This window comes from Phocoena sinus, chromosome 20 (assembly GCF_008692025.1).
Source record: "Phocoena sinus isolate mPhoSin1 chromosome 20, mPhoSin1.pri, whole genome shotgun sequence".
Classification (NCBI taxonomy): domain Eukaryota; kingdom Metazoa; phylum Chordata; class Mammalia; order Artiodactyla; family Phocoenidae; genus Phocoena; species Phocoena sinus.
In genome coordinates this window covers 36,445,774-36,508,565 of record NC_045782.1, presented here as the reverse complement: position 1 = coordinate 36,508,565, position 62,792 = coordinate 36,445,774, and the positions used below count along the sequence as shown (strand labels likewise).

General features: G+C 53.2%; 5 protein-coding genes across 13 annotated transcripts; 1 reads left to right on the top strand and 4 right to left on the bottom strand.

Moving 5' to 3' along the window:
• Window positions 1-19,852: 19,852 nt before the first annotated feature.
• On the bottom strand, window positions 19,853-32,440 carry OSBPL7 (oxysterol binding protein like 7). Of its 5 annotated transcripts, none has more exons than XM_032615933.1 (24): window positions 32,324-32,439; window positions 32,041-32,170; window positions 30,891-31,045; window positions 30,657-30,782; window positions 30,429-30,482; window positions 29,704-29,817; window positions 29,238-29,348; window positions 29,025-29,142; window positions 28,244-28,347; window positions 27,798-27,890; window positions 27,581-27,713; window positions 27,398-27,492; window positions 27,119-27,214; window positions 26,327-26,464; window positions 25,639-25,732; window positions 24,469-24,701; window positions 24,187-24,324; window positions 23,036-23,099; window positions 22,857-22,935; window positions 21,793-21,937; window positions 21,548-21,692; window positions 21,335-21,461; window positions 21,002-21,124; window positions 19,853-20,855 (listed from the first exon to the last, which is right to left on the bottom strand). In XM_032615933.1, exons 3-24 carry the CDS (start codon window positions 30,963-30,965, stop codon window positions 20,747-20,749), a joined length of 2,514 nt encoding a protein of 837 aa, XP_032471824.1. In that variant the 5' UTR covers window positions 30,966-31,045; window positions 32,041-32,170; window positions 32,324-32,439; the 3' UTR covers window positions 19,853-20,746. The 5 variants fall into 5 exon arrangements, 4 of the variants coding, with proteins under 4 accessions (XP_032471824.1, XP_032471825.1, XP_032471823.1 ...); XM_032615934.1 differs by lacking the exon at window positions 32,324-32,439 and adding an exon at window positions 32,262-32,277; XM_032615932.1 differs by lacking the exon at window positions 32,041-32,170 and having other exon boundaries at window positions 32,324-32,440.
• A 2,037-nt stretch (window positions 32,441-34,477) lies between these two features.
• Window positions 34,478-40,106, bottom strand: MRPL10 (mitochondrial ribosomal protein L10). 4 transcript variants are annotated; one of them, XM_032615928.1, is made up of 6 exons: window positions 39,981-40,106; window positions 37,952-38,121; window positions 36,551-36,715; window positions 36,152-36,296; window positions 35,260-35,431; window positions 34,478-34,926 (listed from the first exon to the last, which is right to left on the bottom strand). In XM_032615928.1, exons 1-6 carry the CDS (start codon window positions 40,030-40,032, stop codon window positions 34,815-34,817), a joined length of 816 nt encoding a protein of 271 aa, XP_032471819.1. In that variant the 5' UTR covers window positions 40,033-40,106; the 3' UTR covers window positions 34,478-34,814. The 4 variants fall into 4 exon arrangements, with proteins under 4 accessions (XP_032471819.1, XP_032471821.1, XP_032471820.1 ...); XM_032615930.1 differs by lacking the exon at window positions 39,981-40,106 and adding an exon at window positions 39,819-39,959; XM_032615929.1 differs by having other exon boundaries at window positions 34,478-35,431.
• Window positions 40,107-40,135: 29 nt separating this feature from the next.
• Window positions 40,136-44,884, top strand: LRRC46 (leucine rich repeat containing 46). Its single transcript, XM_032615927.1, has 8 exons — window positions 40,136-40,522; window positions 40,623-40,728; window positions 42,036-42,144; window positions 42,987-43,033; window positions 43,320-43,429; window positions 43,619-43,688; window positions 43,985-44,133; window positions 44,384-44,884. Exons 1-8 carry the CDS (start codon window positions 40,513-40,515, stop codon window positions 44,752-44,754), a joined length of 972 nt encoding a protein of 323 aa, XP_032471818.1. The 5' UTR covers window positions 40,136-40,512; the 3' UTR covers window positions 44,755-44,884.
• Window positions 44,885-45,336: 452 nt separating this feature from the next.
• On the bottom strand, window positions 45,337-48,996 carry SCRN2 (secernin 2). Of its 2 annotated transcripts, XM_032615926.1 has the most exons (8): window positions 48,909-48,996; window positions 48,354-48,527; window positions 47,866-48,047; window positions 47,073-47,272; window positions 46,413-46,628; window positions 46,151-46,316; window positions 45,878-46,058; window positions 45,337-45,647 (listed from the first exon to the last, which is right to left on the bottom strand). In XM_032615926.1, the coding sequence occupies exons 2-8, from the start codon at window positions 48,525-48,527 to the stop codon at window positions 45,489-45,491; spliced, it is 1,278 nt and encodes a 425-aa protein (XP_032471817.1). In that variant the 5' UTR covers window positions 48,909-48,996; the 3' UTR covers window positions 45,337-45,488. The 2 variants fall into 2 exon arrangements, with proteins under 2 accessions (XP_032471817.1, XP_032471816.1); XM_032615925.1 differs by having other exon boundaries at window positions 48,354-48,964.
• A 5,241-nt stretch (window positions 48,997-54,237) lies between these two features.
• On the bottom strand, window positions 54,238-56,637 carry SP6 (Sp6 transcription factor). Its single transcript, XM_032615924.1, has one exon. The coding sequence runs from the start codon at window positions 56,635-56,637 to the stop codon at window positions 55,510-55,512; it is 1,128 nt and encodes a 375-aa protein (XP_032471815.1). The 3' UTR covers window positions 54,238-55,509.
• Window positions 56,638-62,792: the final 6,155 nt, after the last annotated feature.

Sequence of the window (62,792 nt, the reverse complement as noted above, 5' to 3'; positions counted from 1 at the left end):
GGGAAGGGAGTCTCAAAATTTAACATGTAAACATCACTTATCCTCCTGTTTTCTGAATAGTAGTCCCACCCTCAGCTACATCTGGCACCTCACAGCACAGAGACTATTTATTTTAATCTCTCCACGTAATAAACCTCCATTCTTCTTTGGGGAATTAGAAGGGGAAGTTGTTCATCTGTGTTGAGTATGGAGAAAATTAGAGGACATACATATTTCTTAAACAGGCTTTTAAACAATCCTCCTTTTTCTTTTTCCAAACTTATCTTCTCCCCCACTTCCAGAAGTACCTGGTAACTTCTATACCAAGAGCCTTTAGGGAATTACATAGAAATCAGGGTTGTTACTGGGCTTTTCCCACTGCTAGCTGCATGGTATTATCACTGACCATTTGTTTCCAGTTTCCAAAATTTTGTTGATACTGTCTCCTACCTCAATTGCTATGTTTTTCTTTTAATGTCTATAAATATCTTTTAAAAATAACCCATGAATGTGATAAGCAGACTCCACTAAAGAAATGAAGAGTGGTAAAAATGGTAAAAGTTAAAGTAACAATAAGGTTATTTTTTCTTATTTTTAATCACTCTAAAAGAGAATTTACTAAAAAAAAAAAATAGCTCAAAATAGATCACAGACCTCAATGTAAAACTATAAAACTTCTAGAAAACATAGAAGAAAATATGTTTGCCATTAGGTTAGGCAAAAATCTGCTAAATACTATACCAAAAGCAGAGAAAAATTGATAAAATTGGACTTCATCAAAATTAAGAACTTATGCTCTTCAAATGATACTGTTAAGACAATAAAAAGACAAGCCACAGGCTGGGAGAAAATATTTGCAAAATACTTATCTGATTAAGGACTTGGACATAGAATATATAAAGAATTTTAAAAATACAATAATAAGAAAACAATTCAATGATAAAGGGGCAAAAGATTCAAACAGATGCTCCAGCAAAGGAGATATATTAATGACAAGCACGTGAAAAGATGCTAAGATCATTACTCTTTAGAGAAATGCAAATTAAAACCACAATGAGATAACTCTACACATCTATTAAAATAGCTCAAAACAGGGAATTCCCTGGCGGTCCAGTGGTTAGGACTTGGCGCTTTCACTGCTGTGGCCCTAGATGGGGAACTAAGATCCCGCAAACCGTGTGGCAGCCAAAGATAAACAAAATAAAATAAAATAGCTCAAAACAACAACAAACAAACCAATTTAAAAATCCCTAATAATACAAGTGGTGTTGAGAATGTGGAGCCACTAAAGATTTCATCCATTCCTAGTGGGAATGCAAAATGGTACAGCCACTTTGGGAAAGTTTGCAGTCTCTCATAAAGTTAAAGATACGCTTAACAATTTTTTATAAAGTTAAACATACACTTAGCATAAGACTCAGCGATTCCACCCCTCTATGTCTATCCAAGTGAAAAGAACACTTAAGTTCACACAAAAATCTGTACATGGATATTTATAGTGGCTTTATTCATAATGGCCAAGAACTGGAAATAGTCCAAATGTCCTTCAACTGGTTAATGAATAAACCATGATACATCCATACGGTGGAAAACGAGTCAGCAATACAAAGAAATGAACTGTTGATACACCCAACTATGTGAATCTCAAATGTCTTATGGGAAGTGAAAGAAGCCGGATTCAAAAGGCTATATATTCTATTATGCCATTTATATGACATGTGGAATAGGCAAAACTACAGGGACAGAAAACAGACCAGTGGTTGTAGGGGGTGGGGTGTGGGAAGGAGTTGACAACACAAAAGCACAAGAGAAATTTGGGGGGATAGGCATTTGTTAAAATGCATAGAAAAAATTAAAATGCATAGAAAATTTTAAAAATGGAACTTAAAAAGGGTGAATTTTACTGTATGATTACACTGCAATTACATATTGTTAAAATGATGTTATTTGATTTTATTAGTTACCTATTTTATACATTTCGTGGGTGATCTGGCAGAGAGAAAAATTATGTATATGTGTTCAATCTGTAGTCTTTACCCGAAACCCATTTCATACGCATCTGAAAAGTAGCTTTTTAATTTCTATTTTGTTGGGTTTTAATTCATTTGTTCCCACGTGGGATGGTAAGGTTTTTGCTATCAAAACCAATGCTGCAGTAAATATCTGCTCCTTGTTTGTGCTTTTATTATATGGGATACAACTTTAAGATTAGGATGTCAAAATCAAAGGGCACTTCTCTCTATGAGTGGGTGAAAGCAGGGAGTAAAGCTTCTAAGCCTGAGGGACCTGGGGCAGCGAATCTGCTCCCCGACACAGCAGAGTTCTGCATGTCACCACCAACCCCACTCATCTTGGAGGAAATCAAGCTTCTTTCCCATTGCTTGCCAGCCCTACCCTACACTGGCTCAGAAGTTTTAGTAACAACCAACAATTAGTGCATTGCTGCAACTAAACTGATGGTCGTAAAGTTTTAATAACACCTGTAAGTACTTTAGTGGTATTATAAAAATACATTATAAAAATGTACACTAATACGACCACAGTGAGGAAAAATGAATGCATTATATGGAAGGAAATGATCTAAAAAGCAGAATTTATCATTGCCTTTGGAGGTAGGAACATGAGTGATTATTTCCTCCTCTCTGTATGTTTGCATTTTTCTATATATTAAGAGGATGGTGTTATTTTTAAAATCATGGAATAAATGAAAGGTTGATGAGCAACTTTACAGTGGAGGCTTCAAGTTGTTACCTACTGATCAATACTGGCATCACTAAGAATGGGACACCCTGACATTATGTGCCTTCTGGGGACATGTGACGTGAAGGACTTAGCACCACTTCTGAAATGTTCTTATCCAAGAGAAAAGTCAAACCTGAATCGAATCAAACCTTTAGAACTAACTTCGTGTTCACAGGAAATGCAGAGGATAAAGGAACAAGTTAAATGCCATCCCAAAGACACAGAGAAATCTGGAATATGGGATATTCTACAAGGAAACTGGCCTGGTTTCTTCAACAACATCATAGTAGAAGAAGGGTGAGAAGAGGGTGGACTACTCTAGATTAAAAGAGATTTAAGGGTCTTCCTTGGTGCCGCAGTGGTTGAGAGTCTGCCTGCCGATGCAGGGGACACGGGTTCGTGCCCCGGTACGGGAAGATCACATGTGCTGTGGAGCGGCTGGGCCCCTGAGCCATGGCCGCTGAGCCTGCGCGTCTGGAGCCTGTGCTCCGCGACGGGAGAGGCCACAACAGTGAGAGGCCCGCGTACCGCAAAAAAAAAAGAAACCAAAATAAAAAATACAAAAAAATGAATCCATTTGCCAGTGCAGGGGACACTAGGGAAAGCCCGTGCACAGCAACGAAGACCCAATGCAACCAAAACTTAATTAACTTTTAAAAAATAAGAGATTTAAGAGACATCATGAAGTGCAGTGCATGGACCTTGACTGAATCCAGATTCAAACCAACTATAAAGAAACATTCTTGGAGCACTTGGAAAATTTGAAAATGGACTAGATGTTAGATGACACCAAAGAAACTATTATTTTTTAAAGGCATGATAATGGATGGAGTTTTGAAGAAAATATCCATATATCAGAGAAGTATACTGAAATTTATAGGATTGAAAAATATGTGAGGTCCAGAGTTTAAAACAATAATAACAGAAAGAATAGATTAGGCAAGTGTGGGAAAAGTTTGATAATCGCTAATTCTGGAGGATGAGAATATGGGGGTCATTGTGTTTTGTAATGCTTTCATAATAAAAATTTAAAATGTATATAATAGGTGGTTCTGTTGTGCAGATCACAAATAGTGAACGGGTATCTTGGGATAACATTTCCAGGGACACCATCATACGTGATGCAAAAATTGCTTATCCTCAAGTAGCTTGGATGGAAGTGCTCAAACAGTCCCAGTAGTGAAAACAAGTATAATGATATCAAAGGAGCAATTTGGATCAAAAAGTTTCATAAAATGGGAGAGTGACAAAGCAATATTTCTAAACTAGTCTATAATATATTGCATAATTTTATATAATGACATTTTCAATATAAAAGTGTAAAATTAACAATTTAAATGTTTTCAGTAGTAACAAACAATGTCAGAAATGAAAAAGACAAAAGATTTCATTTCTTTGGGTGGCCCAGTTCTTTCAGCACCTGGTAAACACATCCCTAGGCTTAATTTTTTTTCAAGATTCTTTTAAGGAGTATTCTAAATCTTCATTATCTTTTATACTGCATTTTTGGTTCATGTAAAAAAATACATGTGGCATATACCTAGGACTTAAAGTGTAATATTAAAATAAATGCCTATGAATCAAACACTCAAATTAAGAACGAAAACAATACCAATAACTTTGCCTCTATCTGTGTCCTCCTTCCCTACACAGCTGCCTTAGTCTCCCCCGGAGTTTACCATTATCCTGAGTTCTGAGTTTATTACTCTTTTGTTTAAAAATTATGATCCAATGTTCATATATTCTTAAACAAGGTATTATTTAGTTGTACTTCTTTTTGAGTTTTGTAACTCTTTTCAAGGCTCCTTGGGATTCTAGTCTATTTGGCTCAGGACACGATATCTCTGACTTAATTTTCTCCAGGGTTGTGGGGGAGGGAGGATTCTGGACCCTCCTTGAGACTGGAAGCCATAAAACCACTGGAGTTAATTTCATAATTAGCATCAAATCTTTCCAACGTGTTTGGCAGGATGGCTTGTGAGTTGTCAGCACCCTGGACAGATCAGGGTCATCTCAAGTATTCTGCTGCCTTCCCTTCTCCTGAGACAAAAATAACTTCTCCTCTCACCCCTTGGGGTTTTGCGATGCTATCCTAAGTCATCAGTGTTCTCAACTCTGAATCTGTTGACTCTTCTGGTTCTGGATTTTGCCCAAGGCAGGAGCCAAAGAATTTGTGCTGGGTCCAGGCTTGGAGTTAAGATGATTAAGGCTTCCATCTCTTCCACCTGACATTTTTCTTATATATAAAAATATGTAAGAGAATATTTTTCTTTTCTTTTAGTGTTGACAATATGATTCTCTAGTGCCTGAAAACATACTTTTCCCCGTGTAACATTCACATCATATTTCAGGCAGCAACTGACCTCTTCAAAATCCTGTCAAATCACAATGTGCAAAATTTAACCCGATTCAAAAATATTACTGTTTGCTGACCTCACACCCGTTAAAATGGTTATTATAACCAAAACAGAATAAAACAAAAAATAGCAAGTGCTGGGGAGGATGTGGAGAAAGTGGAACTCTTGTGAAATATTGGTGGGAATATAAAATGGTGCAGCCACTATGGGAAACCAGTATGGCAGTTCCTCAAAAATTAAAAATAGAATTGCCATATGATCCAGCAATTCCACTTCTGGATATATACTCAAAAGAGTTGAAAGCAAGATCTCAGAGAGGAACTTCCCTGGTGGCGCAGTGGTTAAGAATCCACCTGCCAATGCAGGGGACATGGGTTCGAGCTCTGGTCTGGGAAGATCCCACATGCCACGGAGCAACTAAGCCCGTGAGCCACAACTACTGAGCCCACGTGCCACAACTACTGAAGCCCGCACGACTAGAGCCCGTGCTCCACAACAAGAGAAGTCAGCACAATGAGAAGCCCGCATACCCCAACGAAGAGTAGCCGCTGCTCTCTGCAACTAGAGAAAGCCCGTGTGCAGCAACGAAGACCCAACGCAGCCAAAAATAAATAAATTTAAAAAAAAAGATTGCAGAGAGACATTTGTACACACTTGTTCAGAGCAGCATTATTCACAATAGCCAAAAAGGTGGAAGCAAATTAAGCATCCACTCATGGATGAATGGATAAACAAAATGCGGTGTATACACAGAATGGAATATTATTCAGCCCTAAAAAGGAAAGAACTTCTGACACATGCTACAACATGGATAAACTTTGAGGACATTATGCTAAGTGAAATGCGCCAGTCAAAAAGGACAAATAGTGTATGATTCCACTTATGTAAGGTACTTAGAACTGTCAAATTCATAGAGACAGAAAGTGGAATGGTGATTGTCAAGGGCTGAGGGAAGGGGAGAATGGGGAGTTGTTAATCAATGAGTATAGAGTTTTAGTTTGGGAAGATGAAAAAAGTTCTCAGAATGGACGGTGGTGATGGTTGCACAACAATGTGAATGTACTTAATGCCACTGAACTGGACACTTAAAAACGGTAAGATGGTAAATTTTATGTTATGTGCATTTTACCACAGTTAAAATTAATATAATAGAATTACTATTTGCATTTTTAAAATTTAGAGGGGAGGTTCACAGCAATCCTCAAGTAATGATTTATAAAACCGTAGGAAAAGCCAGCCATGACAATCCTGGGCATATAGCATGTGTGTTATTCAATTATGCTCACTCTAGAAATATTAACATTTTACTTTTAAAAAATATTTATTTATTTGGCTGCATTGGGTCACACAGGCTCTTCGTTGCAGCACACGGGCTTCTCTCCAGTTGTGGCACGCAGGCTCTAGAGCATGCAGGCTTAGTTGCCCCGCGGCATGTGGGATCTTAGTTCCCTGACGGGCGGTCGACCCCGCGTCCCCTGCATTGGAAGGCAGATTCTTTTTTTTTTAAAATAAATTTATTTATTTATTTTTGGCTGCGTTGGGTCTTCATCGCTGTGCGTGGGCTTTCTCTAGTTGCGGCGAGCAGGGGCTACTCTTCATTGTGGTGCATGGGCTTCTCATTGCAGTGGCTTCTCTTCTGGAGCACGGGCTCCAGGCGTATGGGCTTCAGTAGTTGTGGCACTTGGGCTCAGTAGTTTGTGGCTCGCGGGCTTAATTGCTCCATGGCATGTGAGATCTTCCGGACCAGGGCTCGAACCCGTGTTCCCTGCACTGGCAGGCATATTCTTAACCACTGTACCACCAGGAAGCCCCTGGAAGGTGGACTCTTAATCACTGGACCACCAGGGAATTCCCTAGAAATAATAAACTTTTAAAAATAACCAAATGGTATCCGTTAATAAAATGTGAAACAAGAAGGAAATGAACAGCTCCTGGAAGAGGAAATTCACATTTGGGGAAAATATTGCAAAACAGAAGTACTCTTTCCTTTTTTACTTTGTATTGAGGTACAGTTATACACACAGTCAAGTGCACAGATTTTAAATGTATAGCTTGGTGAATTTAGAAACATTTTCATTGGAATCCCTCTCAGCCATCCTCTCTCTGTAAAGGTCATCACCAATTGGTTTTTAACAACATAGAACTTTCCATAAATGATGTCATTCAGTACATAGTAATGGCTTCCTTTGCTTAATATTATGTCTGTGATATTCACTCATGTTATTGTAAGTAGTGATATATTCTTTTTTCATTGCTCTATTGCTTTGTTTTCCACTGTATAGGCATACCACAATTTATTTATCCATTTCCCTCTTGATGGACATCTGGAATTTATCTACCATTTTGGTAATAATGAATAATTAATGTTAGGAACATTCTTATACATGTCTTTTAGGGAACACATGCATTCATTTCTGTTGGGACTATGGCTAGGAGTGGCATTGTTGGTCCTAGAGTATATATATGCATTTTTAGCTTTAGTTGATATTGACAGTTTCCCTAGTGGTTGTACCAATTTACATTCCCACCAGCAAAGTAAGAGAGGTCTACTGTTCTATTTCCTTTCCAGTACTTTGTATTATCAGTCTTTTAAATCTTAGCCTTCAGACAGAAATAAATTTGAGAATTAAGAAGGGGATGTGAGGGACTTACCTGGTGGTCCAGTGGTTAAGAATCTGCCTTCCAATGTAGAGGACGTGGGTTGGATCCCTGGTCGGGGAACTAAAATCCCACATGCCGTGGGGCAACTAAGCCTGCGTGCGCTAGAGTCCATGCACCGCAACTAGAGAGAGAAGCCTGTGCGCCACAGCAAAAGATCCCGTGTGCCACAAATAAGACCCGACACAGCCAAATGAATAAATAACTAAATAAATATTTTTTTAAAAAAGAAGAGGATATGATAACAGTTACTGGGTTAATGAAAATAACACATACAACTACATACTAATATATTTGGAAATGTGGATTAAATGAGCAATTTTCTCAGACTACAAATGACCAAAATCCACTAGAGAGAAAGAAAAACCATTATTATTTGATTAATATTGAAGAAATAAAAATTATTATCAAGTTTGTCAGAAGTTAGATATTTGGGCGAGTGTGTTTCGGTTAGGAGAGTCTGGAAGTCAGAGGAGAACAGGTGAGGCAGTTGCTCAAATGCAAATAGACTCTGAACTATTGCTGAGAACTTTGCTTTTTATTATTATTATTATTATTATTATTATTTGGCTGCACTGCACAGCCTGTGGGATCTTAGTTCCCTGACCAGGGATTGAACCTGGGCCCTTGGCAGTGAGAAAACAGAGTCCTAACCACTGGATCGCCAGGGAATTCCCCCAAGAACTTTGACGTGATCTCATATTAAAGGCCATGTATCTCTGACAGTCTTCCTCCATCCATAGCTGGGCAATATGCCCCAGAAGCCGGCCGTATGTGTGGGAACAGACTGTGGGAGGATCCAAGGTTGGAGGCCAGCAGGAAGGAAGAGAGATACAAGCAGGGAGGTTCTATAGCAAGGCTGGTTCAGTCAGTGACCATGGGGTCCAGGGGTGGTGAGGGAAGCAAGATGTGGATGAGGCTGGTGGACTAGAGAGCTCTCCAGCACCAGCGCCAGCAGCCTAACTGTCTCAGACTGTTTGGGCTGCCATAGCAGAATGCCACAGACTGGGTGGCTTATGAACAGAAATTCATTTCTCACAGTTCTAGAGGCTGGGAAGTCCAAGTTCAAAGTGCTGGCAGATTCGGTGTCCGGTGACGGCCCATTCATAAATGGCTGTATTCTGAGTCCTCACATGGCGGAAGGGGTGAGGGAACTCTCTGGGGTCTCTTTTATGAGGGTACGAATGCCATTGATGAGGGCTCTACCCTCATGACCTAATCACCTCCCAAAGGCTCCACCCCCTAATACTGTCACATTAGGGATTAGGTTTCAACATATGAATTTTGGGAGGATACATTCAGTCTATAGCACTAGCCAAGTGAGTGTTATCTTTTGCCTGAACTAGTGCAGTTTGCTCTTTGCTGCTCTTGCCAGAACATTTGTGGCTCCTCGCCGTTTCATTCTTCTCATAAAACCCACAGTATTTGAAAGGCAGTTCCAGTAGTGGTTGGAATTGTGGTTCAGCTTCAATGATACGGGCTCAAGTTGTCAGCCGTCCAGAATCTCCTTCTTTGGGAGTATATACTCCTGTATTTCTTGATTTGTTTTTGTAATGAGTATGTATTATTTTGCTATTATTTGCCTGATATGCCATTGCCCGTCATAAACACATCTCCGTGTTTGAACATATACATGCATTTATATACATACACACACACTGAAAAAAGCAGGGCCACTAGCACCAAACCGCTATAATAGAGGAGCCCTTGGCAGTGGGAGGGAATGTGGGGGCAGGATGCTTACTGTGTCTTATAACTTTTATACCTTCCTTTCGTTTGAATATTTTTCTAGGAGTATATGTTACTTTCAGAACAAAACTAAACTGAGATAAAATATTCCTACCCTTAAACCAGCGGTTGTCAACCTGGCCTGCATGTGAAGCATTTTGAAAGTAGTGAGGCTCAGACCCCACCTGGACCACTCTGGCTCTGGTCTTTTGTAAAACTTCTCAGAGCAGCAGAATGTGTGACCAGGCTAGAAACCTGCTGCGTTAGATTTAATGATTCCATGTGTAGTAATTTAGCCTAAAAAATCAGATGTGGGTAAAGCTTCAAGAATTTTCATTTCTGTGTTATTATGATATGTTTTAAAGGTTATAAATCTAAACCTTCTATCAATGGAATATTACGTATATACTTTTAAAATCATATCTTTGAAGACTATGACATGGGAATGTAGTCCTGATGTAGGATACAAAACTATCAATGTATACGGTGTGATCATGCAACATTAGGGAAGAAAATGCTGATGAGTGGAAGACAGTCCCTGGGATATGGGATTATGGGCTATATTTTTTAACAATTTTTTTAGGACTTTAAAAAATTGAGGTGTAGTTGATTTACAATATGGTATAAGTTTCAGGTGTACAACATAGTGAGTCAATTTTTAAAGATTATACTCCATTTATAGTTATCATAAAATATTCGTTCTAAAGCAACTATACTCCAATAAAAAAATAAAATAAAGGCAATTTGGCAGGAATAAAGATAGATAAATGGACAGAATAGAAAGTCCAGAAATAAATCAACACTTCCATAGGCAATTGATTTTCATTTCAAGTCTTTTCCACACATATTGCTAAAATAATTGGCTGTCCATACATAAAAAATCAACTCCTATTTTATGTAATACTCAAATGTTAATATAAGATGGATAATATACTTAAATATACATACTAAAACTATAAAGCTTCTAGAAGAAAATGAAAAAAATATTCACTGTATTCCCTGTGCTTTACTATATATCCTCATAGCTTATTTACTTTATACATAGTAATTTGTACCTCTTAGTTCCCTGCCCCTATCTTGCCCTTCTCCAATTCCCTCTCCCCACTGGTAACCATTAGTTGTTTCCCTCTATCTGTGAGTCTATTTCTGTTTTGTTATATTCATTCATTTGTTTTATTTTTTAGATTCTACATATAATTGATAATATACAGTATTTGTCTTTCTCTATCTGACTTATTGCACTAAGCATAATACCCTCTAGGTCCATCCATGTTGTTGCAAATGGCAGAATTTCATTCTTTTTTCTGGCTGAAGAGTATTCAATTGTGTATATAAATATACCACATCTTCTTTATCCATTCATCTGTTGATAGACGTTTAGGTTGCTTCCATGTCTTGGTTATTGTAAATTGTGCTGCTATGAACATTGGGGAGCATGTACCCTTTAGAATTAGTGTTTTTGCTTTCTTTGGATATATACTCAGGAGTGGAATTGCTGGATCATATGGTAGTTCTATTTTTAGCTTTTTGAGTAACCTGCATACTGTTTTCCACAGTGGCTGCACCAATTTACATTCTTACCAACCCTATAGGGTTCCCTTTTCTCCACATCCTCACCAACATTTATTTGTGGTCTTTTTGGTGATAGCCATTCTGACAGGTGTGAGGTGATCTCTCATTGTGGTTTTGATTTGCATTTCCCTGATGATCAGTGTTGTTGAGCATCTTTCATGTTTCTGTTGGCCATCTGTGTGTCTTCTTCGGAAAAATGTCTATTCAGGTCTTCTGCTCATTTTTAAATCCACTTGTTTGTTTTTGAATTGAGTTGTATGAGCCGTTTACCTATTTTGGATATTAACCCCTTATCAGTCATATCATTTACAAATATTTTCTCCCATTCAGTAGGTCTTCTTTTCGTTTTGTGGATGGTTTCCTTTGCTGTGCAAAAGCTTTTACATTAGGTCATATTTGTTTATTTCTGCAGATCTTTATTCTTTTCGTATTTTCTAACTGCCCAACAATGAACATGCATTATTTTTAACAGGGGTCGAGAGGGGGTAAAAACAAACAAACAAACAAAACACCAAAAAACAAAACAAACACACAAAAAAGACGATAAAATCCACGCGCTATATTGTTGTCGTTTTAAAGAAATAAAAGGAAAACCCGACAACCTAGAAAGGGAACTTGGTCTCTACCTCCTCTCCATGACAGGGGCTCTAGATAATTCTGTCTTCAGACATCTCTGCCTCCATGCCTCCTGTCCTCACCCCTTGCGGCTCTTCCAGCCCACGCTGCCCCTTCTCTGTCCTCCCCTTGGTCAGGATTTCCTTTTCCAGGTGGTCATCCCCGGGACACACCTCATACTCGTTGAGGTGGGGAGGATGAGTGGTGAGGCTGTTGGGGGAGGCCGTCCGGGACTGGGCTCCCGGGCCTGCCCTCTCTGCTGGGGGAGCGCCGCAGGCGGGGACGCGGTCCCCGGTCCCACAGCGCCAGGTGCGCGTGTTGGGCGAGGGGACCGGCGTTCGTGCGCGCGGAGGGAGGGCACAGAGACTCCGGCCGCCCCCGCGGACCCCGCGCCTCCCCGGCGCCCCGAGCCCCGCAGCCCCCGGGGAAGCGCAGAGGCGACCGAGGACGCGGCGCGCCGCTCCCTCCCGCCCGGCCCGGGCCCCGCGCTCGGGCGTCTCCGGTCCTCTGGCTCCGCCCCGCGGTCACCGGGCCAGCTGCAGCCGAGCGGCCGGGTTGGGAGGCGCGGCTCTGTCCCCGGGTCTCCTGCGAAGCTGGGTGTCCACACGCGCCCTGGCCACCTGCCACTCCGGCCACCCCGTGTCGGTGCCACCGGTGAAGGCGAAAGTGCCTGGGGCAGGTGCCCACTTCTGTCCCTTAACCTTCATCTTTATCATCCTGGGACTTGCTGCCCTTCCAGGACTTTCTGGCCCCTTTTAGCTTGGAATGTCTGACTCAGGTGGGACAGGAGTTTCTCAGAGCCCGAGGCTCCTTAACTGGGGAGGGAGGATCAGTCAGCTAACAGACACAGGGATGCCGTGTTCCGTCTCAGGCACTGATGGTGAGGGGCCCACAGAGGTGAGGGGTGGTGGCCATTCCCCTTGACCAGTGCCTGAACCACCCACCTTTTGGGGAAGGTGCTTTGTATCTTCCTTTTCTTGGAAAAAGTATTGGGAAACTTAGGGCACTGCTGGTGTCTGCATGCCCACCCTTGAACTCTGCAACTTTCTCTCTCAGGGAGGACTAGAGCTGCACTGGGAGCCCCCATGTGTTGGGGCAGCAGAGCCGGTGGTGACTCTGGTCCAGGTCATCTGAAGCCACCCTTGTCCGGTGCCCCACTGCTGTGTCTCACAATCTCCTTTGACAAAGGAGAGAAACTGGGCCATTATCATTATACCCACCCTACAGAGGGAAAAACGGAGGAAGGGAATAAATGGCAGAGCCAGACCCAGAACTCAGACCTCCTGGTTCTTAGTCCAGTGCTCTCCCCTGCCCACCTTGCCTTGCAGGTGGTGGAAGGGGAGTGTGCCAGCCTCTCATGGACTAGCTTGGAGGAGAGAAGCTGCCCTAGGCCTGGAGTATCTTGCTAGGTGATAGAGAAGGGAGCTAATGGGACCAGCCCTCCCTATCTCCCACTCTCTAGCTCTCTCCAGGGGTCCTAGGCGAGATGGCTTCCCACAGCAGCCAAGAAGTCTCTGCTAATCTGGCACTGACCTAGCTCCCTTCGCATCCCCAATCTCATCCTTCCCAGGAGGGCACACGGATGCCCCCCACACCCCACACCCTCCCACACATGCATACACCCTTGAAAAACACAACACAGGGAGTCTTCCCAGGCCCAGAACAGGAGTACAAATGCAGGCCTGTGTATCATGTGTTAAATACTTAAAGATTGGGCTTCCCTGGTGGCGCAATGGTTGGGAGTCTGCCTGCCGATGTAGGGGACATGGGTTCGTGCCCCGGTCCGGGAGGATCCCACGTGCCGCGGAGCGGCTGGGCCCGTGAGCCATGGCTGCTGAGCCTGTGCGTCCGGAGCCTGTGCTCCGCAACAGGAGAGGCCACAACAGTGAGAGGCCCGCGTACCACAAAAAAAAAAAAAAAAAAAAAAAAAAATACTTAAAGATTATAAACCAAGCTAACCAATATGTTCTATTATCCAAACTTGACAAAATATAACTTCATTATGACCTGAAAGGTCAGGTTCGAATTTAGAATTTCCAGACTCCTCCAAGCTCCGCGCCAGTGTAGGGAGACCTGGCACTAGGCCAACAGCAGATCCTCATTTCTGTCATGCGTGGGACTGCTCACACTGGTGGGCAGTTAACCCTTGACAGGGTGTGCCTGGAAAAGATACCTGCTCTGTGGCCTAGAAGCCAGTTGGTCAGGAATTCCGTCCACCCCACAGATCTGCAGCCCTGTGGGAGGGGCGCTGTCAGAGGAAAGCCAGAACCAGACCTTTCAAAGCTGAGGGCCCTGACAGGGGCACCTCTTGTCTGGACTTAAGGATGGCCCTCTTCCTACTCTACATTCTACCTGCCTTTCTCTTTGGAAGTTCAAAGTTAGGGTAGAAGACTAATTCAGAGTTTCCTGACCCAGTGTGTGATGGGTCTGGGGGCCACAGAAGCAGGAGAGGTGTTAGTAGAAGCTTAGTGGAAACTTAGTGGAAAGTTCTCTCATAGGGGCTCTGTGGGGTGGAGGGGTCTTGAAACAGCCCCTGGGGGCACTGTTACCTGGCAGTGAGGAGGCACCAGCAGAGTGCCTCCCCCAGACCACCTGGGTCGTTTCTGGGAGTGGTTGGGACACCTGGGTCTCCCAGAAAAGGGGGTTTCCTGGCCCAGTGAGTGTTCTCTGAAGAGTACAGGTGAACAGTGGTTGGATACACTGCTGATAACTGGTGTCTGTGCTCTCATTTCTCACTGCTGAGCTGGGAGCCAGCCACTGAAGATTCTCGGGGGCCTGATACTCTGAGTGAACAGTGGATGCAGCCAGCCACTCACCAGGTGGGTTCAGGGTGTGCCTGAATGGGTCCTTTCAGGAGACCCAGGTGCCTTCTTGAGGCTACTTGATGAATCTCACTACCTCCATCCTGCATACAGGGACTCTGAAGCCAACTCTCCTCCCCATTCTCTCTCCTTCTGGCTCCTGTCCAGACCCTTCCAATTTCTTCTTCCACCTACAGCCTCCCCATAGTCCAGCCCACCCATCATTCTGAGAGGCCTCTCATGTTAGGAACCAGCAAGGCCCAGCATCCCCAGTGCCCTGGCATCCTGGGGCACAGTAAAAACACTTTGGACTTACCCATACGAAAGCACCCTTCCGGGGCTTCCCTGGTGGCGCAGTGGTTGAGGGTCCGCCTGCCGATGCAGGGGACACGGGTTCGTGCCCAGGTCCAGGAGGATCCCACATGCCGCGGAGCGGCTGGGCCCGTGAGCCATGGCTGCTGAGCCTGCGCGTCCGGAGCCTGTGCTCCGCAACCAGAGGGCCCGCGTACCGCAGGAAAAAAAAAAAAAAAAGCACCCTTCCAAATACTTTGGGGCCTGGAAGCATCTTCCAGCAACCGGAGGATTTGGTACCGTGTGATGACATATGTTAATGAGACATGGGTAGTCTCATTAACCCCAACTCCTAGGGCCAAGCTCACCCTGCCCCAGAACCCCATGCTGAGCTGACTCTGGTGTGTTGGGGATCTCAAGAGCTCTCAGTGACCCCTCTCTGCATGGGGGCAGGTGAGGAGAGGATGAGGCAAGAATCAGGGTGGATCAGTCCCTGAACTCTTCAGGCCAGGTGGCTGGGTTAAGAGTCTGTACCGGGGGCTTCCCTGGTGGCACAGTGGTTAAGAATCCGCCTGCCAATGCAGGGGACATAGGTTCAAGCCCTGGCCCGGGAAGATTGCCGCAGAGCAAGTAAGCCCCGTGTGCCACAACTACTGAGCCTGCGCTCTAGAGCCCACGAGCCACAACTACTGAGCCCACATGCCTAGAGCCCGTGCTCCACAACAAGAGAAGCCACCGCAGTGAGAAGCCCGCGCCCCGCAACGAAGAGTAGCCCCCACTCGCCGCAACTAGAGAAAGCCCACGCACGGCAACAAAGACCCAACGCAGCCAAAAATAAATAAATAAAAATATAATCTGATCCTGCCTGCAATCTATTCTGAGTCCATATTTGGGGAAAGTCTAAAAAAGAAAGTCTGTACCAGGAATAGGTGAGCAAGACTTAGCCCAGAGCAGCCTGTGAGGGTCCCTCTGAAGTCTCTGCTGCCCTCCCTGACCACCCAAGGGGCACAGAGACAGGTTCCAGGGGGAGAGCACTAAGCCCCACCTCCTTTTCTGCCCATGCGGGAACCAGAGGGTCTCTGAAGGGGGAAGTCACTTGTGCAGTGGGCCCTTTCCAGGAAGAGGGCATCATTAAGCTAATGACCAGCCACAAGGGGCCCCCTGAGCTTTCCCTAAAGAGGATCCCAGGCAATGTGACCAGGGATCTTTAAGGTGCCTGTGAAGAAGGGGAATAGTAGGGCCTTTGTGGGACAGGCCGGAACCAGCGGACCGAAACCAGCGGACTTGAAGTCAGGCATCAACACCTTTGCATCCTGAGCAGGCGCTGGTCAGACCCTGAGGGCATCCCCACCACTGCCCCGATGCTGCTTTCCTACTCCCTGCAGCAGAGCCAGTGGGAAAACCCCACTCACAGCCACCTGGGCTGCATGCCGTTGGGGAGCAGGGAGGTGGGTGCCTCCAGCTTCAGGGGATCAGATCCGGACCCTGTCCTCCAGGAGAGGAAGCGAGGTGTCCCCTGAGAGCTGCAAATCAGCACATAACGACTCCGCCCAAACCCCTGCACTAGGAGATGACCAAACTCTAGCACAGCTTCCAGCAGCCTGTGTTCCTAGGATGACCCCAGTCCCCTGAGTTGCCTGCCTGAGAAAGCTCCACACTGCCAGCAGAATTCACTGCTTGTTCTAGCCAACACCTGACACAGGGCCCTGACTTCCTTTTCTTAGAGCATTTACTAAAAAGGGCTTGTAATTGTGACTCCTTCCTCTGTCCCTCCTCCTTCTACAAGAGTGTTTTTCTCAAGGACCTGAAAATCACTACTTGAAATGCAGTCATCAGGAAGGATAGAGGTCCTGTCTCCCAGTCTCTCTCAGAGGACAGAATCCTAGGATGATTGCTGCTCGTGGGCACCCTGGCCTCATCGCACTTACACTGCCGACCCTTTGTAATTTTCTCTTCTCTGAGCTGCTTGAGGCCCTGCTGTCCTTTCCCACTCCTTCATTTTCCCCTTAACCGCCCAGTCTCCTCTGCACAGATCAGAACGGAGCACAGCTCTTTCCCCTCCTGTCAGTAGTCACCGAATAAAATCTGTTTTCACTTCAGCTAATGTCCAACTATGTTTACCTTTGACGCTGGCTCCTGGCCTGGTTCAGCACTCCCTCCTCTCTGCGATTCACTACAAACACACATGCACGCACCCCAAACCACCCTTTATTCAGAAGATCCAGGGAATTTGGGAGGGTGCAGGTTATAAGTGTTCTGGTCTTTTTTTCTGGCCTTTTCTGCCCCTTGCTACCCAGGCATCCCCATCAGCAATTCGGTAGCTAATTTTTTTTTTTGGCCATGCCACGTGGCTTGCAGGATCTTATTTACCCGACCAGGAATCAAACCTGGGCCCCATCAGTGAAAGCACTGAGTCCTAACCACTGGACCGCCAGGGAGGTCCCTCAGTAACTAAGTTTTAGGGTTTTTTTGATTTTTCGTTATGAATTTTTGAATTTTTTTTTTTTTACAACAGGTTCTTATTAGTTATCCATTTTATACATATTAGTGTATATATATCAATCCCAATCTCTCAATTCATCACCCTGCCCCCCACCGAATTCCCCCCTTGGTGTCCATACGTTTGCTCTCTACATCTGTGTCTATATTTCTGCCCTGCAAACTGGTTCATCTGTACCATTTTTCTAGGTTCCACATTTATGCAGTAATATACGATATTTGTTTTTCTGACTTACTTCACTCTGTATGACAGTCTCTAGATCCATCCACGTCTCTACAAATGACCCAATTTCGTTCCTTTTTATGGCTGAGAGTAACTAAGTTTTAAAAGACGATTTTAATCTGTCTCTAGGTGGAGCGATTTGGGGTTGGAGGGTCCACGGCAGGTGAGGTCAGGACTGTCAGCTCTCACCTGCCCCCCTCACCCTCTGCCACCACCCTCGGGTCCAGGTTTTCCCCTGCTGCTCAAGCTCTGACCTTTGCTCATCTGGGAAAGCAGGTGCCCGGCTTTACAAACTAGTGTGTCCCACCTTGCCTCTTTCCCAAGCCAAGTCAAGATGTGGATCGTTGAGCCCATATCCTGCCCTCGGCCCAGGTCTGCCATATCCTCCCAACAAAGCCAGGGGTCTGTGCCTGAGCAGGCCTGCCCCAAGGCCCCACGGTGAACAATCCTGCTGTGAGCCCTCAGACTAGACTGAGAGGGGCTTGAGAAGGAGGTCCAGCATTTCTTTCTCAGACCAGACTTGAGCTACACCCACAACTGTCTTCCTGGTGCCCAGGAGGTGGCCACCACCCTCTGTACCCACAGCTGCTTTTGCCCCTTCACACTCCGTCCACAGAACACAGCCTGCAGTCAGAAATCCAGGCTCCCCTCAGCCTGGCCTTAGCGCCCTGTCAGCAACGATCCACCAAACCCTGGCTGGATGGGGAGGGCTTCTGAGAGACGACAGTCCTCCAGCAGGGAATGCCCCAGCAAGAGCAAAACCAACCTGACCACCTTCGCCGCTGAGGGGAGAGGATACTGGTCTCAACGGCGATAGCCACAGATGGCTTGGCTCCTGTGGGCAGAGGAGTTGCTAGTCTCCTGTCTCCACTACAAAAATAACTTTGGAATTTGGTCTATTTGAAACTCTAGTTCTTAAAATATGTGGAAGTTGAACACAGGCTGGTCAGTCAGGCTGTGTGTGGCTCTGGGTAGAAAGGGTGGGGGAGGAAGACAGTGTACCTTGTTTTAAAAAAGACCCTGAATGTGTGCAGGCTTTGGCTTTTTTCTGGAATGGGTTGAGGTCATTTCTGGTGCATGGTGTCAGGACAAGTGTGTTCTGTAAATAAACTGTGGCACCTTCTGTAAATAAACTGTGGAAATGTGGACTCCCCACCCACCCCAGGGGCAGGGGTGGAGGTGGGCTGGAGGAGAGGGAAGAAGAAAAGGACTAGGATTGGGAGGGCTGCTGTAGCTCAGGGGTCCCCTCTGTTCTTGCTGCCCCCTGAGAAAGCATGACCAGCCTTGGGACATCCCTGCTTCTCCCTGTAGCAGAGTCAGTGGGAAAACCCCACTCACAGCCACCTGGGCTGCATGTCGTTGGGGAGCAGGGAGGTGGGTGCCTCCAGCTTCAGGGGATCAGATCCGGACCCTGTCCTCCAGGAGAGGAAGTGAGGTGTCCCCTGAGAGCTGCAAATCAGCATATAACGACTCCGCCCAAACCCCTGCACTAGGAGATGACCAAACTCTAGCACAGCTTCCAGCAGCCTGTGTTCCTAGGATGACCCCAGTCCCCTGAGATGCCTGCCTGAGAAAGCTCCACACTGCCAGCAGAATTCACTGCTTGTTCTAGCCAACACCTGACACAGGGCCCTGACTTCCTTTTCTTAGAGCAGGGCCTGTGTGTGCAGTGCGGTGGGCTGAGGGGCTAGGAGACAACAAATGAAATCAGGAGCCTGGACATACATTCTCCTCTAAGACACAAAAGAAGCCAAATGAAGGACCACGGAGTCCCTGAACAGAAAGGCAAGGCACTTGACCAAGATCAGAACAGCTTTGGAATAACAGAGCTGGGACCTGAACTCAGCCAAGGCCGTGCGGGAGGGGGAGAAATGCAGCTCGCCCTGTTCTCCCATCCCTTCTAGTCCCTCCCCCCTCCCACCTTCCCTTGAAAAGTCACTGAGGGGGTGAGAGGGTGAGCACAGACCTGACCGAGGATGCTGGGGGTGGGGGCAGCTTCTGTGCCAGAGGGGCACAGGGACCACACAGTTTTCTGCCTGATTAAGGAGTTTGGGTTTTCCCCTGAGGCGCTCAGAAGCAATGGATGTATTTGAAGCAGGTACGAGGTGCCATATTTCTCTTTTAAAATATCACCCTGAAAGCCAGCATTAGAATGGAAGTGACTGGAGGCTCCAAGGATACTGCAATAGTCCAGGCGAAAGTTGATAAGGGCCCAGCCTAAGCTAGGTGCAATCACGAGAAGGGGTCAGAGAGACACTGAGGCAGAACTGACAGGAGGTGCGGATTCAGGGAGAGAGATGACATTGGGTCTTTAGCCCAGGTGAGTGGGGAGCTATGGGCCTTCACTGGGCTTGAGCGCATGTGTTTTTCAATGAATGGTCACAGGCCAAAGTTTGGGACAGTCTTTACTGGAGTTTGGAATGTCATAGCAATTCACCTTAATCAGAGGCAGACTGGTAAAATGAGCAGCAATGGTGGCGGACCCCCCGCGGGGGGCATCCGGCCTACACGAGGAATCCTGCTCGCCCGCAAGCAGTACACAGGCACACGCACACACTCTTCTACACAAACCAACACTCTCATGAGTGCTCGCTCACTCCGGGTGGGTCAGAGGCCAGGCGCCCTTCCTGCCCTGTCTGCTCTGGGGGATCCACTGAGCTGAGACTGAAGGAAACCACTTGAGGACCAGGGACGAAGGAGCTGCAGGCGTTTTGCGGTTTGGGAGAAGGGGATCCAGGAGGATAGGAGAAATTACCAGGGCCAAGCAAAGGGAGCCCCTCTGGGCCAGGGCAGGGGGAGAAGATGCTGGAGATGGGGCATGGGAGGGACGGGGGTGGGAGAAAAGGCCATCCCCTCTCCTTCACTCGCTCCAACCTCACAGCTGGGGCCAGAGTCCTGGGCATGGGAATCCTGGGGAACGTCGAGGGGTCCCCTGTGTCCTAGGAAGGCACTGAAATGGGGAACAGATCCTGGAGGGCCTGGAGTCTCCCCCAAGTACCCCAAGGGGTAAGGAAGGGGTTGACAGAGCATGGAGGGTCTTACATGCTGGTTGTCTGGGGCAACAAGACTGGGGAAGCACGAATACTGCTTCCCACCCCAAACAAGGGGTGGGTGATGGGCTGAGATGCAGCCCCTCTGGCCGGCAGAGGGGAGAGGGCCAGAGCCAGGGCTTCCCCTTTGGTCTCCAGGGCAGTGAGTGGGAGAGCCTGGCCTCGCCCATGTGTCCGTGGCGGGGTGGGGGCAGGAGGGGGGACCGGGGCCTCCTGCCCCTGGGGCCTGGGCTACCAGAGCACGGCCCCGTCCAGGTTCCCGTAGCCCGGCTCGGCCCGCAGCCGCCAGTATGTGTTGTTAGTCACCCACCACTCCTTCCCGCTGCTGTCTGTCTGCCGCCTGGGGGGAAGGGGGCCACGGAAGAAGAGGGGTGAACATCCAGCACTGAGGCCGGGGTCCCGAGGTGCTGCCGTACGCTGCTGGCCCCACTTGAAGCAGGAAGGGGCTAGTGGGGAGGAGGAGGGGGGCCTGGGTTGCAGAGGCACCTGAAGAAGCGAGCCTGGTGGACGATGTTGTTCTCCTCCATCACTCTGCGCCTGTCTCGCTGAAGCTGCTCAATCCTTCTCTTCTGGGCCTCGGCGGCCTGTATGTTCCCCTCCTCCAGGTACCTGAGCATCCAGACGGTAGTCAGCGGAACTGCCCACTCTCAGAGGCCCCCAAATCCAAGGCCGCCATGCCTGCCCAGTTCTGCCCCCAAACGGGTCCCATCTCCCCGAGGCAACTCAAGGAAGGAAGGACATAGTCCCAGGTCTGCGTGGAAACCCACGTGGGGAGGGAGGAGCCCGGAGCTTCCGGAGCGGCACCCGCCTGGCACTGACCTCTGGTCTGGCCGGAGCCGCGTGTCTGTGGAAGGCAGGGACCGCTTCAGCTCTGCCGTCAGCTCATTCAGCTCCAAAGCAAACTGAGTGAAGCCGAAGTTTCGCTCATAGTTTGGGGGCATTGAGTCTAGGGGGAAGGCAGGGGGCTGGGGCAGGTGGGCTGTGCACAGCTGCCCTCACCTCTGCCCAGCCCACCCCAAGCGCCCCACTTACTGGGTTTCCAGATGCACTGACCGCCGGGCGGGGGTCCCCGGTACAGGCCCTCGGGCCACTTCCCGAAGAGTCGGTGGAGGACGCGGCCGCTTCGGCTGAACACGGCACCCTGCACCTCATGGACATTGGAGCTCCAGTACTTGGCCTGGGGTGGGGGGTGGGACAGAGGGCTTAGGGAGGTGTCCCCTCCTCTTCCCCGGGGGCGAGCTGCTGGGACGGACAGGTGGGGCAGGGAGGCCACCCACCTTGCAGAAGGTGATCTTGCAGTGGCAGGAGCTGTCCTGCGTGTTCCGGATGAGCACCTCCCCGTAGTGCTCAATCCAGCGCTGGCCACTCAGGATGTTGTGAATGCAGGACGTCACCTTGTTCCACTCAAAGTGGTCCCCAAACCTGAGAGAGACAGAGCATGGCAGGGGGCAGCTGGCCGGCCCTGGGGAACAAGTGCCACCTGAGCCGGGGAATGCCTGTCTCATCAGAGCAGGTCATGTGGGTCTGGGAAAGGAACCCTGGGGTCCTGGTTCCAGCTCATGGTCCTTCCATGAAGGACGACGTATTTATAAAGCAAAGCAGCCTTCACAGAAAGTATTCAACTAACACGTCTCCATCTGTTGAGAAAGCTCCAGAGGGCCTAAGTCACAGGGGTAAAAACATAGACGGGTCCATGTCCTTGGGATATATGTCTGTTCACATATACCAGCCTGTTTACTCCCCACTTCTGTCGAATATTACTTATTACTCTTATTTTATAGACGAGCAGACTCAAGGCTCTGATGCGTCAAGTCTTTCTGCCGCTTGTCTAATTAAGTAGCAGAACCAAGACTCCCACCCAGGACTTCTGACCCTGAAATCCAGGGTCTTCCCCACCCCTGCACTGGCCTCTGGTTGCAGTTCCCCACCTATAACATGGCTAGATGAGGGTGCTTCAAATGTGGTTTGTGAGCAGTCCTGAAATCACTTTAGAATCACTTTAGGCTTGTGTGCGTGTGCGTGCGTGTGTGTGTGTGTGTGTGTGTGTGTGTGTGTGTGAATGGGTTACTGTGCACTGACTTGAAGTCTCAAATGCATTCCTTACTGTGAGTCATGGTCAAAAAGTGCGAAAGCCTCTTGATCAGATGACCCTGATGAGCCCTTCCAGCTCTAAGACTTTTCACCTTTCTTTACTGACAACTGCTGTTAACCCAGGTATAAATATACAGACACTGCCCCACCCTGAGCAGCTTCAGACCAGGCCTCTCTCTCCTGTCCCTCCCACCTCCCCATCCCAACCTGGGGAGGATGGCCTGTAGGCTGGGCCCGTGCCTACACTCACCTGGGCAGGCTCACATTGACCATCCCCACAGGCACAATCTCCAGGGATTTGCCCCAGAACTTGTTCTTCCACTTCATGTCTGGAGTTGGGTGGGGGAAGGAGAAGGACTGCAGAGATAAGACCAGAGAGTGTTCCAGCCCCTCCCCCATCTGCCCTTCACCCCCAGCCCCACCCTTTACCTTGCCAGAATATGAAGTTCTCAGACTCTGCATGGCACGCCGAGATGGGGGGGTGGTGGGAGACCTTGATGAGCAAGGAAGTCTTCTAGAGGCTGCTCGTGAGGACCCTGGGGTCTGCTCCTGACCCCAGGCCCCCAACATCCCTCACCCCCAGCCCCAGTTCCCCTGGGAAGCAGAAGACCAGTTAGTTCCAGGTCTCTTGTCTAGGTGTCCTTGGCCACCACCCAAATTCCATCTCCCTCTCCTTTCCCACGAGGCCCCTATGTTCTCCCTTCTCGCTCCCTCCCCTCTAGGGCCCTCCTTGCCGACCCTGTGCACGGTGCCCTCCAGAGATCCTGCCCAAGTCCTCTAGCAGTGACAGGTGGGGCCTCCACCCATGCCCTGCCTGAAAGCCAGCCCTCCCATGAGGACCCTCTTCCCTAATCATCTTCTCCCCCAAAGCGGATTACCACCCTGCAGCAATCTGCACAACACACCCTTGGAAAAACTCGGCCTCGCCCTCATTAGAACAGCTCCCCATCTGGAGCCTTGAACTCAGGGATCCTACAGCCTGCCCTCCTTGCCTCTCCCCATCCCCTGGCGCCCACCACTGCCTGAGTGTTCCCTACAAATTGCAGTTCTAAGCATGTCACTCGGGCTTCCCTGGTGGCGCAGTGGTTGGGAGTCTGCCTGCCGATGCAGGGGACGCGGGTTCGTGCCCCGGTCCGGGAAGATCCCACATACCACGGAGCAGCTGGGCCTGTGAGCCATGGCCACTGAGCCTGCACGTCCAGAGCCTGTGCTCCGCAACGGGAGAGGCCACAACAGTGAGAGGCCCGAGTACCAAAAAAAAAAAAAAAAAAAAAAAAAAACCCAAAGCATGTCACTCTACCGCTTAAAACTCTCCCGTGACTACCCGTGGCCTTCAGGATTTAAAAACCAAGCAACCAATAGAGCTGAATAACCTCCTATGAGCTTCCACAATCCCAGCTCTAGAACATGGTACAGTAACTCCTTGTTTGAAGTCCCTCTCCCCAAGGAGCGGGGAGCTCCTCCCTTGACGGCCCGACTGTCGGGTGTTCTCGCCCACGCCCTGGCCCCTTGAAGCCCGGGTGTTCCCCGGCCTTGGCCACATGGCTGCCCTGACCAGCCCACTTCTTCCAGGGCCTCACCTGCTCACTGATGAAGCGGAAACCTCGGTCAGGCCGCTCGCACTCGTAGGTCTCCCCCAGGACAGGGTTGAAGGGCTTGCAGCCCGCCCGGTGGTACGTGGAGGAGTAGGCTGACACCGCGAAGGCTGCGATGTACACCTGCAGGGGGCGGGGCGCCGGGGGATCAGAGGAGATGCCGCCCCGCCACCACCCTACCATGAGCCAGGACAGGGCCTGGGGTGGGCCCGGTAGACCGGATCCTGGGAGGTGGCGGCAGCCTGGGCGGGGTCTGGGCGGACCCACCATGCGCTCGCAGGGGTCGGTGGTCTGGCTGGCCTGGTCCAGAAGGCTGCTGTACTCCAGCTCCTCGCAGAGCCGCTGCAGGGTGCTGAGTGGCTCGTTGAGCTGCACGGGCATCGACACCTTGGACAGGTCCTTGCCGATGTTGTTCCACAGGATGTTCCACAGGCTCACGTCGGCCCCGGGCCCACTGGCAGCAGGTAGGCATTGGCGGCGGGGTGGTCCCACGGCTCCTCCTGGAACACAATCCCGGGGCCAACCCGCCTGTCACTCTGCCTTGGGCACCTCGCATCCAGGCCCATGGCCTCCCGAGCTCCTGAGGTGCTCCTAGGTCTGCTCGCTCCCAGGCCCCAGGCTCGACTCACTATATGGGGCAGGCGGCTGGGGGCTAATTCTTTTTTTTTGGGGGGTGGTGGGGAGTGGTTAATTCTTGATGAGCTCCTGGGGATTTAGGTGAGCAGCAGAGTTAAGAACCAGAGGACAGTTCCCACTGTTGGAAACAGAAACCCCGCACCCCAGAAGCCCTTCCTGAGTCTCACCCTTGGCTTCTACTCCGTTTTATAAGCACAGAAACCAATGTCAAAATTACTTAGCCCAGGGCTTCCCTGGTGGCGCAGTGGTTGAGAGTCCACCTGCCGATGCAGGGGATACAGGTTCGTGCCCTGGTCTGGGAAGATCCCACATGCCGCGGAGCGGCTGGGCCCGTGGGCCATGGCCACTGAGCCTGCACGTCCGGAGCCTGTGCTCCACAACGGGAGAGGCCACAACAGTGAGAGGCCCGTGTACCGCAAAAAATAAAATAAAATAAAATAAAACAAATAAAATTATTCAGCCCATTTTATAGATGAGGAAACAGGCCCCAAGAAGGAAAATGACACGTACGAACCCACACTGCTAAAAAGCAGGCCCTTCTGCCTATCAGGCCCACGCAAGCCTTCACAGAAGCCCAGAGTGGAGACTAGCCCCAGGCTGAGCCTGCCCCACCCCCAGGGCCACCCCTGGAGCACAGTCACAGCTTAGCCTTACTCACCCCCAGGGTCACCCCTGGAGTCAGCACCCGAAGCCATTAGCCCACCAGGACTACAAGGGACTACTTCCCAAGAGGCCTGGGCCTGGACGAACCCCATTGCTGTGCCCACCTCCTGCCCTCCCTCCTGCCCGTCTGGCTGGCACCTTTCTGACAGCGCTCAGCTCCCCTGAGGTCGAGCACCTCCTCGGACAGGCTGGTGGTGACTTCACTGGTGCACGACTCCTCCTCCTCTGAGCCCTGGGCCAGGGACAGATGAGAGGCTGGGCAGACTAGGCCTCCCCCAGGCAGCTGGACAGTGCCCAGGGCCTGGCAAGAATCTGCCCAGCTAGCCCTTTGGTGGGAAGGGGAAGAGAATATATTTGGGAGGGTCTGAGCCCTAAGACACTGCCCCGGGAGGCCTGGAATCATGGCGTGCCCTGCCACCTTGGGAGGGAGAGGGCCTGGCCTTACAACTAGCAGGGAGACAGCTCAGGGACTTGGCGGGACACTGAGGGAAGGGAAGCTGGGGATTACTGGGATTCAGGGTCAGGAGGGTGAGCGTCAAGGGAGTGCTAAGGCTGAAACGAGGTCACAGAGAGATGACGGGGTGCAGCTGAGACAGCAGTTTCAGTAGAACCCATGGGGATGGAGCACATCAAACTGGAAGAAGGGTCCCCAGCAGAGATTTCTAAGCAGGGCCGCACAAACCCAGCAGATCTGGACGTGTTCCCAGAGAAGTGGTCGAGGTGCTTAGAAAGGACTTGGGAATCTACAGATTCCAGTCTCCCGGGACCACACCCCTCTATTCCCAGGGTCCCTCCTCTCTCACTACCAGCTTCCCCGCTCCCTCACCTCATTCTCAGAAGAGCTGGCAGAGAGGAGAACCTCACAGGCATCAAAGAACTCTGTGTGGGAATCAGCGAGGGAAAGGACGCTGCTCTGGGACAGCTGAGGGGTCAGCTCTCGCCCCTTCATGTACAGAGCTTCTTGCTGTGGGAGCGGGACAGGTGTCAGGCCCAAGGCCCAGCCGGGAGAGTCAGGCCGGGCTCCCCTGGCCTGACAGCTCCCTTGTGAGGGAAGTGTGACCGGGGACTTTTACTATCTGAGTCTGAGACCTGCTGAGCAGGAGAAGATGCGGAGGGGAGCGAGTGTAGTGGGGTACGAAGGCCTGGTGGAAAGATCCCGGCCTGGAAGTGAGGAGACACAGGTTCCATAATAACTGCCTGGGCACTGACTCTGAGCCTGGCTCCAAGCCCTTTGCGTGTATCAACTCCATCAATCCCAACACTCATCCTACCAGGTAGGTGCAATTATTACCCCCACTTTGCAGATTAGGACACTGAGGCTCTGGGTCATGGAGCCAGATTCAAACCCATGTAGTACGGGAGCCTGGGCCCATCAATTAGATCCTCTGAGTCTCAGTTTCCTCATCTGTGAACTTGAGGGTAAGAATCACTGCCTCATGGGACTCTGACTTAAAAGCAAAAGCACTCTGCATGCTGTTAAGAAATGACCCAGATGTGGCTGCTGCCCGTGTTCCGTGAAAGGGGCTGGAGTTTCAGGTCTGAACGCCAACCACGCCTTCACTTCTGCTGAGAAAGACGGCCCAGAGGAATGGTCCCCACAGCCCACCCCGGCTCCCACCTCCTCGGGGTTGAGGGAGCTGAAGGAGTCTGCAGTGGTGTCGGAGGACACGGACAGCGAGTGGAGGCGCCTCGGGCCAGCTGCGGCCTCAGAGACCTGCAGGGAGAGGGTGAGGGCACAGGTGCCGGGACGGGGCGGGTGAAGCCCTCCCCAGCCTGCCGGGCACAGCCTGCCTCCTCCAACCTCCCTTCCCGGCCCAGGTCCGGGACCACCCCCAGGCCTGCAGTCCTCAGGGCTCGGGCCCGCTCCTCCCACTGGCCACCCTGCCCCCAGCCTCACCCCCAGCCTGGACGGCTCCGAACCCTGGTGCAGGTCCCTCAGTCGGTCCCGTTCAGTGGTGAGGGCGGCCAGGACACTGCTGAGCGAGCTGTGCACTGTGGGGGCAGGCCGGCCATCAGACTCCCTTCCTCTCCCTCTCCCTCTCCCCGCCTGCCCCCAGCCACCCCCAGGGCACGCACTCACCCTTCTGAGCCAGGGCCCAGAAACTGCGCTGCACGTGGGCATAGTCTGGGGGTGGCAGCCCGCGGGGGCCCGAGGGGTCCCGGGACTCCAGGTAGCGAGATAGGTTGGGAACAGAGCCGTGGAGACGACCCACCTGTAGGCGAAGGGGAGGGGTTGAAGGGTGCAGCCTCCTTCAGAGCCTCCCACCCAGCATCTCGGGGTCCACACCCCGCCTCACCCGCCCGATGGTGTCGTCCTTGGCAAAGCTCTGTGTGCACCACATGCGGCTGGTCCGCTTCCCCTTCTTGGGTCTCTCGGTCGTCACCGAGGCCTGGCAAGTCGAGGTGAGGGAGTTTCAGTCTCAGGGTGGGGAAGACCACCAAAGCCGGGAGAGAGGTAGACGGTCATGAAGGAGGACGCAGAGACACCAGCATCCCGGAGGCAGAAGACCGACAGCCTGGCAGCCGCCTGGGCACAGGAGGAAGGGGTCGCTCCAAAGGGGCAGAAAGACAACCCTGAGGCGGTCTGGACACGGTGGGGAGGGGCAACGGGGAGATGGTGGCTCTCCAGGAAACCGCAGCATATAAGGGGGACTGGGGACCTGTCCGGGGAAGTGATGGAGATGAAGACAGCAAGAGCGGAGATAGCCCTGGGCGGGCCCCTGCCTCCTCCCCTGGACCTTACCTGGTGTGTGGGGATAACAGGGGCTGAGGGGATCCGGGGCAGGGACTCCAGGCTCTGGAGGAGTCTGTGGAGTTCCTGGAGCTTCCCCTGACACTCAGAGAGCTCTGCGGGAAGGATGAATGAGGAAGTCCCTCTCCCAACACTGGCCAGTCCCCCCAGAGTCTGTCCGTTAGCTTCCCTTCCTCCTCCAAAGACTTCACCGGCAGCCACGGAAATGCCGACACTGGCTGCCCTCCCCCACTCACGAGCCCAAAGCAGTTCCCAGCTCCCACCCTTTGGTCTGGCCTCACGGAAGCGCCCGCACCCCAATCTGCACTCTGTTCCCAGACCACACCTTACCTCGGCCACCTCCACACAGGCCAGGGGGCTCCCACTCTTGCTCTCCCCCCTTGGTTTGCATTTCCCTCTCCCAGGCCAGCATCGCAGCCTGCAACTCCAGGAATCCGGTTCTAGTGCACACCCCTTCCCTGGCACTACTCCTCAGGACCCCTCCCTGCGTTGGCATTCTGGATCTTCTTTTTCATGAGTCCTGGCCCTGTGTCCGGGTCTGTCTATATGCCTAGAGCACGAGCCCCATCATTCTCTGTAAGCCTGAGGCTCCCCAGGGCAGGGCCCTAGGAGACCTGATCAGCCTAGAGACGGAGGCTGTCTCCCCCATCAGACTGGGGCTCCCAGAGGCAGGGATGGAGGTAACATTTTCTCCTCCTTGTGCCTGCTGATGCCACCTAGATGCAATAGCATGGGCCCTTCCCACGGAGGCGCAGTGCCAGGGGCCCCTCACCATGAGAACAGCGGTCTAACCCATCACTGTCCCTCAGCCAGGAAGACACCTTCTCCCGAGGTCCAACCCCTGGCAGAGCCGAGGCACTGCCCGCTGCCGGAAGCTGGGCACCAGGAACCTGTGGGGTGAGTCAAGGGTCAGCAAGGTGCCTGCCTCCCTGAGTCTCATCCTGAATCCCCACATCACCTGTCGCTGCCCCAGGGCCCATCTTACCTTCCGGTGAGTGGTGCTGGGCAGCAGGCTTCGGGGCACATCCAGGTGCTGGGCCAGGCGGTGGGCACGCAGCTGAGCCACCCAGCTCTGGAACAGGTCCTGTGATTTGATCTGCAGAGGTGATGGAGAAGGGGAGGGATGCATGAAAAGAAGGATTGCTTTCTAGAGGCAAGAAGTTGGGGCTCTGGTCCGCAGGCAGGCAGGGTCTCTCCCTATAGCACACAGCTTGTGCAAAGGTCCCCTGCGGGGAGGCAGAAACAGCTTCTGCAGGTCTCCAAGCCTTCAGCTCTGTTCCTGTTCACACAACAGCCAACAGGGCCAGTTTGCCGTTGGCTATTGTACATGGTAGGAACTCCCTTCTGGTCAAACTCAGACAGACCCTCGGCCCCTGTCCCTCTCTCCTGCGTGCCCCAGTGCCTCTGACAGGCTGGGGACCAAGCCACCACCTGGCTCCCAGGGATGTCACCTTGAGGTGGTAGATGTTGTCTTCAGTGTCAAGGTCAATGCGCTGGGCCTTTTTGTTGATGGACATGACCGACAGTCGGACATCAATGGAGCCATGGAGCTTCCCCTTGGTGATCTGGGGTGGAGAGATCAGAGGGGGAAAGGGGGACTGGTTTTAGGCCACCAGGGCCACCATCACTGAGGTCACGCTAGGCTCAAGGGCCAGGCAGCAGGTTCACCCTCATGCCCAAGTCACAGTATCAGCAGGACTTGTCAGTCATCCTCCTGCGCACAGGACACCCCGCTATGTCAAGTCACAATCTGAGCTCTAGGCAGTCACAGAGTGAGGAAAACTTTTCCCACCCTCAGGAATCTGCGAGGTTGAGAAAGGAACACCTTCTTGGAGAGAGCCTGGGTGTCTAGGCCTTTAGTTCCTTGTTCCTGCAAGAGTGGAGGACAAGGACGGGGATGATAAAGCTCCCACGTCTTGGGTACTTATTTTACGCCCAGCACTGTCCTGAGAGCCCTCACCAAGACAAAGACTCTATAAATGAGTGGCTGCACTCTCTCCACGGTAGAAGTGAGGAGCTGAGGCCCAGGGAAGTAACCTGCCCAAGAGCCCACACCCAATAACTGGTGTCCCTGGGATTCAGACCCTGCTCTGGGGGATTCCAGAAGCCCCCTGCCCGCGCAGGGCACGCTGGGGCCAAAGTCCTCCCTCATCCCCCAGCCGAGGCCCTGACTCACATCTTGCCGAGTCGTTGCGTAGTGAAGGATCCCATCCTCGAGCACAAAGTATCTCTGTGACGTTGCCCAGAAGGGACAGGGCCCGGGGGGCAGAGAGGAAAGGATGTGGGGAGAGAGCAACCATACAGAAGTTTCTTCTGACACACAAACAGACTGTACCCCCCGGCAACCCCACACGTCCCCGTCCGGCGCCCCCATCCGGCCCCTCCCCTTGCCCTGCCTCCTTACCTTGTGCCAGCCCTTCAGAGGCCACTTCCTCTTCTTGAGCAGGTGGCCTTCCTGCCTCTCAGGCATTATACCCTCTGCCCCCAGCCGGCCCTGAGGCTCCTCCACCACCTCCCACAGCTCGGAGGCCTGCAGTCCAGGACAGAGTTGGGGAGCGGCCGGTGAAGCGACCACCTCTGCCTTTTTCCCCTGTGGGCCAAGCTCGGCGCGCCCGCTGCCTACTCCCCACCCTCAGACCTGCTGGGCACTGCTGGGCTTGGCGGACTGTGTGCTCTCAGCCAGGGAGGGAGGGTCCCGCTCTTGGAAGTCCATGGGGAAGGGAGTGGCCACTCCCTGCTGAGGACGTAGAGAAGTGTGGAAGGGGAAAGATGTCACCTTGTCCTGAGGGGGCCCTTGAAGCAGAAAGAGACCCTGTTAGCACAGACTCGGCTATCACCTTCCCCACCTCCAGCCGCTCTTGCACCCTCTGGGATGAGAGTCCCCGAGCACATCTTCCGCTCACCTGCCACACCTCTCCCAAGCCTGTCCCCACCCCACTCTGGGCAGGTCTCAGCGCCCGCTGCCCAGAGAGGTGGAGCGCGCAGCAGGCAGGCCGGTGCCAAAAGAAAACCTCGAAAAGTCAGCCCTGCCCCACCTTAGGCACTCACACATTCCCCAGCTCCAGGAAACACCCCATGCTTTCTCTGGAGGATTCCCTGGGGGTAATCAGAGGTGAGGCAGGGGAGTGAAGGAAGAGGCCCCAAAATAGGACAGAGGGATCCAGAGACTAGACATGTGAGATCTCAACCCAGCTCCTCTTCCACCAGGATCCCTGAGCCCAGCACCACAGCATGGAGGCTCCTCTGCCATCATCCCTTTACAGAGCCCCCCAACCTCTTGACCCCAGCTCCCCACCAATTGGCCTCCATATCCTCTAGTTCCTGGGCTCCCACTTTTCTGCCTGAGGAAACGGAGGCCTGAGACAGCCCGCATTTTCCCCTGTGCCTCCCATCAATCGCCCCCCTAGGATGCCCACTTCGGACCCTCTGTCCCCCCGTCCCCCAAGCCTCCTTTCTTTCATCCCTATCCCTGGGGCTCCTAAGAAGTGCCATCCACCTGGAGAGAGCGGGGGACGAGCCATTGGAGACACATGCCGAGGACTGCACAGGTCCCGCAGCAGTGCCCACAGGCGCCCTTGGCACCAGCCCTGGCCACCCTGGCTCCACGGGGAGATCAATAATGCATGAGGCTCTGTGTGTGTGAGATGGGGGAGGGGACTGGAGGGGCAAGGTTGGCCTGAAGCTGGGGGATCTTCCGGTGGAGGTGAGGCCAGGAGGGGACAGGGACGTGGTGGGGTGTGGGTGGCCAGGAGGTCAGGGCAGAGGGGCCCATGCTACCAGAGGCTGACCTGGGGGGAAAACTCCTACATTCAGCCATTGAAAGTTAACAAACTCTTCCAGCGTTTTGGGTGTCTCTGTGCCCTTTTCCTGGCTCCGTGGGATCCTGGCCCCTCATTGCTTGCGGGTGGAGGGGAGGCTCTGTTAGTAGAGGGTGCAGGTCGAGGTGAGCCAGGTGGGTGCCCCCTTTCCAGCTCCATTCCCGCCCTCATCTCTGGAAGAGCAGACCCACCAGCTTCAGGTGAATGTCCCCTTCTTGGGGAATGTCAGCTGATGCCAGCGCGGCCTCCTTACCCCAGAGTCCATGGACACCAGTGCTCCTTGGCCCGCGCACCGCTCCGCCTCTGTCACCGTCTCCGAGCCGCCAGCTCCCTGCTCACGGAGCTGAGCAGTGGCGGCAGCTGCAGCAGGAACCAGGAAGGAAGGAGACGTCGGAGCCTCCCCTCTAGCCGGATCTCCCCACTTCCCCCTCCCCTGGCCCCTCCTCCAGCCAAAGTCCGGGCAGCCGCTCAGCTCTGCCCCCCTGCTCCCCGGAGGACTCAGGGCTGAGCCGACTCCCCAGCGCCCAGAAAGCTTGGGAGTGGGAGCAGAGTCCCCAGTGGGCACAGTTCCAGATGGATCACAGAGGACTAGGGAGCTGCTGTCCCCAAGCTAGTGCTGGTGAAGAATTTGCTCACACTAGCATGGCCTTGACCCCAATTAGTACCCAAGGCCATTTCCTTATTAACCCCTGCCTCTGTTTTACATCTGAAAATAGATTGTGGAATTTGGAGCCAGCAAAGCTTTCAGGTTGACAGAAAGGGAGGGATGCCCCCGTGGAACCACAGCTGACAGTGCCAAAGGCAGTCAGCAGGGCATAGTTCAAGAGGGCCACAGTGAGGCTGTCACTGGGGGTGATGCCCCACCAGGTCAGGACCCATGGGGGCCGGAAGCACCTATGTGGTAAGACACCCCCCACCCCCCCAGCCTACCGAGTCTTTGGATGGGGGGCAGGTCTGGGGCAGTAACCACCTGGCTGTTAAAAGGCTAGCTGGAGCCAACTCTGGTACCCTTGGCCTCCCTTTCTGAATACCTTTGCCCTTCTGCTGCTCAATTCTAATTAAAAGTTACCTCTTGAGAAAGGGCTAGAATTCATTCAAATGAACATGAACTGGACTGACAGCTTTAAGTGCAGTGCAGCCACTTTCTGGAAAGAAGTGGGTTTAATGCTGTGGCTTCAGGCAATGCCAGCAGGCGAAGGATGCAATTCGAGGTTCTTCTTTGATTCCCAATATGACATAGGCCACTTCCCCAACCAGCTGTCCCGTGGGCCTTGGCTTACACATCTCTCAGGAGATGCCTGCTCTCTGTTCCATTCAGAACCTCAGCAGTCCCTGCCACCCCAGGAGGGCGTTGTTAGCACCTGGCAGGGTACTGGGAGTCAGGGAGAGCACTGGGCAGCACTGGCCAGACCAGCTCTGGCATCCAGGAGCCTCAGGGGCCTTTTAATTCAATTCCTATTGATTGAGCATCCCTGGGCAAACGGCAGAGCTGGGCACTGTGGAAAGCTGGTCCTGAACCAGGGAAGGAAAAGCTGCTGCAGATCATCATTGCCAGAGCAGTGTCTGCCCAGGACTAGAGAAGCTGTGGCACTGCTCCTAGAGCAATGATCAACTAACTCCCCGCATCACCCGTGTCCACCCGGAATGCGCTCCAATCAAGGACAAGGGCAGGCTTCTTGTCATACACCCCCTCTCCATTAAAAACCTCCAGTTCCCTGAGACTTGGATGAGGCCTCCTACTCAAGAGCCCCCAGACCCCCTTATTAAAACAGAATTCTAAAAAAAAAAAAAAAAAAAAAAAACAGAATCCTGGCTTTCCCTCAGTTTTTTTTTTTTTAATAAATTTATTTTATTTTTGGCTGCGTTGGATCTTCGTTGCTGTACGCGGGCTTTCTCTAGTTTCCGCGAGCGGGGGCTACTCTTCATTGCGGTGCACAGCCTTCTCATTGCGGTGGCTTCTTTTGTTGCAGAGCACGGGCTCTAGGTGCGTGGGCTTCAGTAGTTGCAGCACGTGGGCTCAGTAGTTGTGGCATGGGCTCTAGAGTGCACGCTCAGTAGTTCTGGCACACGGACTTAGTCGCTCCACAGCATGTGGGATCTTCCCGGACCAGGGCTCAAACCCGTGTCCCCTGCATTGGCAGGCGGATTCTTAACCACTGCACCACCAGGGAAGTCCCAGCTCTTTTGTTTTGAACCACCTGAGATGTGCCAGACACTGGACAAAGTGGGCAGCTGCCTTCAAAAGGACAAGCACTTAAGCAATGCCATTTGTGGGAGCAAGTACAGGGAGGTAACAGGCTTGGACATGGGAAGAGGAAGGATTTTCTAGGAAGAGAAGTGAGTCAGAGATGACCTTGGGAATAAGTCTACAGGGAGGATAAGCTTGTCAACAGCAAAACACAGTAAGTAAAATGCATTTCACTTTATCATAAAGCAGTGCTCCCAACTTTTCCACGACACGGCACACCCTGAGGGCGCAGAATTAACACCCAAGCACACTTGGGACCCTGATGAAAAAGCTTTAGTGTAGAAAACCAGGGCAGCATCTTCAGAGTAGGAAGAGCCTGGTTCAGTCCCTGTGCTGACTCTTGCCAACTGCATGACCTTGGGCGGGCTATTTAACTTCTCCTCCCCTTAGTCTTCCTCTCTCTGAAATGGGGATAACATGTGAGAAATACAGGATCTAGCACCTGTAAAGGGAGCCTGGCGTAGTAGGCTCTCAACAGATGCCACTCTCAGCACAATTAATTACTCAGTTGAGCTATTCTGGCACATTGGAGCCACGGGGGGATAGGCTGGGAGGCACGTGCAGCAAGGGCAGTGAACACAGAAACCAAAGTCTTCTCCGCCTTGGACCTGGAGAATGGAAAGAGACCGCTGCTAACAGGTCCCAAGTTGGGAAAACTAGGGACAAAGACAGTGATTACAAGCCACCTCCGTTCTGAAATGGGATCCCTCTACATCTCTGGGTTGCCATGTACTGGAAGAGATCTTTGTCAGTGAAAGCCAGGTAACAAACGCCACTCCCCACCCCAAGCTCCCCATATCTCTGACAGCCAACGGGGCAGAGCGTATTTATGGGCAGGCTGGGTACAAGAGGCTGGCTACGAGTCCGGAACAGGGTCGGGAGGATCCGGCTGCCCACTGGCTGGCACGACAGGGTCCTCCGCGTGTTGCTGTCTGACGTACCGATCCAGCAGGGCAGTCAGCCGGAGGGGCTGGTGCTGAAGCAGGGAGTGGGTCTGGGCCGTGAGGAGGGTAAGTCCTCCTACCAGCTCCCCCTGCACCAGGGCCAGGCTGGGGAGCTTGGAGTAGTTGATGAAGCCCTGCCTGCTGAGGATGGTGTCATCAACGCAGCCACCTGGAAGAACACAGGATCAGCGAGGCTCCCACAAATGCTTCTCTTCTCCAAAAATAATGGTCCAACCCTAGGAATTTGCTCTCCATTGCCCTTTTCTACCTCCCAGCCTTCCCCCAAATCTGGTTCCCACTTGTGCCCCGCCCCACTCCCACTGTTTCAGATCAATCCTCTCCCTTCCTTCCTAACTGTTCCCTAGAATCCCTTACATAATACATCTACCTGGCCCAACCCCCACTAAGTCACTGTTTCCTAAACTTCCTTGAAGAACCATGGAGTGTGTGTTTGGGGCAGGGGGACGGGGTGGGGAGAGTCTGTATAATAAACACAGATTCCTGCCCCCCAACACAGACCTGTGAAATCAGTATTCTCTGAAAGAAGGACCTCCAGGGACTCTCGGCATCAGGGGAGTCTAGGAAACATTGCTCACTATCCCTCAGCACCCTTCACTTGGGCTATTTGTTTTAAGTATCTTTGTCTTTGCGGGTTTCAATACCCACTACCCCCTTACTAGACTCAAGGTGTCTGAACTTCCCCTCCGCGGAGTGACACACACAAGCAGCCCTCATCAAATGGTGCCACTGACGCAGGCTCCATCGTGAGAGGGTGTCCCCTCCAAGCATGTCCACAGTTTTACCCACACAAGCCTTGAAGATGGCAGCAGGCTGCTCTAGCACCCACTCCCTTCACCCTCACCCCCAACTGGCAGGGGAGCCTGCTCACCCAACAGCGGCAGGAAAGGCACACTCTTCAAGATTCGCACCATCTCCTTGACCTTGGGCTCTTCACTGACCAGCAGCAGATTGTGCCCCACAAAAAGGGGCAGCAAACTTGGGTACTTGGAATCTTCCAGGAAGGACTTCAGGATCTGGAACAGCAAGAAAGAAGGGCTTACTGGGGTCAAGTAGGAGAAAGAGTCACCCACCTTAGTCACAGGCCACACCAGGCTGAGGGCTCAAGCCGAGGGTCTCCTCAAACCCTAATCACAGATTAGGCCCCGGACTAGAGGGCTGCCGTGGCAGGGAGGAGTCAGGAGTGCCACATCTTGGGAGAGATGCTGGGGTTTGAGATGGGGGTGAGGGAGGGGAATACGGCAACCCACGCCAGGGGGCCGTTCTCTACCTGGTTGGGGAAGACCTTCATCAGGATCTTGTGCCTCCGCAGCCGGTGCCGCATGAGAAGCTTGTCCTCCGCGCTCAGAGCCACGTTCTGGCAGACAGCTATCATTCGGTTGTCTCGGAAAACTGCTGCTATCTCCCGACGGAGGAGCCGGACGAGGCCCGTCTCCTGCAGTCAGAAAGGGAGGACCAAGGGGATGTAAAATGCCCCGTCTCCTTACACCCCTTACTCCCTCAGGGACAGGCGCTGGAGCTTCCAGTGATGCCCTAACGAAGATCAGGGTACAGGCAGGAGAGCTGGGCCTCTGACTCTGAGACATGTTCTATCTCCCACTCCATCCTTTCATTTCCATTTGATAACCACAGGCTTTACAGTAGTGTTTTTATTTTTTTAATTTTAAAAAATTTTATTATTGGGACATCCCTGGTGGTCCAGTGGGTAAGACTCTGCGCTCCCGATGCAGGGGGCCTGGGTTTGATCCCTGGTCAGGGAACCAGATCCGGCATGCATGCTGCAACTAAGAGGTCCACATGCCGCAACTAAAGAAGCCCACAGGCTGCAAGGAAGATCCCATGTGCCACAACAAAGACAAAGTGCAGCCTAAATAAGTAAATAAATATACATTTTAAAGTTTTTGTTATTATTCTTTTTGGCTGCATCGTGTGGCTTGTGGGATCTTAGTTTCCCAACCAGGGATTGAACCCGGGCCTTGGGCAGTGAAAGCACGGAGTCTTAACCACTGGACTGCCAGGAAATTCCCTAGAGCAGTGTTTTTAAAACCTGAGAATGCTCAGTCCCCTTGAACTGGACAGCAGTCTGACCCAGCAAACATTATTTTGCTAATAATACTGACAAAATCATTTAATTATCCCTGACACTGTGCTCAAGCTGAGTTATTTTACCAATTATAAATACAAGATCACTCTTTTGCAATGTTAATTCAAAATTGAGGTATCTTTACAGAGCAAGACTTCGTTTTCTCAAGACAGTATTTCTCAAAGTTGAGAACTTGTGGAGCTGAGAACCACCGTGAAGTTCCCAATTCTCCACTGGTCTTTTTCAAGGACAAAAAACCTCGTGTTGTTCCTCTAAGAAAACACGGAAGCTTCAAGACGGGAGCGATGTTCTCTCCTACCTCCGCCTGTGTGGATAGCTTTCACACACACATTTTTGGAGACAAGAATGAAGGAAATCCAGGAACCCTGTCCAAACCACAGAGCCCAAAAGGCCGACGCAGAATCAAGTGCAGATTTCATTTGAAAGCATCTGGACTACAGGGTCAAAGTGGGGAAGTAATGATGTGGATGACCATGTCCTGGAGTGCTACTTCATTATGGCCACAGAGACAAGATCACTTTAATCCACCATCCCACCACCAGGTGACATGCCCAGCCTGTTTCTTACCTCCTGGGGGGGCCTGGGAGGGGGCGGCAGGCATCTGGGGTTGACAGCAGGTTTGGGGGGGATATACTCAGTCACAGCCATCAACTTCTGCCGTTCAAAGTGCATCACACGACGGTGACGGGTAACAGCCTTGGAGCCATAGCGGACAAGCTGGCGGATGGGCAGCTGGCCTGGGAGAAGAAACGGCCATATGGTGAGAAGCAGCCTCTTAGTCTGCACCAGATGGACAAAACCCACCCCCTAGGCGCAGACAACCAGAGTTCACAGAGCTAGCCTCAGCACTGAGTGGGACAAGGAACTCTGCTAGAAAGCGTGAATCCCCGAACCTTCTCTTCTCTTTAATTGGTGACCTTAGCTCAGGTGCTTGATCCTTGGAGGTGCCTATTTCCCCAGCTCTTTATGCAAAGAGATAAGGAAAAAATGAGAACAAAGGAGAAAGTATTTTGAATACACTTTAAAAAGGAGGAGAGAGCTGGGCAAATGTTTTCTTAAATGACCAAATAAAAATTTAACTTTGAGAGCCATATGGCCTATCGCTACTACTCAGCTCTGCCACTGTATGATGGAAGTAACCATAGACAATACGTAAACAAACAGATGTAGCTGTGTTCCAATACAACTATGTAGGAAAGATGGTGACCAGCCCTGCCATAGTTTGCCAACCCCTGCTATAAGCCAGTGGTTCTCAAAGTGTGCACCACGACCACCCCTCCCCAACCCAACATCAGCATCACCCAGGAACTTGTTAGAAAATCAAGCTCTCGGGCCCCGTCCTAGATCTACTGAGTCAGTAGCTCTGGAGCGGAGCCCAGAAAACAGTGTTAACAAGCCCTCCAGGTGATGCTGATGCTGGCTAAAGTTTGAGAACCACTGCTCTATGCATTGTTCCTTCCCCCATGATTTGAAGCAAGAGGGAAAAGTTATACTGTCCTCACAGCTCCCCGAAACAAGTCTCCCTCCTCTCTACGCTTCTTGTTTACAGGCATTGCTGGAGAGCACCCCTCAGAAGACAAGGGAGCCACTCGAAAGCCCTAAGCCAAGGTAACCGCTTCACGCTCAACAAAAGGACCCAAGCTAGAGCTTCCCACTTTCAGCCCTTCCCAAGGCCGGAATGGGATCTCAGAGAAAGGTGCAGCCAGAAGGTGGCTCTAACAGTCAGAGAGCATGGAGATTTGCTTAAGTGAGAGGTTTTCTTGCCAGTGGCCACAAAACCTAACTGTTAAGTTAGATCAGATGGAACAAGATTTTTCAAAAAATTTTGCAGTTTTATTGAGATATAATTGACACACATGGAACCAGATTTTAATCTCTCTCCTGCCACTTACTAGCTGTGACCTTGACCAGTCACTCAATTGGTCTAAACTTGAGTTTCTTAATCTGTAAAGAGGGGAAGATAATGCCTTCTTCAAAGGACACTTTAAGGTTTAAATGAAATAATACATGTAAAGTACTTATCACTGTGCCGGACCTATATTACGTACTCAAAATCATTCATTAAACAAATATCTATAGCATGCCTATTAATGTCAGGCACCATGCCACATGCTGGCTATGCTGAACGAACATGGGTTCTGCCATTATGGAGTTTATAGTCTAACAGAGAAAACAACAAATAAAGAAATGCTAACTTAGATTGTGATAAGGCGAAGGGGTCGGTAAACAGGGTGAGAGATACAGATTTAACAGGGGAAACCTTTGCGTAGGGTGGCGAGGGAAGGCCTGAGATGACATTTAGGCTGAGACCTTAAGGAATCTCTGGAGGCAGAAAGAGCTGGGTGGTGGGCTAGAGAAACCCCAAACAAGGCAGGGGGGCTGGGGCGTCGAGAATAAATACTGTAGCTGTCGCTGACGTAGAGTCCGGACTCACAGGAAATTAGATGGGGGAAGGAGGCCGGCGATCTAGCTGGGGCCAGGGGTCATCAGAAGGTGTCTGGGATCAGAGATTTCGGGAGGGGATTAGTAGTAGAGGAGGGAGACGACTAGAGAGCATCGGCCGGAACGCGCCGAGAAGACGTGGGCCGCTCCTTACCCGCTTGGGGCAGGAGACCCCCTCGCAGCGTCCTAGCCACGGCCGCAGCCATCGCCACCGGAAGAACGGCCGGGAGCCTAGCGAGACGGAAGGAGCTAAGGATTGTGGGTAGTCCCAGGGCCGGAAGCGGAGGGCGGAGCCGCCGGCTGGAGCAGCAACACAAATGCGCCGAGCCCGGCACCGGCGAGCCCGCCCTCCCGGATGACCCATCTGGCGTCCAGTCTCCTAGCAACGACGCTAGACTCCTCCAACCGCTCTTGCCATCCGCACGCGCCACCATCTACCTACAAGCCCCCTGTAGGCGGCCAGTAAAGCCCCTATACACCCCTCAAACTCCAGACCCTCCACTTCGATTTACTTTCGTCTTCTACGCCACCCCAACAATTTGCTCTGAATCAACCCCTTTCCTTTGTCCCCCAATTCTCTGAGCTCTATCCTCATACCATCCTGGGTTCCTCCATTCCCAGGGGCTGTCCAAGCTGCTCTGCTCCTCTTCGTTCAAATCCCTCCCCAAGCCAGCAGCTTTTAGATCATGCCTGGAGGTGAGTAGAGAGGTGGGATGTTGGGTAGAACAATTGACTAACAGTAGAGTCAGGCCTCCAAGAATCAGGAAATGTAACAATTGAACCCTTCTTTTCACAGATAAGCCTACCCAGAGTCCAGAGGAAGGCGGTGTGTGCATTACTGAAGCCCTTATCACTAAGCGGAACTTGGCCTTCCCCGAGGTTGAGGACCTGTCAGAGAAGATGTGAGTGCATGGGAGAGGAAAGGGGTGCTGGAAGATTGAAACACACAGGATGACCAGTCCCCTGAGCTCTACTGATCTGTCAACTTACCTTTCTTTGTCCCTCTCTTTACTTAACTCCACACATTCAGTCAGTGGCAATGTCCCACTTATTCTCCCTCCTTAAAAATCATTCTATTTCTTTTTCACCATGCCCACTCAATTGCTTTAAGTCAGGGTCTTAAATAAGTCATCACCTCTCAACAAACTCCTAATTAGTCTCTCTACCCCCAGTCCAGGCACCTTATACTGTTGCCAAAGTGATCCTTTTAAATGACAAATCTGATAGAACCTGACTCCCTGGTACCTCCAGAATAAAATCCAAACACCTTAGCCTGAGTTGACCTCTGCTGCTTTTTCAGCCTTATTTCTTGCGACTCTCCATAAGTGTGTGATTTCTCTAAGACCCCGTGTTCTCACATCTTAGCACCTTACTACTCAGAGTGGTGCTGGGATGAGTGGGAAGCATCTGCATCACCTAGGAGCTTGTTAGAAATGAAGAGTCTCAAGCCCACCTACTGAATCAGAATCTGAACTTTAACAAGACCCCCTAAGGGATTCATGGGCACATTAAAGTTCAAGAAAGTCTGGATTCGCACATACTATACCTTCTGCTTAAAATGCCTTCTCCTCATCCCCCCTCACCTTCCTGGCTAACGCCTACTCATATGTCACCTCCTCCAGGAAGCATTCCCTGAACACCCCAGTCTGAATGCAGTGTATAATCCATGGACTCCCTTAGTCCCTTGCACATGCCTCTGTCATTCACTTGTCATAGATGTTTGGCCAGCTTCCCTAGTAGTGACGGGCAGGGACTCTTTCATTTGTCTCTGATGGGCACTTAGTAAATGGGGATTAATGAATGGGTAGGTGGAACAAGTGATCTTCCCTCCGTGGACCACTCAGAAGGGAGGTGAGGAAGGATCTTCCTGCAGAGATTGTCCCCTCTCTGTCCCAGCCCAAGCTGGCTGGAGGAAGTCTTCCCCTGCCTCTGCAGGAACCGTAAGCTGCCATCACCCAGTTTCCCAGTCCAAGGGCCCTTACTCACCTCTCACTCTTATCCCTCCCAGTGCTACTGACAGATACCCAGGTCTCCAAGTCAACCCAGGTTCCCCGATCTAGACCCCGCCTCATGAGTCAAGCAGGTGTCCCTGACATCTGAGCAATCACTGAGCCATCCACCCCCTCCTTGAAACACCCTCCCCTCCGTCTTCCTCCTAAGAGACCACAGAAGAGGCCTTGTTAGCCAACCCTGCTGACCGTTTGCCCAGGTTCCACACGCTTGCTGAACTGCAGACTGTCCGCCTGGACCGGGAGGGAATTACCACTATCAGGAACCTAGAAGGCTTCCAGAATCTTCACAGCCTCTATCTGCAAGGGGTAACTTCCTGCCTCCTGCCCTTACTCCTCCCTGTGGACAGGACTGCATCCCCTGTGGGCCAAGTCTGTCTAATCTGAAAGGAGCCAACCAGGTCATCTTGCCCATTTACTGGTGTTCAGGCAGGCAGACCTTCATAGAAACTGTTTCCAGATGAATCAGGAATTATCTTGAATTGAAAGACCAATCCACCGAAAAGACATGCTGACCATGCTCTTGAGTCACTGTTTTTTTGTCAGACAATTCTCTTGTTCTAGAAGTCCTTCTTGATGTCTGCCCTAAATCTCTCACGTTATATAGCTCAAGTCCATTTCCTGTTTTGAAAAAAAGGAAGAAGGAACCACGAGATTCCTCAGCATCCTTCAGAACCTTGAAGGCTTTTTGGTGGTGGTGGTAGTGGGGGTGGGTGGGTGGTTGATCTCCAGTCTCCCTCAGGTTGAATATACCCAGATCCCTTAACCTTCCCCCACAGAAACTTGACAGACCAAAGTAGTATAGGTACACTGTCCCCTCCATGTGTGTAATCCACCACCAAAGCCTTTTCCCTTTCCCTGTTTCCCCTTGGTTTCCTTCTCTGATGTCCAGGTCACTCTTTGGTTGTGGGGTGATCAGGGTACTTAAATCAAATTTAGCCCAGTCCCAAGTTTATGCCCTCAACCATCCACCTGGAGAAAACAAATCATCCCAAGGTAATGACAACCAGTTCAAGAAGTGGGATGATCATTCCCAAAGTGCCATATCTCCAGCCTCAAGAGTAGACATGGTCTTGGGGCTTTGTCCCTTTAAAAGGCCCCCCATTCAGCTGACCTCAGCTTGGTTTCCCCAACTCGGTTTCTTCCTGCAGAATAAGATCGAGCGAATTGAGAACCTGGCCTGCGTCCCCTCCTTACGGTACGTGGTGCCAGGGCTCAGGCAGGGTGGGGGGAGGGAAGAAGAGGGAGGATGAAGGGGAGGAACCTGGTAATACCCCAAAGAACTGGCTCAGATCTCCCCAAGCCCAGCTGCTGGTCAGCCGAGGACCCTGCAAGCCTAGCTCTGCTTCCCTCACCCCAGAAGGCCATGCGTCCCCACTTATCATCCGGCTGCCTAGCCAGGGGGCCCCGGACGCCTGGTGCCCCTGTCCCCCGCTTCAGCTGTTCTGTGATTCAGCTGTCTCTCCCCATCCCTTCCCCTACAGCTTCCTGTCTCTGGCAGGAAACCGAATCAGGCAGGTGGAAAACCTCCGCGACCTCCCACACCTCCAGTTTCTGGACCTTTCTGAGAACCTGATAGAAATACTGAAGCTGGGTAGGAACGTCCTTGCCCTGGCTCATGGAATAAGTCCCGGTGGTGCCCTCCCTCCTATCTGCTCTCCCTCCCCTTGCCCGCATTATCAGCACGTCCTCCGGGTCTCTGGGGGGCTGTGCAAAGAGGCGGTGGCTTTAGACAGGAAGGTGGGTGTGAGAACCTCATTATTCCTCTCTTTGCCGTGTGCAGACGAATTCCCCGAGAGCCTTCTCATCCTCAACCTGACTGGAAACAGCTGCACCAACCAGGAGAGCTACAGGTGAGGAGGAAGTGAAGGTGGGAAGAGAGGGGTGATGGCCTGCAAACCTGGGGGGGCCGTCCCTGGCACCTTCACCCTCACTCCAGCTCGAGTTGGGCCCCTTTGGCCTTCCCACCCCCCATAACTCCACTTGGGGCCTGCCCTCAGCTGGCTGGGCTGACCACAGGCCTATCTTCCAGCTCGAGAACACCTCCCCTCCTGGTGTGGCTGCTGTGGCTTGTGTCTGTGCATCCACCCAGGCTCCACGCGCAGGCGTGCCCTCCTGGGTGGTAGCCTCTGTTCTTTCTGCCCTGCAGGAGGCTGGTGACAGAAGCCCTGCCACTGCTCCTGGACCTAGACGGGCAGCCTGTGGCAGAGCGCTGGATCTCGGATGAGGAGGATAAAGCCTCAAGCAATGAGGACGAGGAGTTCCCAGAGCTGAGAGGCCCGTTCTGCTCAGAGCAAGGTGACCCTGCTTTCCAAGGCTTGCAGCCTCCCCAGAGCACACCCCTGCCTGCCCTGTGGGATCTGGGAGAAGCTAAGACAGCGGTGGTGTCTGGGGACGTGGTCCCAGGGCCAGACCAGTCTGGGCATGCAGGTGACTTGTCCCCCCCCGACCCCATCTTAGGCTCCTCCTCATTAGGGATGGTAGGGGAGAGTCTGTTCCTGCTAAGCCCGGGGCTCCATCTACCACGCACCGTCCTGGCCCCTCACAGGCTTCCTCAAGGAGCTGGAGCAGGAGATGAGCAGGCACCGGGAGCACAGGCAGCAGACAGCCCTGCTGGAGCACCTACTGAGGGTGGAGATGCGGCCAGCCCTCACCGACCTCCCACTGCTGCCAGGGGCGCCCATGGCCGGGAACAGCAGCCCTTCCGTCACTCCCAGGCAAGGGAAGGAGACATCCCCAGAGCCCGTCTCCTTGCCACAAGCCTCTTCTGCCATCAAGAAACCATGCCGTCTGGCTTCCAGGAGCCAGCAAAGCACTGTTCAGGCAGGGAAGGGGGCCAGAGCGGCCGCAGCCACCAAGACCTCGCCGGCTGGGGCCCCCAGCATGACCAAAACTGTGACCAAAAAAATCAAGAAGTGAAGCGCAGCCCATCGCTACCAACAAAGCCCCAGGAACACAGAGAAACAAGGGGTGGAGTGGGTCTCCCCTCCCCCTCAGAGCCCTCGCCTGTGACAGGAGCCTGTCCCCAATAAAGTATCTCCAGGCCCTGCATGTGTCTTCCATGTCACTTGGGGGAATCTCAGGGGAAGCTGTCAGTAAAAGCACCCAGAAACAGTGGAAGGAATACAGAGCCTGATTCTAAAGAATAGGATCTTGCAGGAACTACCCAAGGGACTGGCACCCGTCTCAGGCCATCTCGCGGTGCACACATCGCCCCCCCCTAGGGAGTGCCCTTCGGAGATTCCGGTCAAGGACCAAAAAGCCGTGGTTCTAATCCTCCCCACGTAGCGGCCACCTGCTGTGGCAGGCATGCATGCTCCTCCGTGTACACACACCCACACGCCTGGGGGCCACCTCCTCTCCCCACAGGGCCCCCCAAGACCTTCACCAAGTCAGAAAAATGCACCGCCCAGCAAGGCACCCAGAGGCCCTGCAGCCGCCTCAGGGCTGCCCTTTGCCCTCTCTCGGCTCTCCCACGCCCACTGGCCCTGGACACTGAACGAGGAAATAGAACACATTTATTAAGGCAAAGGCTAACCCGGCCACTCAGAACAAGGCGGAGGCGGTGAAGGGGTTGCTCTGTCCCTCTACCCCAGGGGTCCTGTGCCCACTGCAGCCCGCTGCACCCCAGGCCAAGCCAGGAGGAGCCGGGCTCAGGCATATACCCGGCTCTCCTTCTCCACAAAGGCCTGGAAGAGGCTGCCCAGCTCCTGGGGGGGTGGGGCCCACTCCCTGGCCAGCAGCCCCCGCACAGCCTCCAGGCCTTCCTGCTCCAGGTCCCGCTGCTTCTGCCGGAGCTGCTGCCCACGATCCTGCCCGGGAAAGGTAGCGCTGAGTCCCTGGGACCGGCTTCCCTCCGGAAGGGGGGCGTGGCTGCCGTCTCACAGAAGCAGGAGAAAGGACGGAGCACCCAACATTCTCCTGGACAGCTGGCTTTGAAGGGAGAGACTCCTCTCCCCAGCTCTGCAGTCTTTCCTCCAATCCCAGGTCCCCTCACGTTTCCAGAGTCCCAGCTGGGAGTGGGGGATTCCCTGGGGGTTACCTGCTCACTCTCCATCAGCCCCAGGGCCACCTGGTGTCCGCGGTAGAGGGCGTGCCGGCGATCCACCTGAGTCTGGAATCGAGGCAGGCTCCGAACAGGGTCCTGTGCTCCAAAAGTGGGGGACAGCACCTGGGGGACCTGGGCCGCTCCCACACCGAAGATGAAAGGTTTGAACACCGACCTGATGGGACAGGGATGGAAGGATTGAGGGCTATCACACCCTTCCGTCTCCCCTGCCTGGCCCGTTCTCCCCAGCCTTCCCCACACTCTCACCGGGACGGGTCTGGCGTGGCAGTGAGGAAGTGGACGCAGGGCTGTGTGGGGTCCTGGGGCAGCACGGACACCATGCTGGCCGTGGTGCGGAAGCCTCCGGAGTCCATACAGATGCCACTCTCCTTGCTCCTGAGGATGCCCATCATCGCCTCTGCCGTGATGCCCCCTGCCAGGGCAGAAGGGGGCCCTCCGGCCTCAGACTAAGCCCCCTGAAGCTGTGGGAGGGGAGGGAGGCCGGCCCCCACCCCATCCACTCACTGACCTTGCCGTTGCTGCAGCAGCTCCTGCCCGGCCCGGAAGCGGGCCTTGGCAGCCTCCATGCGCACAGGCTGCTGGGTCAGGGAGAAGGTCTGGGCAAAGTCAAAGGCACCCTGCCCACCCCACCAGCCCTGGGCCCGGGCATGGGGCCGGAGCTCAGGGTGTTCTGCTGAGATGTCTGTGCCGATGCTCAGCTGGTTGGAGATGTTGCGGGCCCCCTCTGCGGAGGAGATGGGGAGTCGCTCATTTATCGTTAAGCCCCTGTCCTGTGCCAGGGTTTCAGCTAGGTGCTGAGAACACAGTGGTGAAGGGAACAGACAACCCTCGTGGAGGGGGAGACAGACAAACCGATCACAGAAATAACTGTGAGCTTGCAGCTGTGGTGAGCATCAAGAAGAGGAACCTGCTTGCGTTTAAGGGAGAAACCTGGCCACCAGGAAGTCCAGGAAGGCTCCCCAGAGGAAGCGGCAGGGTGGAGCACAAGAGGACTCAACCAAGTGAGGGGGGAGGATAAGTTCCTGAGTGGACTCATTTCCCATCTCCCTGGATGCCCCCACCACCCGAGACATTTGCTCCTGGATCGGGCCTTCCCTGCCCCCAGCACTGTTCCCACCCCAAAAGGGGAACACCTCTGGGAGGCAGGCCCCAGCACCAGGCCCCTCACCCTGGATCCTCTGCGCAGCCCACAGCCTCCCCGCCGTCTCCAGCACCCATGCCTCAGTCCGGTCGGCCAGCAGGAATGTGTTGTGGTAGCAGAATGGCATGGGGTCCTCCCGGCAGCTGCCCCCCTGCCCGTAGCGCTCCAGCAAGCCTGTGATCACGTGCAAGGCCTCCTGGGCTGAGCTGCCACGTTCTAAAGCCAGCCTGGCACAAACAGAGTCCAGGGGACAGAGGGCGATGGGGTATCAATGGCTGGTGGCAGAGCTTCAGTGGACAGAAGAGGCCCAGAGAGGTTTGGTGACAGGCCCAAGTCACAGAGAAAATCAGCCAACATTGGTTGTATTAAGCACATATAGGCCAGTGGTTTTCAAGCTGTGCTCTAAGGGGTTCATGAAAAGGACTGAAACATATTCTTGGAGAAAGAAGTGCCCTGAGCCCTCCAACCTCTTCAATCAGAGCTGCTCCATGTTTAGTGGTTTTACAAATCAAAATTCTCGTGAGATTTCATTTGAAAAAAATTTCACTTCTATTGAAAAAAATTTTAAACCACTGTCCTATTTCTGGGTCAGCAGAAGCCCAGAGATGGCCACACTTGGGAGCTCCTTACCAGACTGTGGAGATGGGGCCAAGAGAGGGGCGGGGCAGGGACAGCCTCCCTGGAGATGATGACAAAGTGGGCAGAAAGGGGGAGGCGCTTGTGAACCAGGCTTGGGGGCAGGGCAAGGAGGATGGCCTGGGTCAGTACTCAGCCCCAGATTTCTGGTATATTGACAGGATGAGGGAGGCAGGGTCCACACCTGAGTAAATCCATGCCCAGCAGGGCTTCCCCTGTCCCAACTGGCTCCTTGGTCCACACCGCCTCGTTGCCAATGCAGACACCATGCTCATTGGCACCCATCTCAGCCCCCCACAGCCAAGAAGGGCGGCTCAGGATCACAGCATGGGTCTTTGACACCTGTTCCACCTCAATGTAGGTGCACTGGAGATAAGGGAGGAGAAAGGGAGAGTCCACTCAGAAAGGAGGAGGTACCTATAAAGTGGTGGCACTTATGCCCATCACCTTACACAGTCCTTCGCGGAAGGTCTTATTATTCCCATTTTACAGATGAGGGAACTGAGGTCGACAGAGGCTAAATAATAGGTTAGGTTCCGGTCGGTGGACTCAAAGCTCATGCTCATTTCACCACATCTGGCAGCTTCCCACGTGGGGGGAGCAGAGGAGGAAGGTCTTAGAAGAATGCCTAGTTCTGCCACAACTCCCAGCACCCTATAAGGCCTAACCCACCTGGAGCCGGCTCCCAGGGACGTGAGTGCCTGCCGGTACAAACACCACCTCCTGCACCTCTTCCCGGGGCCGGTCAGAGTTCTTGGCAAAGATCACAGCTGGGATGGCCGAGGCCGGGGGCACCGAGACAAAGCAGTCGCAGGAACATGGAGTGTCAGGGCTCCACGATGCCATCTGCGGAGAGGTGGAGATGAGTGTGTCCCTCTCGTGCCACCTCTCCATTATCCTGAGCGGGGCGCAGTCCTAGGGAGCCCTTCTCCCAACACGTGAGACACTCAGGGAAGGCACTGCCGTCGGGTTTTGGACGCTCAGCACCGCACGCACACTCGATGCCCGGCGTGCGCGACGGAGACGCCCACTCTCGCCAGGCTCCAGACTTGGGAGCCAGCAGACGGGCGCAGACCGCATGCTCCGAGGGCCGTGCTCTCCCAGAAGTCCTGACCCTTCAGGGCAGTCGCGGGAGCGTCTCCCTCGCTGCCCAAGCCCTCTCCAAGAATCGCACGACACTCTTCTGTCTGCCAGTTTCTCGCTTCCCCGATACTGTATGCCCCTCACCCTCTCTCCCTCCAGGATCCGCAGCCTAGTCCCGAGCGCCACTTCCTCCGCTTCGGGTAAGGTCGGTCTCAAGGGGCGGAGGCTCCTAGATGACCTGGAAGGCTTTGGGCCTGGGGGCGGAGTCGGAATCGAGCACCTGCAGTTCCTTAATTTTCCACCAGGGCGCGCGCCAGCACCACTTCTTGGAGCGAGGCGGCCTTCGGAGTCCTGCTGGCTGCCTGCCCTACCCCGGGCGCAGCTTTCAGGCCCGATAAAGGCTGCGACGAATCCGCTAGCTCCTCCAATGGGGCCAGTGTCGGGAGAGGGAGCTGGGGGGTGGAAAGGAGCCCACGTGAAAGAGGAGGAAAGAAAAACTTGGCTGATTTGTTAGAGAACGGGGAATGCTAGGGCATCCGGAGATGACGGAAGAACCTCAGCTACTTGTGACCTGGTTTGAATTACAAAGGTACAACGCCAGGCTGGTGCCCCCTCCCCCGCATCCTCTCTCTGTCCTGTCCCTCCTACTCCTCCCCATCTCCCACCTCCCACTCCCCAACCCCTCGGAAATAAGATCTATAAGAGTGGTCACACAGGAAATAAAGACGCAGACGTAGAGAATGGACTTGAGGACAGGGGGAGGGAGAAGGGTAAGCTGGAACGAAGTGAGAGAGTGGCATGGACATATATACACTACCAAATGTACAATAGATAGCTAGTGGGAAGCAGCCACATAGCACAGGGAGATCAGCTCGGTGCTTTGTGTCCACCTAGAGGGGTGGGATAGGGAGGGTGGGAGGGAGACGCAAAGGAGATATGGGGATATATGTATACATATAGCTGATTTACTTTGTTATACAGCAGCACCTAACACAACATTGTAAAGCAATTATACTCCAATACAGATGCTTAAAAAAAGAGTGGTCACAGGTCAGGAGGTGTAGGAATAAGTTAATGCATTTTTTTAAGGCACATAGGCACAAAATCCATCCGACCTCCAAAAGGCCAATTCTGCCCCACAGTGCTCAAACTCACTGGAGGTTAGCTTTGAAAGGAAATTTGGAAATTTCTAGCCCAAAGATTTGGAACTGAAACAGCAAGGGAGAAATCCTGGCCAAGGGGGCACATATCCATGTGGAGGTAGACTCCGAGCCCAAATGTTCTGCTTCCCAGGTCATTTTCCTCTATAAACCATCTCCATAACCAGCATTTAAGCTAATGCATCTCATACCCTCTTGCTCTATGGAGCCCTCCAGGAAACGGGGGAGGGGAGACACTGCAGATTATGTACTTCTCCCACATCCACCCTGCCAACCAATCAGGGCTGCTGATTGGAGCCCTGGCCACAGCATCCCAGCCTGTGGTCACTCCTGGGATGGGAATGAAGGCTGAGGTCGAGGTTTCCCCAGGAGGCAGGCTGCGGGCAGGTGTGCTGGGTGATGGCCGGGGAAGACCTGCCAGATAAGGCTGTTGGGACATCTGAAATCTGAGATATTTTCTGATTTCCTCTAGATAAACAAGAATGATTCCCAAGAGGGTGCTGTCTCCAGGGAGATGGACTTCACTTTCAGAAAGGGGACTGCCACTTGCACAGAAGGTTGACCTAGAAGCTGGGCTGGAGGCAGAGAAGAGCACTACCCGGAACTGTGCAGACTGGCATCTCATCCTGCTCCTGCTATGATATAGCTCCGCGGGTCTCTTCGGGCAGGTCACTTTACCTGCCTCAGTTCCTCCAATAGCAAGTGAAGGCATTGGACTAGATCAGTGGTTCTCAACCATGGTTGGGATGAGGAGGGATTAGTTTTCAACGACGCAACTCCCATTGCACAACACAATATAATACTTTGCTTCTCCAAGTGTCCTCGGATTGCCAGCATCAGCGTTATCTGGGAGCTTGTTAAAAATGCAGAATCTCAGGCCCCACCTCAAACCTACTGAATAGGAATCTGCGTGTTAACAAAACCCCCAGGTGTAAAGTTTGAGAAGCTCTGCTCTACTGCACCCCCAAGGGACATAATTCGGTGGGATGTTGGGGAGTGAATTGGAACATCTGGAAAAACTCCATGGGTGACTCTAATATGCCCTCTACCGGGTGGGAGCAACTGGACTATTTGGCGCCTGAGATTCTTTTCAAACTTACACTGCAGGTGCTGAGCAGCCAGACTCGCCAGGATTAATGGGAGGTGAAGGCTGCTTCTGGTGTGATGTATGGGGTGGGGGTCGGGAGGTTGCCATTGGACGTCATTCCAGAAGCAAACATCAAGACTGTGGTGATAAACGTGAGTCCCCGAAGTGGCTGACCTGAAAGCCGGTTCACATCCTGAACTTCCCCAGCTGCCCGCTGGGGGGCAGGACCGGGCAGGACAGCACAGTCCCAGGCTGCAGTCCCCAGGCTGCAGGTTCCTCGGTCACTTTCCCATTCCTGACTTCACTCACGCACCCGAGAGGGATTCTATTCCCACTTCCCAGGAGAGGAGAGGGTGACTCAGAGACGTTGCCCAGAGGGCCAGCCCAGGTGTTTTGACTTCCCAAACTCCCTCTCAGCCCCTCTAGGACTGTCCTGCCAGGGGTGCCAGAACTGAGGGGTCAGAGGTGGCCTCGGGCTCCATTGCGGGGGGGCGGCTAGGGGGGGCGGGGGGGGGGTTGTGGCTGCAGCCTGGCAGCATTGCCGTCAGAGCAAGCAAGTGAGCGTCAGGGCCCCACCAAAGGCCCCCGATAAGAACGCAGGTCAGGGCTTCCCTGGTGGCGCAGTGGTTGAGAGTCCGCCTGCCGATGCAGGGGACGCGGGTTCGTGCCCCGGTCCGGGAAGATCCCACATGCCGCGGAGCGGCTGGACCCGTGAGCCATGGCCGCTGAGCCTGCGCGTCTGGAGCCTGTGCTCCACAACGGGAGAGGCCACAGCAGTGAGAGGCAGAAGGAGCTGCGAGGGGAGGAGGGGCAGTCCCAGCCCTGCCCAGACAGGCCCAGCCAGCCCCACAGCTGCCCTCACAGCTGCCCTCCTGTCCCTGGGGGCAGCAATGGGGGACAGCAGGAGAGGACTCCCCAGGCTCCTGGGGTCTAAGTCCCCCAGAACCAGGAAGACAAAAGCGGAGCCCCAGGGAGTGGGATGGGCCTGAGGTCCCCGTAACACGCCTGTCCCTCCTCCACCCAGGCAGACAGAAACAAACATTTGGCCCCCTCAAGTGGTCTGCTTTCCTCTGTAACCCCTAAATCATTCTGATGCCCCCATTTAAGAAACTTTGTGACCCCAGACTCTCCCAAACAAGTGGTGGAATGGGCCAGCCTGGGTACCATATTTGGCTCTGAGAAATTGGGTTAGGGTTAGAGTGGGGGGAAACAGGAATCCCACTGGGGTAGATGATAATTCTGGCCAAGATGTAGGATGGAAAGGTGAAAGAACGTAACACCCTACTCTGCCCCCTTGGAGCCAAAAACTGATCCTCTGTCAACTTTCCTAGGTTTGGGGCTCTGGAGCCATGAGGCTTTTACTCATCTGATGTGTGTTAGGCACCAACTGCGCACCAGGTGTTTGAGCAGCCTGGGAAAGTGTGCATATCCGGGGGTTCGTGATGGGTCCAGTGAGGAAATTCTGTGCACACCGTGGTTGCATAACTGTGGCAGGTCTCTAGCTGGGAGTTGCACTAGGAACCTTTCCCTCATGCTTTTCAGCTGGGTGGGAGCCCATCAGATATCTTGGCTGCCTTTCATCACCTTGTCCCTGATAGGGATCATCCTGGGTGAAGAAATCGCTGTCAGTCACCCCCACCTCTCTCAGAGCCAGAAGGCCTGATTGACAGGCACACACCCACGGGGGTGGGGTGAGGGGGCCAAGGGGCTGGCCATCTGTGGGAAGGCAGGGAACCGGCATTCTTGGCAGGGGAGGCGAAAGAGGGGGCTTCCATGTGGAAGAGGAAGGAAATATCTAGAACCTTTTCATCTCCACAGGAGAAGACCAGGGAGGGACAGTCAGCCCAGCTACCAACCCCGAGGGAGCGCCACCCTCCTTCTGCATCAACAACCTCCAGGCAGGATCAGACCCTTCAATCAGCTCAGCTCTGCCCCCAAACAAAGGGAGGTGAGGCTGCCCAGGGCTGCAGGATCAAAGAGAAGTGTCCACTCCACCCTGCAGCCAGTCTGGTCCTTGCTGCTGAGACACCATGAGTCAAAAAGGAAACCAGAGCTGGAAGACAAATGAAGCAGTGATGTGGTTGATTACTTTATTATGGCATAAAAAACACAGGCTGTTTCTTCCTCCTTCCCCCCCCCAAAATGGGTTCACAGCACTTAAAGAAAAAAAAAAATCCTACATTTCTCCTCTAGGGGGCTGCCTAGAAGGGGGCAGACAGCCAAGCAACCTAGATCTATAAAAGAGGGGAGCAGAAGAAAACCTATCCAAAGCCCTCACCAGCACACCTTAGAGCTCGGGGCCTCCATGGGGGGAATATCCGTGCTGTCCTCTCCCCAACGCACATTTGGGAGTTCCCCTGAGGATGGTCACTGGGAAAGGCAGTCCTAGTGGCAAAGGGAGAGGTGGCTGGTTTCCTCAGCTGGAGGAAAACGGCATCTCACACCCACAGCGCCCTCCCTCTCTCCCCCTCATCCACCTGGCTAGGCAACTTGCAGGCACTGCCAACTCTCTTCTGCCCCCAGCCCTCTCAGCAAGGAAAGGGACCTCTGGTCGGATTAGCAGGAGGTAGGGGAAGAGGGAGCATAAAGGAAGGACATTAATTCTTAACCTACCCCAGGCCCATGCGTCCTTCAGGGAGAGTCACCCCATCCCTCTTAAGAAGGGCTCTCTTCTACACAAACATATTCCCACCCAGATCCCAGCCCCACTTCCCAATAGCACCCAATCCTTGGACTGATATCCCCAAGGAAAGAAGAGATGCTGTGGGCCTAGGCTCCAGGACCTCGGCTGGGGTGAACAAGATGGGGTCTCCCTGGCTGGAGACCCCAGGCTCAGTAGAGAAACACACACACACACACACAGAAACACACACATACACAGGTACACACAACATGAACACACATGTCCTAATATTAAATAAAATACCCTTTGCTTATAACTTAAAAAATCAATACACAACTAATCCTTGCACAGGGCTCTGGGTGGAGAAAGAAAGGCAGGGAAACGGGAGGTCGGGGGGAATCTTAAGGCCTCTACCTGGAGCCTGGGAAAGCCCACTAGTTCCAGGCTCCTGTGGCTTGTCAGTCCCTGCCCCCATCAGCTTTTTTCCTTTTGCCTGGCTCAGCCTCTTCTGGCTTCCCTCCCTCCCCACGTTCCCCACTCCAGGATTACCAACAGGGTGTATTTCTAGCATCTAAAGAAGGGAACAGGGACAGCTTCCTGGACATCACCTCAGAAGGCAGGCCCCTTCCAGTGACAGGACAACTTCCTCATATGGAAGAGGAGCCCCACAAGAGATGAGATGGGCAGGAGCCTCCTAACACACTCTACAGGAGGGGCAAGGCTTTTAGGCAGCACGAAAGGGGAGCGTCGAGCTAAAGAAAGAGTGGGGCTTAGCTTCTCTGCAAGCAGATGGCCAGGCAGGGACAGAGTCCTCTGCTCTGAGCAGGAACCGCTGGAGGTCCCTCTGCTGGGACACCCCCACCTACCCTCACCCAACCGAGGTAACCCTCTTCCTTCCAACCCTAAGGGGAGGGCAAATGCCAGGCACCAAGGGTGAGGAACTACATCAATTCTGAAGCAAGGGCTCTTGGCTGTCTTGAAGGCCTGCCTGGGGTGACAGATGACAGTGGACTACCGAACTTTACTTTTATAAAGACCAAGAGTTAAGGACTGAATCAGAGTTAGAGAGGGAAGGGCTTAGTTCCACTCCCTGACCAAATCCCTTTCTCTCATTTTAGAGGAGACTTCCTTGCTCAACCTCCACATCTAGCTCCCTCCTCCACCCCACAGTTCTGGCTGGAAGCTGTCGCCCATTCTGGCTCTCTTCCCTTCTTCCCTCGTGGCTCCATCAGACTGGGTCTGGAAGGCTTAATAAGGAGGCACATCAGAGACATTATTTCTGCGGTGACAATCCTCCCAGCCAGATAGAAACTCCTCCCTTAGGGGGACCCCCAGCCTCTGCTACCCCATCTCAGCTCTCCCTCCGGAAACCCCGGGGTAAAGCACTCTAAGGGGGATGAAAGGGACCCGGGCTGCAGCGCGGCTCCAGAGGCCCTTTTATGTCCGGGTTCCCAGGCGCTAACGACGTGTCCAGACAGCTACCCGGAGCGCCCGGGGCGGCCCCACTCCTCTCTGCTCCGGGGACGCGCCGTATCCTCCAACCTATCCCCTCGGCCCTCCAGCCACCGTAGGGGTAGTCCGCCCCAACCCCCCAGCCCAGGGGCGTGAGTGAAAGAGCGAGGAAGGGGAGAACTGATGGGCATGCGCAGCTCCTCCCTGCCCAGTCAAACGCGTCCGTCCTGTCCAGCCCCAGAGACTATGAAACCCCTAGCGACCCAGCTCCCTGACCCCCGCACCACTTTCCCTCCCTCTCAATAAATAACCACCTACTCTTACTCAAGCCACCCCCACAAGGGCATCAGGCCAGAGGGCTCTCTTCTGATGGCCCCAGGGGAGACCAACGGGGAGGCGGGACGGGGAGGCGGGACGAGGAGCTCAGTTGGAGGGAGCCGCACTGCCCTCGGCCTCGCGCTTGCCTTTGCCCCCGGGGGGCTCCGCTCCGCCGGCCTTGCCCTCTCCCGCCGCCGCCCCGGCAGCCTCCTCTTTGGCGCCCTCGTGGGTTTTCATGTGTTTGGCCAGGTGGTCGCTACGCATGAAGACTCGGCTGCAGACTGCACAGGGGAACTTCTTGGTGCCGGTGTGGGTCTGGAGGTGGCGCTGCAGCTCGTCTGAGCGCGTGAAGCGCTTGCCGCAGAAGAGCCAGTTGCACACGAAGGGGCGGTCGCCGCTGTGCCAGCGCAGGTGTGCCTTCAGGTGCGATGTCTTGGCGTAGGCTTTCCCACAGCCCGGGATGTGGCAATTGTGCAAATGCTTCTTCTTGCCCCCATCGGGCCCGCACGGAGCCCCCAGTCGCTCCGCCTCCAGGCAGTTGGGGCAGCGGCACACGGTCTGGCCTGAGCTGCGGGGTACTGACCGCCGGGAGCCTTTGGGCCGGGCCGCCCCATCCAGACTGGTATCCAGCCCCTGGGATTCCGGGGCGGCTGCTTCCAAGGCCTTCGCCCCGTCGGGAGGCCCGAGGAGGTGCTGCCCTCCGGCGGCTGGGAGGAGATGGTGCGGGTGTGGGTGGGGCGGCTGGGCACAAAGCTGGTGGTCTCCGACGTAGCCCCCCAAGCCAGCCTGAAGCGCCCCGGGGTGGCCAGGTGAGGTCAGCGCGCCCTGAGTGTGGGGGAGGTCCATCCAGCTGGTACCCGGATGAGGGTCCCACCACGAGCCATCCTCGGTGCCTGGGTGTGTCGGCCGGAACCACGATTCATAATGGTGTGACATGTCCGGCTGCAGGAACTTGGAAAAGGGTCCCGGGGCCAAGGGACTGTCGCTTTCCAGGTCCTCGCAGGTTACCCGAGAGGAGGCCCCCGGCAGCTCATAGCCCTGTGAGAAGTCCACCTCTGGGCCCAGCGGGAGGCTCTGCAGCTCTCCAGGCTGCAGCGGGGAGGGGTAGTCCCCGGCCTCCGGGCTCGTGTGGCCCTGGTATGTTTGGAGAGGCTGCAGGTCGAGGCGCGGCGGGGAGGCGGGAGTCGCATCCGAGTGCTGGCTGCCCAGAGAGCCACAGACGGCGGTTAGCATTGCCGGGATCCGGGGTGGGGTGGGGGACAGGGATGGTCAAGGGCACCTCAGGTGGGACCTAAAGGAGGAAAAGATGAGGTAAAGTGAGGAAAGTAACCGTCTCATTTCCCGTCCTAGCCCAGTTCCCTTCCCTGTCAAATGCTTCTTTCCCATCCCCAGGTGAAGAAGAGGAAGGCCTGTCTGGGTGGGGACTAAAGATCAGTTAAGAGAACTTGCGAGTGCTAGGGAAGGGTTGAGGGTGTGAGGCGCAGATGATGGAAGGCTACCTTCCGCTAGGTGATCCCTCCTATAGGACCCAGCTCATCCTGGAAGTTGGGCTGGTCCCAGGCAAGTAGGTCAGTCAGATACAAGTAGAGTACAATGCTGGAACCAGTGTAGCTGCCCAGCCCAGTGGGAGGGGCAGTGGCATTGCCCCATAACCCCTGCCCCCACGCCCGCCCACCCGCAGATCTGCTGCCAGCCCAAATGGAGAATCTAGGCCCATCTCAGTTTCCCCAGTTTAACTCAGGACGCAGCTGGGGAGAGGGAGGTGGTCTAACCCGAAGCTTAAAGTGACCTGACTTCCCGAAGCCCAAAGCAGCTTCTGAGGTTTTGGAAAAAGAGCTCTCCTTCCATCCCTGAGGCCTGCTCAGTGAAGAAAAGCATTTCACTGCTCTACACCACTCACCCTAGCTCCCTGCCTTGGCTGGGTTGCCTCAGCCCCACCAAACCCACTCCCATGCCCCTTTCCCTCTGGCAGGGACTTCACCTCCCTGGGGTGCAACTGCAGTGTCAGTTTCCAGAAGACTTCTCCCCGCCCGAGAAACTAAACCCCCCTCCCTGTCCTGACCTACACCAGTGCCCAGCCAGCTTTCTGGCTGCTACCCCTGCCCTCCTCCAATCTAGGGGAGACCAGATGTGAAGCTCGGAGGGGTCGGCCAGAGAAGAGCTTACCAGCACGCTCGGGAAGATAAAATTGCCACCCTCTTAAGGGATTCAGGGACAGAGTGGGGGGAGCAACAGGAAAAGCCGGAATCACACAGAAATTAAGAGGAAGAATTTACCCAAAGAGATTATATAGGGCGTGCATTCTAGGCCTGGATCATTTTTAGGAGCTCTCCAGATGATTCTAACATGCAGCCAGCTGTTGAGAACTACTGCTCCAGGCCAGTCCTCTTATTTTAGAGAAGAGAAAACTGAGGCCATATTTGGAGAAGTCACTTGAAAAAAAATGTATTCATTCAGTCAGTACATATGTACTGTATATACCTCTGTGAACCAGAGGTATATACAGTATATTCCTGGTCTGTTTCTCTTTCCCTAAACCACTGGGAACCTAAAGAACCCCCCACCCCTCTCTGGACCACATACCTGTCGCTTGAGGTTCCCCCTCGTCTCACCACCTCTCCCTAACGTCTGGGGGCCCTGCTGTGATGCCTGGAGTATGTGGGTTTGGGTGCCTGAGCCTTCTCTGATGATGGGGGAGGAGACGCAGTGGTTTAGGGCAGGGACTTTTCCTTCCTAAATCAGGATTCGGATGACCCTACCACCTTCTGCTTCTGGGACCAGGGAGGTCGCCCTGGTGGTCTGGGAGAGGGAGGGAGAGGGGGATTGGAGCGCCTATTCAGGCTCCTGCTGCCTCACCACAAGAAAGGAACAGGGTGAAGAGGCAGGAATGGAGCCTCAGGCCCAGGCGGGGCAGCCCAGCAGGGGCTGGGCGGGAGCAGTGAGGCCTGGGACCCTAATAGCTTTTGGCGCCTGGGAACGGCCCCAGGGGTTGGGGGCGGGAGGGAGGCTAACGATCCAGGCTCCAGAGTGGCCTCTCCCGCCACAGGGCCAGGGAGCCCAATCCTGGGATGCACTAGGCTGCTACCGAGATGTCGGGAAGGGAGACAGCCGGGCGCGTACCCCTGCTTGCCGCTCCCCAAGTCGGGAAGGCTGGTAGAGACACCCTCCTTCCCCCTTCCGCCGGCTGCCTCTCCCATCACCGGTGCTCAGGTGGTCAGGACTTCCGTACTCCCGGTCCTCAAGGTTCCAATCCTCCAGTTGTCCCAGTCGCTCCAGTTTCCCCAGTCTCCAGCCTCGCCCGTCCGCCCCGTTTTCACTCCGCCGGGGCTCTAAACCCCTCGGATTCTTTAAGACCACCTCCCCCGAGGCCAGAGGAGGCTGTGGCGCGTTCCGGGCGCGTCTTTCCGAGACGATCCCCGATGCGCGCACCCCTCGCCGCCCTGACCCGGGTTCCTACCTCGAGGCTGCGCTCGGGCGCCTGGCACGGCAGGCTGGCGCCCTCCCGACGGGCGCTCCTGGGCCTCGCGCGCCGGCGGGCTCTCCAGCGGCGAGGGGCAGGAGCCGAGGGCGAGAGGGGGCCGCAACAAGACCCGGCGGCTGGCGGCGGAGGAGGGGCGGAGAGAGGCGGCGGGAGGGCGGAGGGCGGGCGGGAGCCGGCGAGCGAGCAAGCGAGCAAGCGAGCGAGGACAGCTCCGCCCGTGACTCACCGCGCTCTCTGCCTTCATCCTCGGCCCTGCGCTCCTTTTTCCCGAATTCGCGGCCCCGCCCACCTCACCTGTGGCCGCCTTTAACCCTTGCGGGCTCTGCCGGACCAGAGGCCGAGCCGGGCCGGGCCAGCGGGGAGGGGGCGGGCGGAGGGAATCGCTATCTAGGTGGCACCCTGCCCCCTCCCTCGCTCCTCCCTGGTCCCTGCACTGCTGGGGCGAGGGGCCTGGGCGGAGTGTTTCCCAGGTTCTGGGGCCCGCCCCATCGAGTGGAAAACTGCCCTTGAGCTGTCTCGGTTTGGCGGGCACCCAGGACTCTGACCCTGCGGGAATGGAGGAGGGGGCGGGTTCTGGGGGTGATACCGAGTCAACCTAGGGCGCCGTTTGCCTCCACGGCCCTCCACCTACCCGCCCCAGTCGGGCAGCGCTGCCCCAGAACTGAGAGGATAGAAGGAAACAGGATTGAGCGCCAAGGATGTGTCCGGTCTACACCCAGACCTGGGCCGTGAGAAGCTGGTCTTGGCCGCTGCCCTCCTTCACCATTCCTCCCGCCGCTTCTTTCCACCACCAGCACCTTCCCCGGTCCTTTCTCTCTCTCTTGCTGCCCGGCTCTCTTTCTCCTGCCACTCACCTATTTTTGAGTAACCTCCTCCTCTCCTCTTCCCATCCATCTGGCCCGTCTCTATCTGCGCCTCAGCCCTCACTCTCCATCTACCCTTGGGCAGCAACCCCAGCGCCTCCCAGGTCCGCCTCTCCAATACACCCGAGCTCCCTTCGGTCCCAGAGGTGCTCAGCCTGCGCCCAGCCACCCTCGCCCCCGGCTCTGAAAGATGGGGCAGGCGCCGGGATAGCCCTGGGAAAGGACACTTCTGCAAACATTTGCGCGAACCCTTGCCACCATTCCTTCCCTATTCTCATCTGAATGTCTAAACCCAAGGTTCATAATTTTGGGGAAGGGTCTTGGATTCCTTTGAGAAAAACAAATGCACATACACAGTGCAACTGTCTGCAACACAGTGCAGAATTTCAGGGCGTTTGCGACGCCCACCTAAAAACTTCTCTCAAGGTCAGAGTTGGTTGAGATATCCAGCGCGGTGGGTAGGGGTGTTTCCCTCTCCTTCCCCGCCAGGAATGGCCCGTGCGACCGGGTACGAAACTCCCTTCCCGGTGGATGCCTCCCCGAACCGGCCACTTTGACCTCCTGAAATGACTCTTTTGTTACAGGGGGCACTCTGATCAACTTCCTAATTTTTTTCGCTGCCTCGGTTGGCTTTCCCTACGGACTCTGCCATCTGCTTTTTTAATTTCGTTTTTGTCTTTACAGTCTATTTCGTACAGCCCGAGCAGAATTTAGGCTGATTCGTTTTCGCGGGTACAGCCCCGATTCCACCACCGTTGGTTTACCTTTCCTGAATACGAAGTGCGACTATTAAACAGCTAAACTGATCCACAAGCCACTTGAAAATCGATCTTTTTGTGTGTGGTTCCCCCCACCAGACATACACATTCTCGTATCCAGAATCAGGGTCTGATTCATCTGTGCAAATCCCTCTTTTGTAAGACTCAGTTTCCTCATCTGGACAACCTGAGTACAAGTTGGGAGGGTTTCCTGGGGCTTAAAGGAATTGATGTTCTTAAAACGCTTAGCCTGTGGGGCCCCTGGTAAGCTCAGAGTAAAGGGAAGATATCGTTGGTAGCGTTATAATTATTAAATAAGTCGGTTCCCAGGAAATGTTTGTTGGATAAAGGTATATCCACAAAGATCTTTGGGCTAGAAGTTGACAGACCAAAATTCTAGCTCCAGCCCTGCATTTGCTAAGCTGATCTGGCAGATGAGGTTGCTCTGAGCCTCAGTTTCCTCGTGGGTGAAATGCGGTTAGAGCAGCCGCCCTGCGGGGTAGAGGACAGGCACTTGGGAAGACGCGAGGTGCCTCCCAGATGTCAGGGATTGTACTTTCAGATCAGTCAGATTTCATTCCCGACTCTTGGGCCCCTGAGATGTAGATTCTCAAGAAGCGCTCTGGCTCTTTGTGGCCATGGCTAAATCGACAGCCCTCTCTGTCCATACGGTTTTACCTCTGTGCACTCAGCCTGCAAATCTTGACTTAGTTGGTGTTGCAACTCAGTTCCCAGCCATGTCCGGAACAGAGTTATGGGCTCACATTGCAGAGCCTGCTACTCGAATTCCTGGGTTAAGTCTGATTCGACCCCTAGGCATTCTCTTCCTCCTCCTCCTCCCTGCAGCCCGCTGGCCTCTGGCTGTTCCCCAAAGCTGCAGCTCTTAAGGTGCTAACACCTGAGCAAGGATCTGACTCTCAATGGGAAACCTGAGCCCCCGCTCCCATTTATTTATAGGCACCAGATTGTCTTGTCTTCCTAGCTCCTTCCATCTTTTCCTGGAAAGAAGATAGAAAGGGATCCAGCCCCTGGACAGTAGACATCCCACCCCACTTTCACCCCAGGCCCCCTTTCACCCCACCTGGTCCTGACCCGCAGCCACCCGGGTTTCCCAGAAGCAAAGACCCTCCATCTGCCTGGCACTCATCCGCATGAAATTCAACCACGATGCAGTTGTCTCAGAAAACTCAGCTGCTCTGACGTCCTGCACTGCCTGGGTTTCTGCCTCTGACTCAGGGCACTTTCTTTTCTTCCAGATACCCCTCTGCTTTTGTTCCTTTGATTCCAGCCCTTTCCATTTCCCACTTTCTAGATGTTTCCTTACTTAATGGTGCTCATGATCTGTTGACGTGACTGCCAAGATCACCACTGCCCACTGCCATGTTCTCATCTCACCTCAAAGTTGAACCATGCAGCCCACTGAGATCTGCCCAGGACTTGGGCCATTTCTACTCCTTTCCCTCATTCCACTAAAGGGGTAAACGGACAGATTTTGCCACAAGTGTCTGTCTCCCATTCTTGCCACCCCTCTGCTTCTCATGCCTCATTTTAGTCAGCAATCCACTTTGTACCTGGAGCAGCCTTATTGGTCTCCATGCTTAGAGTAACCAGCATTTATTTACTGGGCACCTACTACGTTCCAGGTGCTTCACACAAATATCTCTAATTTTCATGAGCATGGAACAAAGTAGTTGTTATTATGCCCCCATTGTACAGATGAGGAAGCCGAGGATTAAAGAAGTTAAATGACCTGCCCAAGATTACAGAGCTGTTAAGAGACAGAAGGAAACGGAGTCCAGATCTGTCAGGCTCTAAAGCACACGTTCTGCCTGCTGTTCCATCCAGCCTCACTATGGCAGCAGTGATGGCCCTGGCAGTCCGGCTCCCCTATATCCTGAAGGTGAAGAGGACGATATTTTTAAACTATTCCCCAGATCAAGGCCATCAAGATGCTGTTACTAAGATAGGACAAACTGGTCCCGTCTTGGACTGGATTGCTGTGGTCTCTTCCAAACCTCAACTGTCCCTCCATGGAGATTGCACTATAAGAATACAGATATCTGCATTCTTATAGTACAGAACACTATAGACTGTTCTGCCCATAAAAATTGTCCAGTGCAAACCCTCATTTTGCTAGTAGGGGAAATTAAACCCCAGAACAAGGAGGCAAGTAGCTCAAAGTCACACAGGTTAGAAGCAGAGCAGGGAGCAGAACCCCAATCTCCTGATTCCTGGTCTCCTAGTTGCTCACGCTTCTCTTCTCCCATCCCCCACTTCCAGGCTGCA

What these genes read in the sequence shown, in the direction of transcription:
- LRRC46 (XM_032615927.1), top strand. An exon ending in ACCAACCAGGAGAGCTACAG is followed by an intron (nt 43,689 to 43,984) that starts GTGAGGAGGAAG and finishes TCTGCCCTGCAG; the next exon opens with GAGGCTGGTGACAGAAGCCC. An exon ending in CCCGTTCTGCTCAGAGCAAG is followed by an intron (nt 44,134 to 44,383) that starts GTGACCCTGCTT and finishes GGCCCCTCACAG; the next exon opens with GCTTCCTCAAGGAGCTGGAG.
- OSBPL7 (XM_032615932.1), bottom strand. Translation starts at nt 30,965, where the DNA reads ATGGACTTCCAAGAGCGGGACCCTCCCTCCCTGGCTGAGAGCACACAG. An exon ending in GAACTTCATATTCTGGCAAG is followed by an intron (nt 22,936 to 23,035) that starts GTAAAGGGTGGG and finishes ACCCAACTCCAG; the next exon opens with ACATGAAGTGGAAGAACAAG. An exon ending in CACCAGGCTCGCTTCTTCAG is followed by an intron (nt 20,856 to 21,001) that starts GTGCCTCTGCAA and finishes CCTTCCCCCCAG; the next exon opens with GCGGCAGACAGACAGCAGCG.
- MRPL10 (XM_032615928.1), bottom strand. Translation starts at nt 40,032, where the DNA reads ATGGCTGCGGCCGTGGCTAGGACGCTGCGAGGGGGTCTCCTGCCCCAA. An exon ending in GGGTCTCCTGCCCCAAGCGG is followed by an intron (nt 38,122 to 39,980) that starts GTAAGGAGCGGC and finishes TTCTTCTCCCAG; the next exon opens with GCCAGCTGCCCATCCGCCAG. An exon ending in CTGACTGCCCTGCTGGATCG is followed by an intron (nt 34,927 to 35,259) that starts GTACGTCAGACA and finishes TCCATTCTCCAG; the next exon opens with GTCCAAGGCGGAGAAGACTT.
- SP6 (XM_032615924.1), bottom strand. Translation starts at nt 56,637, where the DNA reads ATGCTAACCGCCGTCTGTGGCTCTCTGGGCAGCCAGCACTCGGATGCG.
- SCRN2 (XM_032615925.1), bottom strand. Translation starts at nt 48,575, where the DNA reads ATGGAGAGGTGGCACGAGAGGGACACACTCATCTCCACCTCTCCGCAG. An exon ending in TCCCTGGGAGCCGGCTCCAG is followed by an intron (nt 48,048 to 48,353) that starts GTGGGTTAGGCC and finishes CCTTATCTCCAG; the next exon opens with TGCACCTACATTGAGGTGGA. An exon ending in GGCTGCGCAGAGGATCCAGG is followed by an intron (nt 46,629 to 47,072) that starts GTGAGGGGCCTG and finishes TCTCCTCCGCAG; the next exon opens with AGGGGGCCCGCAACATCTCC.